General features: G+C 38.7%; 1 protein-coding gene across 1 annotated transcript; it reads right to left on the reverse strand.

Moving 5' to 3' along the window:
* Positions 1–15,813: 15,813 nt before the first annotated feature.
* SLC17A6 (solute carrier family 17 member 6) lies at positions 15,814–56,011 on the reverse strand. Its single transcript, XM_021685861.1, has 12 exons — positions 55,926–56,011; positions 52,966–53,218; positions 51,305–51,423; positions 33,564–33,678; positions 31,496–31,583; positions 30,886–30,972; positions 27,757–27,899; positions 23,975–24,124; positions 19,338–19,470; positions 18,403–18,513; positions 17,827–17,954; positions 15,814–17,076 (listed from the first exon to the last, which is right to left on the reverse strand). The coding sequence occupies exons 1-12, from the start codon at positions 56,009–56,011 to the stop codon at positions 16,741–16,743; spliced, it is 1,749 nt and encodes a 582-aa protein (XP_021541536.1). The 3' UTR covers positions 15,814–16,740.
* Positions 56,012–67,785: the final 11,774 nt, after the last annotated feature.

A 67,785-nucleotide genomic window follows, 5' to 3' on the forward strand; every position in this document is an offset into this window, starting at 1 on the left:
CAAATCATCAACTTTAGATGAAACGGACTCCACCTAGAAGTCAGAGAGAAAACCTATGTCTGGTTAATTAAGACATCATATTTTCCTCTCCAGTTATTTCAAGCGAAAGAGAGTCTGTGAGAGAGTGGCTGGCCCTTAGAAGAAAGCAAAGGAGGAGAAATCCAAAACAATTTGGATTAGGCTTCTGTCTCTTTCAACAAAGAGTCCCAATTAATAATAAATATGGAAACAAGCAGGGAGCAATTCAGGTTTCATCAATTCAAAGAGATACCACTCCAGAAAAGGAAAACAAAGCAGCATCTACAAAACAGCAGAACATGTCAAAAAGTATTCTTAACTGAGCAACTCAGTAAACTGAAAGAGTAAAGCAAAAGAGGAAGAGGATTGGGTCAAGTCTGTTGTAGAGCAGATAAAGTCTCAAAGTTGGTTCAGTAGTTAATTCCAGGATTATTGAATACCTGACATGGTATCCTTGTAGGTACAGCCAGGTAAGTCTCACCAGTTAAAACACAGGTATGTTCCTAAAGGGTCAACAGAGCCACTTTGTATATTTTTGTGGACAGATTAGGCTTTCTGTCTTAGGTTAAAAAACTTTTAATAGGGTGATCCAGCTCATCCTGAGCAAAGGTTGAGTGTGGACTTGGCAAGAAGATCAGCTACCAACTGTCCAGGTGAAAAGCAGTGATTCCCCAAAGAAAGTTGTGGAAAGGCAGAATGGATTCTTCCTTGCCGTCACCTCAGTGCTTAGATACATTCCTGGGTCATGGGCTCAGGAAGGGCTTTCTTCTTACATAGATTACCAGATGAAGGGGAACAGGTGATAGCTTACACTTAAAATCTGGCTGATATTACCTTTTAGACGGCTTAAACCTTGATGACGAAATTGTCACGTTACTTTTTGATTACACAAGGGGTGGGAATTTATACTTTTGCAGTAGAACACTTCTCCGTTCTTGGAAAACCATACCAATGGGTCATTTACTTATACAAGTGCTTTATAGAAATTATAATAAAAAATAGAGGTGTCTCAGAAGCTGTGTAATTAAGGTGCTAAACTTCTTGATGTGCTAACATGAATGTTTGTTGATGATGGGCTTAGCTACATCTCTGAATGCGATGTTTCCTTCAGAGAAGGTTTAATTTCCAAGTATGGATTTGGAGCAACGTGCCTCCAAAATATCTTCCTTTGGACTATTCTGTCACAAGAGAACAACATTTGTCAACATCACCAACAATTTCCATGTTGTAAAATCTAAGCATCAATTTCTGTCCTCTTTTAAATAATAAATAATAGCATTTGACACTGGGGTCACCCCTTCCTTCCTGGAATACTCCTCTTTTCTGAATTCTGCATCAACTAGAAGGCCTTGTATTGCGTTACTAACATCTGGCTTACAAAATAAAAGAGATTTGTGGGGGCGCCTGGGTGGCTCATTCGGTTGAGCGTCCAAATCTTGATTTCAGCTTAGGTCATGATCTTGGGGTTGTGAAATTGAGTCCTGCATCCAGCTCTGTGCTAGCAGGGAGTCTGGGATTCTCTCTCTCCCTGTCCCTCTGCCCCTCCTCCCCCACTCTCTAAATAAATAAATAAATAAATAAGGGCTTTATGGCTTATACAAATGTGAAAAGTTCAGAGGTAGCACAGGATGGGTTCAGGCAGAGTTTAGTCCAGGTTCTGGCTCCATGTATATACAGTTATTTCAGCTCTGCCCTTCTCCAAGAGTCAGCTTCCTCCATAGCTCTGCTCTTTATGGTTACAAGATAGCTTCCAGCCACATCTAGGGTTAATAGCTTATTCATTTATAACCAGTAAGAAAAGACAGTTTTTCTTTAACTGTGGAAAAATAAAAACTTATGTTTCATATTGATTGGAACAGACTAGAATGAAATCTTGTAGTCAAAATAATGTCATGCACTACTTGACTTAAGCTATCTACTTCAACTACATTTCGCCCTATGCTCCACATTCCCACTGAGCCCCAGAAACATTGTCCAAGCTTGTTCTCATGAGCCCTTCCTTCAGCTTTAAGTACTCTTCCTCCAGATAGTTGCATAAATGGCTGCTTCTTACTTCCAGTGCCAAGTTCCAATATCACCTCTGATAGTGAACATGGTGGGTGCCTACCCGTATTCCCTTTGCTATGTTCGTGCACCCATCCCTAGCTATCAAGTGTATTGGCTATTACCAGCTCACCCCTGCCACCTTATTCAAAGAATTGCCCTCAGCCCCATAGCTTAAGAGGTTATGCTCCCCTCACCAGGGGGAGGAATGAAGCCAGTGACTGACTGACAGGGAAATACAACTTGCTTCAAGTTGGTTTCCAGTTGTGTGGTGTAATTCATATTCTAGAGCTCTTGGTGGGACCAGGCTTAAGGTCCCCACATCTGAGACCACATCCCTGCTTTGCTTTGCTTCCCTGGCCTCTTTCCCCCTATTTCCCCTTGTCCTAAGAACATACATTCGATAAATCACTCAGGAATCCCCATCTCAGCTCTGCTTTTAAGAAATTCTATATAAGTTTCCTCCTCAGAGAGGCTTTCTTGACAACCAAGTCTAAGGTAGAACTCTACCCTCCCACCATTCTCTATCCCATTACTGTCTTTTATTTTTCCCTAACACATACCATTCTGAAATTATTTTATTTATTTGTTTATTTATTTATTTATTCTTAAAAAATCTGTCTCCTAGACATGTAATAAGTGCCATGACAAACATGCATATGCTTGGAACAGTACTTGCTTGTGCGTAGTCACACAGTCAGTATTGGTTGAATGAATGACATGTTGGCTTTCATGGATGAGGAGGAACATATTTTTTCTGTCCAGACTTCAACCTCTTAAGGCTGGCCTCTGAGGTGGGCAGATGCTTTTGAGCATAGCTGCAGGTGAAGGAGAAAAGGTGATGTATGCCAATGGGACATAGGCTAAGAGCATGGCAGAGAGTTATTCCTAGATCTTGCTAGGAAGTCAGGCCTGTAATGAGTGTGACACATCCTATAAGTGAGGCCTGAGGAATTCCCAAGTCATATAGCCTCTAAACTGCCAGCCCAGAGACTTCCAAGTGAGAGCCTAAGGGCCAAATTGGCCTGGAAAAATTCTGTTTAGCTCACATTGTTTGTTAATTTGCCATTATGTTTGCCAGTATTTAAAAAAAAAAAAGTTCTGTGATGCCACATAAATATCTCAATTTTCTGCCTCTCAGAAAAAGATGGCATCAGTCCCATGGGGCCACAATCAGCTGGAACTAAGGAACTTCTGTCCCCTTTCGACCGGGTGTGAATTTTCTGTGTCACCCATCCCCACCAGCCTTTCTCCATTTATATATGATGCTTGAACCCTGTAGGCCTTTGAATAGTAATCCTAAGTAGTGATCAGTTGAAAATCTTCTTCTATAATCCTGGGTCCCTTCTTTGAGCAAACCTTGTAGACTTTTCAGCTTGTCTTGAGCTGTGTTGTAACTAAGAGAAAGACTAGAGTGGTAAAGGGACAACAGGTCTGGGTGGAGGAAACACTGGGGCTGAAACCCAGCCGGAACTCTGTGCCAACAATGTATCCTGACACCAGGCAACTGAAAAGAATGGCGTCCCTTTCAAATCTCTCTCTTTGTAATTCACGGGCAAAGGGCAGGCCACAGGTAGAAGTTAGGGCCATGAGAGAGCAATAGCCCCTAAGGCTGGCATGGTGGTAGCAAGAAGAGTCCCTGCTGGAAGCTCTTGCAGTAACATTGCAGCAACTCATGGGTGGATCAGTCCTCTGGCACCGAATTCAACAGAAGCCCAGTCAGTGACTCCGATGGATAAGGGCAGCCCAAAGGAATCTCCCCCAAAAGGAAAGTTGGACATCAAGCCAGGAGCAGACCTCAGGTTTAACTGTTACGTGATCTCAGTAGGACCCAGAAGCAGAGTGACCTAGAGGGATTCTGGTTTTATTTGATTTTCAGGCAACTTTTCAATTTCACTTACTCTGCAGATCTCACCTTGAGATATATACAGTTGACTTGAGAATACTTGCTCCAAATAATAGCTTTACCTTCTGCAGTGACTGATGTTGCCATTGCATTGAATAGATTCACTTAATTTTCTGAGTAATGTTAAGCATAGACCAAGATGAACTGCCAAGTGGAAAAAAACCGACTCTTGAGGGATTTGGGACACCGGTCACACAGCCAGGTACACTGGCTTTATGCCCTTGTCTCCAGGGCTCATTTTATTTCTTGCCCTTTGATCTAGGGTTTCTGCCATCTGATCCTTGAGGGGATCAACAACGTGTCTTATCAGACTGACTCCTTGTCAGAGGAACGGCTGGCCGTGTAGTGTCTCTGTGATGTCTTCCTCGCTGTCCGGAATGCATCTTTACTCTCCCACTTGTGGCCATGTCAGACAATCACATTCCTACACATCTTGGAGAGAATGCTAGGCAACCAATGCCCACACTAAGCCAAGTGTGAGAACATTTTGCAAGATTTTTATTACCCATACTAAATGAAAGAAATGGAGAGATTATTAAGAATAGCTGCTTTGGGGACCCCCAATAGCTCAATGGGGATTCCCAACTGAACAAGCTCTGTTAAACTGAGAGACTTTTAGGGTCTCTTGAGAAGAGAGGGAGGTTATTATGGCTTGAATTATGCCCCCCCACAAATTTTTATGTTGAAGTTCTAACCTCCCCGCCCCCCAACCGCCCGGACTTCAGAATGCGACCTTATTTGGAAATAAGGTCTTTGTAGATATAGTTAGTTGAGTGAAGATAATGTCATACTGAACTAGAGTGGCTCCCTAATCCAATATGACTGGTATTGATGAGGGAACAGAGGGCAAGCTGAGGACAAAGCAGAAGCTGACACCCCACACACACCTCCCCCCCCACATGAGGGATCTATGTGACATTCCTCAGGCACCCCTGGCTGCCCTAAAGGAAAAACAAATAGTTAACTTATAGGGATCACAATCCTACAAGACATGAGTCTCCCTCAGTTTACAAATGTTTTAGCAATCTACAAGAATAAAGCATTCCTATCATCAATAACCCAGCTTCCAGAAGGAAATGTAGATACAGTTAAATGCCCTTATAACCTGCAGCCCATTGACAGATAATTGAAGCGGGCAGAATGTAAGGCAGCTCCCAACTATCTTAATGTTAATGCCTTACTAGAGGGGTAAACAACCTTAACTTGACAATGGCAAGGCCTCTGGAACCTTGTAGGTCCTCTTTAGCATATGAAAGTTCTTTTGAACCTCCCTTTTTCCTTACCTTCCCCAGCCCATAGTATATAATCAGCCACCCCTCACAACCCTGGAGCAGCAGCTCTTTCTGTCCACAGGTCCTGTCCCCGTGCTTTAATAAACCACCATTTTGCACCAAACACGTCTCAAGAATTCTTTCTTAGTCGTCGGCTCCGGACTTCACTTATATTCTAAAACTTCATCAGTATCTTTATAAAAAGAATGCCATGTGAAGAGACAGACAGGCACACAGGGAGAAGAATGCCATGCAAAGATTGGAGTTATACTGTCATAAGCCAAGGAACTAACCAAAACTAGAAGAGAGGCCTGGAGCAGATCATTCACTAGTACCTGTACCAAGAGCCTGGCCCTGCTGGCACCTTTATTTCAGATTTCTGGCCTCCAGAACTGTGAGACAATTAATTTCTGTTGTTCTAAGCTACCCAGCTTGTGATACTTTCTTACGACAGCCCTAAGAAACTAATGCAGGGGTGTTTTGAGTTTCCCTCCACTCAATTCTGTATTAGGTGAGAGGCATAGTTTGGGTACTGTGGGTAAACATGAAGAGAAATAAAACATGATTGCTTCCTTCAGTACCTTTGCTGGGGAGCACAAATAATAAAACAATAATAAATAAGTGTTATATGAAAATAAAAGTAACTTGTTGTCAGTGAGCAAAACAGAGCACGACATACCAGCCTTCCAGAACCATTCCCTTCTTTTCAGTGTCCCTTTCTCCTCACTCCACACAGGGTCTTCATGCAGTCATGCTCCTGCCCACCCCCACTGAAGAAATGTCCTACTCGTCCTAGGTTCTAGCCCCAAATTGGACAAATCAAAGACTACCTCCGAGTCTTGATTTTTTTTTTTATTTGAAAAAAAATGAGAATAATGACCCTTCTCCATTCTATCTCACAGCATTGGAGTGAGGATTAAATTAGGGAGAATAACTGAAGGCATTTTGAAAACCCTTAATATAGCATAAAATATTCATTGTTACCAAGGGTCTAATATGTTTACATCCAGTTAAATACTTCCCTTTTACTGAGAGCCTTTTGCAGAGCTGCTACCCTCACCCAAATGGAGAAGTTTGAAATCCCTGCATTTGTTTAGCCCCCTATAGAGATTTACACAGTTCACAAATCAAGTCGTCTGACTTAATTTCTACCACGATTTAGTGAGCTATGCATTTTATGCCCATTTTGAAGATGAGAACACTAAGCTCAGAGAAATGAAGTGGTTTGCTCATAAATAGTTGGAGGTATGATGTGAGGCTAACTCCAACATTGCATTTGTCAGCTCCTAGTAAGGGGATATTTTGGATCACCCATCCTTTTCCATGTTGTTAAAAATAAACCCTTAATGCAGGCAACTATAATGTCCTCCATTACTGATGAAGAAGTACGATTTTGACCTTACAAGCCCTCTGGTGATACTTAAAGATTCTATTTATGTTTCCAGACATATCATAAAGAACCATGTTCTATCAAGAAAAAAAAATTTTTTTAAAGAAATACAGCTTAAAAAAAGCACAAAAAATGATGGTGTATGGTCAAAGCTTAACTTGAATCTACCATTTGGATGAGCCTATTGTTCTCTGAGTGCATCAATTTCCTTGAGGAAAGAAACCAATTTAGGGTTACTTCTGGAACAAATATGCTCTGAGATATGAGAGAGAAAACAATGAAAATTGAGACACTTTGTCTTGTTCTTGTGGGTAACCTTGAGTTTCAGACAGGATTTTGAAAAAGAAAAAGTATTATTTCATAAATATTGTGCCTGGTTCTTTCTGTCTAGAGTTGTGAAAGCCAGGGACAAGTGGTCATTCTGCTTTGGACTCCTTCTGCAAGGTGCAGAAAGCATGGTGGCTCAGGTGCTTGGGTGGCTCAGTTGGTTAAGCAACTGCCTTCGGCTCAGGTCATGATCCCGGGGTCCTGGGATCGAGTCCCACATCGGGCTTCCTGCTCAGCGGGAAGCCTGCTTCTCCCTCTCCCTCAGCCTGCCACTCCCCCTGCTTGTGCTCTCTCTCATTGTCAAATAAATAAATAAAATCTTTAAAAAAAAAAAAAAAGAAAGCATGAATCATGTATTTGTCAATATATTTTGATTATCCACATCCTGCTCTTGGGTTTGAGTTGTGAGTAGGTGGGTATGAAACAAATGAAAAGCCAAGCTTTTATCTTAACATCTGGAAAGACACTCCGATTCCCAGAGCACATCATCTTCCCCCCCATCATCTCTGCTTTGGCACTCTTGTACAGAACGTGCTTCCAGTCCCTACCCACTCCTATGCAACATCCTATGAGACAGAAATGCTCATCTTAAGCTCCACTAAAAATTCCTTTAAATATAACAACATCTAAACAGTGTAGTCTGCCAACTAAAGTCCCTGCATGGACAGCCTAATCATCCCATCCAGCCTCATATGTGTTCCTAACCACACATGATAGTCCATCTGCATCACCTGCTCACTCCTCCAAACACATCACAGTAGTTACACCTCCATGATCTTCTAGTGATGTGCCCTCTGCCTCTGTGCATTTCTTCCACTTATAAGGTGGGCAAACGTCTATTCTGTCTTCAAAGTCTAGTTCAATGTCTTCTCTCTGTCTCTGACTTTCCTTCTGACAAGAAGAATTAACTTAATGAGGAGGATAATATCATTCTGCTTGCATATCAACTATGACCATGCATTCTCCCATTAATTATTTGTTGAGTTCCTAATCTGTGTTAGGCCCTGGAGATAGTATGGAGAGCAAAAGATATGCCTCACAACATTTACTGTTTAGTGGGAAAAAATAAGTTAATATTAAAGTTATAAACAAACAAATTAATGCCTAATTGCAAATTGTGATAAATCATATGTAAAAGTGAAACCGTACAGTGGTATACTTATGTCAGGAATGATTGTGACTATCTGTTGATATGCAGAATTTGCTGCCCAAATGAGAGATTCTATATACATGAAGTTCTTTCTTTCTTTCTTTTTTTTTTTGCTCTGATGACATTCTTTCTATAGCTATTTTTAGTTCTATTTGTCTTCTCTTCTAAACCATGAGCTTCTCAAGAGCAGAGACTATGCCTAATTCATTTTTGTATCTCTGTAGTATAGTAAAAGGCCTGCATATAGCTTAATAGGTGTTGAATGAAGTAATGAATGGGCAAATATTGTAACTCCTGAAAAAGTCCACCATTTGAACTTCTCAAAGTACCTATACAACTCTTTCATAGCATCTATCACAACCACAAGTGATTTTTCTGTTCACTTCTTTATTATCTGTCACCTCCATGTATTAAGAGCTCCATGAAGGCAGAATCCATTTAGCTCTTTTCCCCACCATATTCCTAGTACCTGCCACATAATACATTCTCAATAAATATTTACTTGACAAACTGCCTAACTTACCAAATGAAAGAGTGGTTCTGAATTACCTCAAAAGCTCTGTTGTGAATCCCAAGATGTAGGTTAACATTACCCTTCTGCTACTAACTGTCTGGGGAGAATTTGACCAGTCACTTCATGTTTCTAGTTGCAGCTTCCCCATCTACACAATGAAGGGGTTTCAAGTTTGTACTTTCTTCCTTCCCAGTGCCAGGACTCTCTAATATATCCCATTAAACAAATAAAAGTTGAGTGCGACCTGTTATTAGAACTTAGACTTGTGTTTTTCACACAAGTATGTCAACTCACTGCAGGACGTTTACTTAATGAAATCCTCAAACCCAAAGTTTTGTAAGAATGTGTAAGGTGTTCCCTAAAAGGGTCAGAAAGAAAGTAGCATCACAGAAAGAAACCCACCAGGATGAAGCGAACCTCCAATAACTATCAGGATTTTTTAAATGTCAATAGGAGTGCAGGCAGAAAGTAAAAATTTAGGGGCCCCTGGGTGGCTGGTTGGTTGGGTGTCTGCCTTCAGCTTGGGTCATGATCCCGGGGACTCCAGTCATGATCCTGGGGTCCTGAGAAGGAGCCCCTCCTCTTCAGGCTCCCTGCTCAGCGGGGAGTCTGCTTCTCCCTCTCCCTCTGCCCCTCCCCACCTCTTGTACTCACCCTCTCCACTCATTCTCTCTCTCTTTCAAATAAATAAATAAAATCTTTAAAAAAAGACAAGAAAGTAAAAATTTAGTTTTATATTTAATGGAATTCTGAGAACAATTACAATCTTAAGTTGACTTGAGGAACTCAGCTATTTGTCAGTGGGAATAATGTCAGAAAACTTCAGAGCCTCAGAGTCAGGAGGATCTTTAGAAACCATCAAGACTAACGAATTCTTTTATTTTCCAGATGGGGAAGCTGAAGCCCAAAGAGCTGAGATGATTTACGTTGGGTTATGTAAAGAGGCTGTGGCAGATTTAGGGATTCAATCCACATAATTCTGATTTTTCTACTATCTCACTGCAACTGGAATTGAGAATTAATACGCCTTTAGATTAATGGTGATATACTAACTTCTACCCTGCATTCAAGGAGATAGGTATGCTCCTCAAATCCCTTTTTTAATCTTTGAGAAGCAGTCCAAGGGACTGATGATATCTGTCAGAAAGAAGGCTTTCATCTGTGACATTTATTCTCATGCACACTTTTGTTGGCTTTGTGCCCAAGAACTTCATTTGGATTCATAAACCTGTTCATAAATGTGTATAATTCTACCTTTATCTTGACTTTATAAAATAAAAACATTCTCCCAAAGCTGTTGCATTAAATGTTATGGCTTTTGAAAACTGTCAAACGCTCTGGAAGATCATGACAATATCTTCATTGGCAGCCCAGAGGTTAAAAAAAAAAAAAAGGCTGGAGAGAAATAGGACTTGTGTTCTCCAGGGAAAATATCTTATCTGGTTTGCTTGTTTTATATTTTACAATACAGAAAATTGTCTGAAAAATATAATAAAAGCCATATATAAATTCCCAGAATAAATAAATATCGGTATTTTATCATATTTGCTTCAGCTCATCTTTCAAAATTAAAAAATGACAAATTTGAAGTTTATCTTATGTTTTTCCTAAATCTATTCTCTTTCTTCCTTTCCAGCTACAACCCTTTTGAATACTTTTGTGTGTTTCCATCCCGTCCATGTCTTTATCCTTTTACTGCACAGTATATCATCTGATAAATATATATTTCATATGAATAGCATCCTACAGTGCCAATTATTTTGCGCTGTTTTCTGTCATATAAAATCTATAAGCTATAAATAGAAAAATAATTTAGGTAATCACCGTAACTTAATTTTGGTAAAGATAAAAATATCTGAAGATAGTTTCCAAAATGATCCATTGTGATGACTCTGACATTGAGTCATACTTGAAGAGTCAATACCTTGTATTTCCTTAGCACGTGGGGAAAGGTGCAAGCAGAATGACCCTTGTTAAATACTGATGTGCAAGTTGCTGTGCTAAGCACTTTATCTGTTATTTTACTTAATCACAATCCCAGCTACAAATTAGGTATTAGAGTGCCGTATTATTGGTGGAAAAAAAAAAAACAAACCTGAGCTTCAGAGAAATTAAGGTACTTTGCAAAGTCATACAGCTATTTAGATGCAGTCAACTGTAGTGATGATGAGTACAGGATCTAGAGCTGGATGACTTACACTCACGTTCTAACTTTACCCCATTAGTTGTAGGACCTCGGATAAGTTACTTCACTTCTCCGTGCCTGCTTCCTCTCATTTACAAAATGGAGTTTACAATAGTATCTACCACAAAGGGTTATTTTGAAAAAATTTTTTAAAAAGATTTTATTTACTTATTTATTTGAGAGAGAGCGAAAGCACATGCACGAGCAGGGGGAGAGGCAGAGAGGGAATCTTTATGCGGAGCCCCTATGGGGGGCTTGGCCTCTGGACCCGGAGATCAAGCCCTGAGCAGAAATCAAGAGTCAGTCCCTCAACCGGCTGAGCCACCTAGGTGCCCCACAAAGGGTAATTTGGAGACTAAATGAGTTATAGATTTGTATATGAAACCCTGAGAACCATGGAATTTTATAAGCCCTATATAAAGGAATCCTATTAGCATTATTATTATTATCAGATCCCTCACTCACGTCCTCCTTTAAAATAACACCTAAACAAATAATGAAAAACAGAAACTAAATGAAAATGAGGAACGAAGATAAAAATAGCAATTGAGCCAAACAGCGCGTCTCTAAGCTTCTTGAGAAGGAAACAAAGAAGGAGGCATGGCAGGCCCATGTCTTTTCATTTCTAAACGCCGACAGTGCGCTAATGTATCCGGAAAAGCATTCCTCAAACGCTTAGAAATGCAAGGATCTATATCTAATGTATACTAAGCAAAGTAATAAAACATGTCCTCAAATGTGATTTAACAAAACTGAAGAGGTTTCTTCATGTGGTTTGCTCTTGGTGGAATCTGAGGGGTTTCATTCAATAAAAGTTGCTGAATTTGGATGAGGCACAGGGTCATCGGTATCTGAGGGGTTCCATTCAATAAAAGCTGCTGAATTTGGACGAGGCATAGGGTCATAGGTCTGGATTCTGCAGCTTTTAGGTGCCTGGCCACATTCATGGGAAAGCTTGGAGAAGCTCGAGCATTTTAAGGGACTGCATAGCATAATGCACTTCACAAATGAAGTGTTTCTGACAGCAGCGGAATAAAAATTCAGGTTTGAAGTCTTGTATGAGGATGGAGAAAAGAGAATAAATAAAAAACAACCCTGCTCGTTATAGCACCAAGGTAAGAATTAAATCTCAATAGCCACGATCTGTGGATAAGACGGACAAAGCAGTATACACATACAAGAAGGGGGGAAAAAAGGAAAGAGAAAATGTACAGGTCATTAGAAACCCAGGGGAGGAACACACACGGAAAGAAGTGTGAAGGAGAACTGGAAAATGAGCTTAGAAGTTCAGCCCATCCATCTCTCCTCCTGCGGAGAGTCAGGCGTGGAGGTAGCTGATGCTGATCTTGCTGCACAGCCTGGACTCCCCGCAGCATGGGGATCTCTAAGGCTGAGAAAAGCCTCCTCACCTGAAACTTAAAAAAAAAAAAAATGGACATGGGGAGCACCACCTGGAAGGCAGCCCACGTTTGGGAATTTTGTGGATTAAGAAAAACCTTTTCTCAGGGAAAAGCCTCTTCTCTTCAGTCATGTCTGTGTGGCCTGTCTGGGTAGCTGGGGGTGCTGCAAACACCTCATGGAGGAGATTTGGACTTTAGGAGCCATGAGAGCAGGGACTGTTTTCTCATTGCTGTATTGACAGTGACTTGCTCCGTGTCGGTGCTTAATAAACAGTTATTGAGTGAATCCGTAAATTAGCAAATGAAACCCAGGAAAGCCGATCGCCAGTAGCACTTGGTAGACAAACACAGGAATGATAAGCGAGGGATAATAACTCAAATATCCATCATGGTTATAGAAGTTAGAAGTGAGTATATGTAACTTTGCATTTCCCAAAATCATCAGGCAAGCAGGAAGTCAAAGGGGAAAACGTGCAAAGATAGATAGAATTTTCATAAATAAGGTACTGGATACATAGGTTAAATACAGCCCATGTAATAGGATATTAGAGTATGGAACTCTATTGTTCAGATAGGAAAATGCACATGCTATATTGTTAAACAAAAAAGTAGTTTGCAACAGTAGACTAAGTATGACTTCAAATTTGAAAATTGCAAAAGATTTTCTGCGTATTTTACTTATAAAAGATTCTAGAAATGTTAAACGGTGCTTATTTCTGGATAGTGAGATTGCCAATTACCCTCTTTTTAATACTGTTCTTTGCCTAATGAAGCTCCCTTCCCTTGTACTCCATTTATAATCAAAAGAGTAATAAAGCGATTTAAAGATAAAAATAAATCACTCTCTTGCTGTGGCCAAATAGTCTGTCTCTTATTTTACTCCTGCCTAGGGAATCTTTAGGAAGTTAATTACACCCTCTTATACCCAGTTCCCTTACTTGGAAAATAGAAATACTAATACTGATATGTGGCCTTTCAAGTTTACAAGGCAGATGTGTGGATGAAATGGGATAATGCATAAGAAAGCATTTTGCAAATTACAAAATACCTCATGTATATAACATTGAGATGGGGATAGGCATTGAGATGAGGAGGAAAAGTGGGGGTGTGAAGAGAAAGGGAAGGGGTACCTAGGTGGCTTAGTCAGTTAAGCTTCCGACTCTTGATTTCAGCTCAGATCATGATCTCAGGGTCCTGAGATCGAGCCCCACATCAGGCTCTGCCCTGAGCGCAGAGCCTGCTTGAGATCTCTCTCTCCCTCTGCCCCTCCCCCTGCTTGTGCACACTCTCAAAAAAAAAGGAAGATGAGAGGTAGGAGCAAGTGAGGGTGGCCAGTGGTAATATCTGGAGACATCATTAGAACGATTCTCTTACTCTCTTACAGGAACTGTAAACTTTTGCATTATAGAATTGGGGAAATTATAAAGTATTAGATCCAAGACACTTTCATTCCTGCCAAAGTTATGCAAGAATGGCATGTGAGGCTCCATAAGAATTAGGCTGGGTCTCTGGCTGTTGTTTCTTTGTGCAGAGGATTGCAGGAAAAGAAAATACATTCCCTCACCTCCCACCACCCTCCACACACACTCTGAGCTTTTGTGAGTCGTGGATATGGGGTAGTGGTTGAACCGATAAATATTTTTTCTTTTTTTTTTTTTTAAAGATTTTACTTATTTATTTGACAGAGAGAGACACAGCGAGAGAGGGACCACAAGCAGGGGGAGTGGGAGAGGGAGAAGCAGGCTTCCCGCCGAGCAGGGAGCCCGATGCGGGGCTCGATCCCAGGACCCTGGAACCATGACCTGAGCCGAAGGCAGACGCTTAACGACTGAGCTACCCAGGCGCCCCGATAAATATTTTTTCAATTAACTTCTTAAATTAAGTCCTGGCTAAAAAGAAAATAAAAATAAAAACAAAGCACAGCTTACCATAACAACTTCGTTCCAAATCCTTAACATCCTCTGTATCCCATCAGTTTCTCTTCTTGAGCCTCAGTGTCTTAGTTAGTTAAATAAAGAGTGTCACCTAAATCATCCCATAAGTCCTTTTGAGCAGTCAAGTTCTAAGACTGTAAGATTCCAGTTTTGTATAATTATGATCTTCCGTTTCTACACATCTATAAAATCGGGAATCGGAGCGAAATGATCACTTTTCCAGTGACACACACATTCCACCGGCTGCTACCTTGATAAATCTTGCTCACTGCTTGCTTCTTTGGCTGACACGTTATAATATAATGCTGTTACTCTATTTTACCTTGGGGAAGTTTTTTAACCTTCATGAGTTTCAGTTTCTTCCCTTGTAATCTGGGATTAAAAGGAGTAACTGCCTTGGGTCATTGTGGAGTTCTATGAGATTTTCTACATAGAATGGGTAGAGCAGGGTCCAGCACAACCTACACGTACAATCTAAATTAGATGGGATCCTTGACCTGACAACTTTTGAATTTTTTTCCTGAATTTTTCTGTAAGCTTAGCACACAAGCTATGAGAAGGCTATCATCGAGAGATAGAGTTTGACTCCAAGACCCATTTCTTGATGCAAAACTCTGTCTATGGAACCACATCCCACACAATCTAGAGTGCCATGTTCTTCCATTAAATCTCAAGTAGCTAAAAAGGTTATTATTCTCGAACCTAGCTTTGGCTTCACTGGAACACACGAAAGCTAAACTCCCATTAAAGCTGCAAACTAAATAAAATAAATCCAAATTAATGTATTGTATTTTTACAAAAGGATAAATAGAGCATTTCTTAACACTTTTTTTTTTTTGCAGCAACAAAATGATAGTCCACATCTTTTCATTCAACACAACAAAAGCTATGATCACATTACATCACTTTGAGACACAAAGCAAAGGATGTTTTTATTTTCTTAAGGTCAAGGATGGTTTGCATCTTTAAAACAAATGTTATGTTTTCTATTTGCAGTAGCAGGGCTTCCAGTCACTAGCACAATACAATGAACAGATCAAATATCCAGAATAGACAATTAAATACACCGATGATATTTTGCATTGAATTGGGAAATGCATTATTATCGTTTAGAACATTCTAAAGAGATCGGATATCAACTTTTTAAAAGAAAAAAAAAATCATTCCAACCACCCAGACAGCTACCACAAGCAAAATGAAGATAATATACAGACAGGAAATTGTATGCCTTGCACTTATTGCTTGGAACACAAATGTTGCAATTCCTGTTGAGTTATATTAAGAAATGACAAGCAAAACGCCTCTGCCCCATCTAAAATTCTATGACTCTATGAAAGTAGAAATGGCAGTCCCCTAACCCAACATTAGGTGTATGCTATATTTGTTTTTTTTGTGAAGATTGTTTATTATGCTTTTGTGTATGGATATGTATAAGATATACAGATATATATATAGATATAATTTTAATATAATTTATTGTCCTATATATTTAAGACAAATATCTTTTAAATGGGACTTTAAATAATAAAATCGTCTACTTACAATATCTCTATTAAGTTTATCTTTTCATATTATATATACCTCTGTGGCACAAGTTTCATATAGTATTTCATTATTAAGGAAGAATATCTAAACAATTTTCTATTTCTTTTGTTGTTAATATTGCATTTTCAGGGCTATGTCTCCATAGTAAATTTCTTATTAGATTCTTTATGGTGTATGCATCTTTTTTTTTCTAATGCAAGTTACAACCAGTACAAAGTTGTAATAAAAAATACATTAAAGTCTATTTATTTTTTATATTTTTTGCAAAAAAGTTATGTGATATGTTACATGAAAAGTCAGATTTCTGTTGAAACATGAAGTGTTTTATACTGTTAGGTAAATGAATGGAAGAACATGAAGCATACCCCTCACTTTACAAGTTCTCTTTCACAGATATAAGTATATGTGCACAAGCATTTCATATAAAACAAGGCAAGATATTTCTTTTCAGAACCAACAAAATATTCCACATTATGTAATAACAGTAATTATTTAGTACACCTTGCTAGTTGCTAGCCCACAATATTCTTCTCTAACTGAGAGATATATCAACTCCATAATTTATATTCAATAAACGTTGCCACCACCTGATGCAGCCAACATGACATCTTCGGGTTTCTTAACAGGACTTCTGCATGATATCTTGCAATACAGTGTAACAAATATATAAGTGCATTTTGCATGATCAAGTAGCTTTGGCTTCCTAACCTTTGTAGGATGGGATGTGCCAACTGTTGTAGTTGTGCTTTATTAAATGGCGATGAGTTTTAGCTCACGTGAATCCAATGAGTAACTACTCGCTTCTACAACTTTGACCAGTCAACGTTTAAATCACAAACGCAAAAATGGATGACATGAATGGAAATGATGGCATTTCACAACTTCTACAGATTGCACTTGATGGTAACTTCATGAGTTTGTTTGTGATTCATTTTTTACAGCAAGACTTGCCTGGTTGATGTGTTTATGTGTGCACACCACTTTTTTTTTTTAATTTTTGTGCAATCACAATTAATTTAATCACAAACACTAAAAATAAATCCAGCAATTAGCTTTGTTATGAATAATCATCTCGGTCCTTATAGGTGTATGAGTCTTGTACTTCTTCTTGTACAAATTCCTCTTTCTTTTCCCAACCATTGGGCCAACCTCCATTGGCCTGTGTTGTGGCACCATAAGACTTGGTGGTACCATAATTTATATGATTTTGAGTCATGTCCCCTGTTTCTTCATCAAGCTCATCTTCATGGATAAATCCACACTTTTCTTCACTTGTTTCCTCAGGGTCTGCCCAGGGTTGCTTCTCTCCTGAGGCAAATATTGCATAAAATAGAACTCCACCGTAGTGGACCAGGGCAGCGATCAGGAAAACATACTGCCACTCTTCGCGTGACTGCAGTAACAAAAAGCAGCACTGTGAGAACAGACTCCCCATGTTTGAAAAGCATAACCTCTTCTTTGAATGAGCCACCAGCACGCTTTTCATACAATGCTATCTTTAGGGGAAAGCCCTGTTCTGATTACATAAAGCGAATACTGTGATGGAAACTTTCCATAATCCTATGACTTTCATTAATTGAAATTTTTTTTTAAATCTCAGGTTCTGAAATAAAACTCCAAATTTAAAATTTAAAACTCCAAATTTGAAAGTGTTAATTTTTAAAATACCCATAATCTCTCTTTGAATTTCCATTGACTTACATATATTTTTTCCTCCTATTTCTTTTGTTTATTTCCTTTTGGTGAAAAATAATTGTGAAGCTCTACATTTAAGGACAAATAGCTGATGATAATATTCTTCCATTGATAACTGCAGAGTCTGAATTGATGTTTCCAAATAAAGCTCAGAAGACTTTTACTTGAGTACTCTAAGAAGCTCAGAGAAAAAAAGGTTTGCTGTTGTTGTTTTGCCATGCCAGAAATATGAGAAATATTAAAAGGTGTTGAAAAGCACAGTGCTTATTGGTTGGGAAAGAAGGCTTCCTCAGAGTTCTTAGAGATTTTCTAGTGAGCCTCAATGATCTCCCTTACTCAGAGGTCTGGTGGCTAGACCACAGAGAGAATGCCAAACAGAATACAGTAACTCTTCTCTACCATGAGAGACAATCTTCAAAAACTGAACATTTCTTTAGCTACGTCTTACCTTATTCTTTGTCATTGCACCAACAATGATAGGGCAAACCATTCCTGACAATGTGCCAACACCATTTGAAATGCCCATTAAGATACTGGCATATCTCGGAGCAATATCCAAGTGGTTAACATTGAAACCTGAAATATACACATCAGCTTAGAGTCAGAGAATCCTAAACCCCTTGGAAGTGGGTGACTGTAGAATATTCTCTACCACACTCACCACCCTCCTTAGAAGATACTAGGTATACTGCATGTGCTCAGTAAGTATTTTTTGATAACTTAGCTCAGGGATATGATCAGGGTGGAATGAAGTATGGGTTCTTATCCACCACTTAATATGTGATGCTCAAATCACAGAGAAATGTTCTCTTAAAAAAAAAAAAAAGAAGAGTAAGCAGGAGGAAAATGAGAAGTAACAAATCCAAATAATGACTTCTAAATGTGTTATTCTTTTTACTTTCTAGTGGAAATATGTTAAGTAACTTTTCAACAATAGAATATTAAAGAGGAAAGGAGAATATATGTATTATTACCGGCAAAAATCAGGACGTTACATTTATAAATTTAAAAACATGTGTCTTACCGGAAATAGCAAATCCACTGAATCCCACTGCAAGTACCAAGAATGAGATAGCCACCCCTCTAGTATGAGAATAGCCAACGACCAGAAGCAGTGTTGCTTCCATGCCAAAACCTTTGGAAACAGACACATGGAAACGCTTCAGAAATTTGTGTCAATCTTCCCAATGAGCCAAAACTGCTAGAACTGCTCATGTTTATCTGACCTAAGAAACCTCTTCAGGGAGTCTATCTTAAAAGTAATAATAACAGGGGCAGCTGGGTGGCTCAACCAGTTGAGCCTCAGAACCTTCATTTCAGCCCAGGTCATGATCTCAGGGTGGTGAAATCAAGCCCCAGGTAGCCTTGCCCTCTGTGCTCAGCAGAAAGTCTGTTTGAGATTCTCTCTCTCGCCCTGCCCCTACCCCACCATCTCTCTCAAATAAATAAAATATTTAAAAAATAATAATAACAGTTATAATTTATGCACAGAGATTACTGAAGCCTTCCATTTTAATAAAAATATTGAATATGCCCTTAAGTGTCAGTGGTGGGCAGGGACGAGTTAATTATGTAGTTATTTAAAACTAGGAGTTATGAGGGGCGCCTGGGTGGCTCAGTCGTTAAGCGTCTGTCTTCAGCTCAGGTCATGATCCCAGGGTCCTGGGATCGAGCCCTGCATTGGGCTCCCTGCTCAACAGGGAGCCTGCTTCTCCCTCTCCCACTCCCCTTGCTTGTGTTCCCTCTCCCACTGTCTCTCTCTCTCAGTCAAATAAATAAATAAAATCTTTAAAAAAAAATAGGAGTTATGAAAATTTGAAGATAGGGAAATGATTATAAATGAACAATGAAGACACAAATTTAGCTGCATATTTAACATGCACAGTAAAAGTTACTCATGCACGTATATCAGCATTTCATGAGCCAAAATCATGTGCTTCACATCACTTATGTACTTACCACCACAATTCATGATCTTTCTTACTGTAGTAGTTGAAAGAATTTGCTTGCTTCTTAGAAAATCTGCAATCTGCCCTCCAATGGGCACAATAATTGTCATTACCAAGTGTGGCACAGCAGATAGCATGCCAACCTGAAGAAAAAGAAAAAGAGGAGACATATACATGACCATAAGTAATATGGGCAATGGTCTTGGTTTTTTGAATCCATCATAAATTCTTTATGGAAAAAGAAAGAAAAAGTACTGTCTCCAAATGACCACTTACTCCTTCCTGGAATAAGCAATAACTTCCACAGAATAAATGAGAAAAGCTAAGTAAAGTTACTTTTTATCTTTTAGAAGAGAATACTTTTTTTCCTGTGTAATAAGTCAGTAAATTTTGAGTTTATGAATAAACTATCCTGAATCTTATCACAGTGATTCACATTTATGTGCCTATTTTATATTCTTAAATATGTTTGCAGAAATTCATCATTAGTGAGTGAGAGAGACACAGAGACAGAGTCAGAGGGATAAGAAATACATTTGACCAAGCCCTTGAAGAGGCTCTATTTTTAAATTTATGTTTTTTTAATTCTTAGGAAGGCTAAAAACCTTAATTGCATTTTAAATATGTATCTCTTATGAGTTTTATATTTAGTTTCTAAGCTAAATTTAGCCCAGAAAATGCAGATCGGTTCTTCAATGTTAGGTATTTTCTATTTCAAATGTCAGTATTTGGTCACATTGTCACACAATGGTATATAGTTTCTGTATTAATTTCATATGAAATAGCTCGACCTAAAATCTAACCTACCAGCATCAATTCAACACACATTTTTTTGGCCAATAATTATGTGCAAGACACTCTTCTCTAGACATCATGAAGTATGAATAAAATGCATTTTTAAGTACTGGGGAAAAGTTTATTATTTGTGTTTAAAAATGTCTTCCAAGTAAGATTATTGAAGGTTTGAGACAAAGATTGCTGATGTCACAATGGCAGACTTGAGTACCACGCCCACGGAGTCGGGTTGTTACCATGATTGAGTCAGTGAATGACTCCCACAGAGCTCAAACGTCTGAGTTATTTAATTCTCTCTTGTACCCAGGTGAAAGTTTATAATATTATTACTCTCTTGTATTGATGAAGAACGTATAACTTAAAAAGGCTAAATCATTTCCAGAACCAAATACTGAGCCATTTTTACCTGAGTCTAAAAACTGGGCTTTTAACCACTATGCTTAGCACTGCCACCATCTGAGAAAGAAAAATCAAATAAAACCAGATAATGTGCTGAATGTTCTTAATTTAGTTCAAAACCTGGCATTTAGTATAGGCTAAACAAATGTGGACTAAGTAAAACTATAGGGTAGACATTAAGGCAAACATTATTGCTTTTGAGAACAGCATCTTGAAAAGCAGAATGGTTCTTTATTCTTAACTACAGTAGATACACTTAAAGCAACGAATGTGTGGAAAGAAACCGTCAGACAAGAAAACATTCTGAAATACACCACGTTAGGATGTGTGTAGAATTGCATGTCATGTGTTTGCTTCTAGAGGCAGAGAAAGCCGGAGAGTGACCTGAATTTCCTAAGTCCACGCAACTGGCCTGTATCTTGACTCAGTGTTTGAGACATCTGAAAAGTTCTTAAATTGAACACCCTTTGCTATTTATTACCTACTCCAACAGACATTTTAATTCCTTTGGATAAACAAAGAATAAAGCTATGATTATTAGTTATTCTCTTTCAGCAAAGCACTATGGGAAGTGCAAGGAGCTAACAATCTAGAGGTTAACGAGACAGAAGTTGGGAATATCTTAGCCCAATGTCTTAATACTTGGAGGTACTCAATCTCCCAGTTCCTAGGACAATATGTGGACATATTCCATACGTGACCTCAACAGGGCCAAGTTGCAGAACTTTATGAAAGTTATCCAACAATTTATATAAAATACTAAAATATCATTTATAGTGTATATATATATATATATGCACACATCTATATATATTTCTGCTTTAACTGGGTCAGTCTACTTGAAATGAAGATTGAGCTATTGCACTTGTGTTTTAGTCTGCAGCATACTCAGTTTAACTAAGGTTGGAGAGAACTATCCTCCATTTAAATATTTTAGTTTGCTTACATTTTGCCACAGTTCTGAAGGACAGCATTAATACCATTATTTACGGAAAATAAAATCAAAGTTGGCAATCATTCAAAAACCAGCCCCAGGTTATGTATCAATAGTTTATTGCAGAGCTTGTGTCCCGAGCCCTGCCAGCCTGGATCTAAAGCCCATGCTCTATTTCCTTTACTGCCTCCTTCATACATTTTTCAAGTAAGTCAGTGGCTTTTTTTTTTTTTTAACCAGTATAATCAAAGTCTTCAACCAATCTGTGGGTGTAGAACTTATCTACAAATTTAGTTAAAAATATAACAAGTGAATCAAATCAACTCATCTGGTTATTATATTTAGTTTTGGCAAAATATCATTGCTTTTACTCAAGCATTTTCAATTAAGTGGAGCTACAGGGCCAGAATGACCACGCAGTTTCATGAACATCAGTTGGCTCCTTCACTTCTCCCCCATGAGACCTGACTTTATTAATAGCCTCTCAGTGTCATATTTGTCCTAGATTATGAAAATGGACTCACACCTCCAGCAGCCTTTGTTGAGAAGTATAACACCTCTCGGAGCTTCCAAAGGCTCCCCTGCAATGTTTGATCAGCTCTAGAGAGAAGAGCCCTATCTAAAGCAGCCATTCTTCTCAGGAATGGAGGAAACAGTTTCCTTAGAAACAGGGATTACAAAAGAGCTCTTAGAATAGCTTCTCCTAAACTCAGGTTTTCTTCAATTCCAGCCCTCAGATAGTCTTTCAAGTAGAGACTTAACATGAATAGCGAGCCCAGCTGGATGGATGTAATGACATGAAGAGAAATGGCAAGTCCATGGCCAGCACAGACGAGTGTATTCAGTACTCAGCAAAGGGCTTGGCAGAGATGGCATTTAACAAATACTTGCTAAGTGCTTAAATGAAGATAGGGTCTACCTGAATTTGAATAGCGTAGTAAAGGGAATTGAAACATAAATTAAAGAATCGGGGCTTAACCTTGATTCTGGCATATATTATCAGCTTGGCCTTAGGCAATTTAAATACCTTCCCTAGTTTGTTTCCCCATCAACAGAAATGATGAGAGTTATCCAGCTGGTCAACCAAACAAGGTTGTTCATGAATATGAAAGGACCTTGTGAATTTCAGACTCTTCTATAAATATTAAGTAGTTATTTTTATGTTCATTTTATCCTTATAGAAAATCCCAAAATAATTACATTTTCACAGCTATGAACAAATATCTGTAGGGTTTAGCATACTGTGTGTAACTGGTAACTAATTGCTTTTGTCTATACCACCAAAAGCTGTGAACTCCTGAGGACAGGAACCATGTTTTTATTTCTGAATCTGACACAAAGCTTCACACATCATGTTCAACAAATGCCTGTTAAGTGAATAAATTGAATAAATGACACACAAGGATGTTTTCAGATTTTTTTTTTTGCTTTCTCAAATATTTTAGCAAGACAGATTTTTTTTTAAGTTTATAAGAAATTAAATTTTTTTTTTTTACTTAAGTATAGTTAACACACAATGTTACATTAGTTTCAGGTGCACTACAAAGTGATTTGACAAGTTTTTATGTTACACTATGCTCACCATAAGTGTAGTTACCATCTGTCACCATACAACATTATTACAATATCATTAACTATATTCCCTATGCTATGCCATTTAGTCCCATGACTTATTCATTCCATAACTGGAACCCTGCGTCTCCCGTTCCCCTTCACCCATTTTGCCCATCCCTCATTTCCTACCCCTCTGGTAACTACCAGTTTGTTCTATTTACAGTCTGATTCTGCTTTTCATTTGTTTATTCATTTGGGTTTTTTTGTTTTTGTTTTTGTTTTTTTTTTGGTTCCATCTATGAATGAAATCATATGGTATTTGTCTTTCTCAAAGTCTGATTTATTTAATCTAATATAATGCCTTCTAGGCCCATCTATGTTGTTGCATATGGCACAGTCTCATCCTTTTTATAGCTGTGTGATATTCCAGCATGTGTGTGTGTGTCTGTGTGTGTGTCCATGTGTATTACATCTTCCTTATCCATTTGTCTATCAATCAGGACTACATCAAAATAAAAAGCTTTCACACAGGCAAGATTACCAGACAGATTTTTGAAAGCATTAAAGAAGAGATTGGTAATTATATAAACACAATTCCATTTCAATAAAAATTTCTTTCTTTGTTCACTGTTACATTGTCTCTGACCTGAGACTTAAAGGAAGTTATGTTTCTTTACAGGGGAAGGGCTACAGTGCTGTCCACCCTAATAGAGATATAAGCTCCACGAGGGCAGAGACTAGGTTGATTTTGCCTTCAAAAAGAGCACTTCCTAGCAGACAGCTGAATGCAGTAGACACTCAAACACCTTACTTAGTCTTTGTTTCCCAGAAGTTATTTGTTAAGTGGATAAACAAATAAATGAGTAACTCCTAAAATTTAGAAGATAAAATACTGGAAAAGGAACGTAATATTTAATTGAACACAAAAGTAATGCACTAGTTAAACAAAGATAATTTTTACATACCTTGCTGATTTCAAATCCAAAGACTTCCTCAAAATATGCTGGCTGACTAATAAGCAGTAAGTAAAAAGTCCAGCTTCTGCAGAAGTTTGCGACAATTATTGCATAGACAGGCATAGATGTAAAAAATTTCCTCCATGGAGTCTTGAATTTCTGAAATCCCAAAAAGAGAGCAATTCTGACCATTTAAAGTATTTTCTAACTTAGAAAATGGGAATAATAGGTGCTTTGCATTTTCAGGATGTATATGTTGAGGCATGAGTAGGAGGTAATGAAATTAATTGCAAAAGTCTAGTTAACCTTAGCTGCATGAATTGTTGGAAGAAAAAAAAGATATTAGCCTCTTCTTCTGATTAAATTGTTCCCATTTTCGGAATATATAAGATCTTATGTTTATAGAAAACAATTCCAAAAGCACAGATCCTAGTTTCCAAGATTTTTTTTTTTTCTGGCAGTGATAGATCATGCCTCAGTGCCATATCAGTGACCTTGTTGGTATCCAAAATATTTTATCTAAAACACTGAAAATTCAATATAGTTAGGAGGAGAAAATAAGAAAAATTAAGAGTGCAATATTCTAGACCCTATCTAAAATTAATAATACCACTACCTATCTATAAATCCTCTTGATAGACAATGGATATCAATATAAATTCTGTAATGCTTAAGGGCAAGGTTCTAGAAAACTCACATGGTATACAGCTGGGTTGAAGCATTTGGCTATCCAGCACACCATGGGCACATCATAACTAGTTACTTATGACATTCAAGGCATTCAAAATTAACCACTTAAATAGAATTGGTTTTGCTTATGATACCCATTTAAAAACTATATCTAGTGTACTTAAAGATCCTGTATATGCCCCAAAATAAAGCAAGTATCCTCCCCCAAGACTAATATTTTTAGACCTGAAAATGTCTCTCATATTCTCACTTGCTCAATGACTTTATTTTGAACATCAAAATACTGTTTGGTGAAGAAACAATAGCCTGAAATAACTCCACTTAATGCTAGCTTGGGATCCTTAACCTGACCAAATTAATAAAAGGGGAGGCAGACATTTTTTACACAGATTTAGTTAATTATTCCTGGATGTAGAGCATCATAATTGCTAGTATTGATTGTGACTCACTTTAAAAGTAATAGAGTAGGAAGTTATACTGTCGTGATCACAAATACCTATGACAAAAAACAAAAACAAAAGTATGTCCTGATAACATATAATGAGTACCTTGGCTTTGAATACAAATATCCAGTGACAACATCCTAGCTGGGTTCAAAAAGTGTGTTTTTTAAGTCCTATATACTCTGGGAAAATAACGCCAGATAAATATACTTATTTCACAGAAAATGAAAATTGTTGGATACAGGGATGTCAGCATGGTAGTATTATGTTTGTATAAGAAATAACTTCAGAATATTATTAAAAGTAAATACCTTTTTCCTGCTGGGAAAGTGTTTCTATTATTTAGACCTGGATCATCTCTACTAAGAACTTTATTCTTCAGGTTGTAAAATACTTCATCAAATGTAAGATAGAAGTATCTAATTTTATACCTTAAAAAATTATTCGGGGTGATAGGAGGGCTTATAGTATTCTGATAACAGTCTACTACTGACCTGGCTATTTGCTTCACAGGTGTGTATGGTTTACAAAAATTAAGCAAGTTGTTCACTTATGATTTGTGTGTTTTTCTGTATACATGTTATATTTAATTTTTTAAGAAAAAAATATTTAAAAGGCATTACAGTCAGTTGCAATGTGTGCTCCTTAATTGGATGCAGACTCCAAAGAAATAGCTACAAACGGCATATGAATATAGACTAGATATTTGAATTTGGACTGGGTATTAGAAATCTGAATATGATCTAGGTCTTAGATAATGTAAGGAATTATTCTTAATTGTTTTAGGTATAATAATAGTACTTAGATTGTGAAAGAGTATTTTTATTTTTCTAGAGATGCTTGTGAAGTATTTGTGGGTAAAGTGTTAGGACATCTCATTTACTTTGAAATCATTCAGCAAAAAGAAAAATGAAGTAAATAAGGCAGGGTGTTGATAACTGTTGCATTTATGCAGTGGATACATGGATATTACTATTCTTTCTGCTTTCTAACTATTACTATTAAAGTTGTTCACAATAAAAAGTTCAAAATAACTACAAGTACAATAACTAAAATATAATCTCATTTTTAATTTTGTTTTGAAGCTACAGGAAAGTATCAAACATCAGTAAGAAGTAAAATATTATGTTTGGGAAAGCAGTAAGGTAAGGAAATGGAGGGAGTTTGAGATCATCTGTGCTGTCTTATCAAGTTACCAGCTGTTCTTTTTAAGGTCATTTCCAGAAACTGGTTTTCGCTTAGACTAAATTTTTGATTGTTTAAAAAAATTTATGCTTGATTTAGACACACAACCTTTCAAGAACTGGTAAATAAAAGAAGCATAGTTAAGTAATGAAAATACAGGTTGATCAGATTACCTGGGGCTAGAAATTGAGGCTAAATGCTGAACTCACCATAGATCAGCCTATATTTCGTTTCTGCTCCCAGCAACTGCTGCCGGTGGGCACCACGCACACGGCCAACACCCCATCCCTGCAGAACCACTTGTTTCTTAAGTAGCCACCATTAGAAAGAAACTTCCAGTCCATTTACAGAAGGAAACAGGCAGGGGTGTTTCTAATGCCAGTCCATAGTGTTAGAATTTTTTTTAAGTACTGAAGTTTCACTTCTGAATGATATCCAATGTGGGATTTTTCTTATTCATTAAAGGCCTCAACCACGGTGGGTGATAGACCTTTGTACCTAGGATGAGATGTCAAAGACAGACCTTCTCTAACAAATGAAGTAGAGAATCAGAGCTGGAATTAAAGATAATTAGAAAGAGGGGAGGAGCCTTCAAAAGAAAGAGAAGCATAATGTATAGGAGACGCTGACTCTTCAGCCATGCGTGATACCTTCCAGCTCTCAGCATAAGGAAATTGAGTTACTGCTTAGGTGCTGAATTACCGAGCCTGTCTAAATACGTTAGTTTTGCCTTCCATTTTTTAATAGTATCAAATGGCTATTAATTAATATTTATGATATATTAATGTCATGCGGACTAAAATATTTGCTTTATTGACACAGAACTGCATTTTCTCTCTCCATAGAGCCCATGCAAGAAATCAAATTAGAATCAGAAAAGGGGTCCATGTTATATTTTTATGATACTTTATCTTCATAATAATAATCCTGAAAATGATAAGATTTTATCAATAACAAGATTCTATATTAAGAATATTTTTATGTCAGCTATCTATTATTGACATTCTAATGATTTAATATTTCTTTAACCACATATAGCATAAATACACACGTATAACACCTAACATTTAGACAATTCAATACATAAAAAAATAGCCCTTTTCATGATTGTGTTAGGTGATCTGGCATTTCCTACAATCTGAAATTAACAAATATTTGTTGAGTTTGTTTAAATTATGGACCATATTGAACTGTTTATAAAAGCTTGTTTAGGTTTCTAGTCATAGCCGTAGTCCAGGGCATATTTGAAGATCATTAAGAAAAGATAAAGAAAAAAAAGGAAATTATAGATGGGGGAAGTAGCAATCATTCCTAAGTCAGAAAGTATGGATGGAGGAAAGAAAACAATCATGATTGACACCAAATAGGTTTTGTTGAATAGGGACTCAGAAAGTAGTTGGTCAGCAGTGGTTGGTCAAAGGGAGGTGAGATGAAGAATCAGAACAGGAATATACACCATAATAAAGTTCTTACTTCCATTGCACCTAAAAGATTTGCACTCTCTCCAATGCTTTCTTCAATGTACCTACGTTCTTCATCTGTAATAGTAGGATGCTTTGCAGGACTCTCATAAGACACCAAAAGCCAAAACATGTACCAGATCATTCCAAAGCTTCCTGCAAGGAAGAGTTCAAAAGAAGAAAATAAAAAATCTATCATAAATACCCCCATGTAACTGTCATTTGCTGGAATAAAACTGCAGGAATCTCATGACAAACACATTCTTTAGAATGTGAATTGGATTTTCTGCTTCTCCAATTGACCAGCCAGCTCTTCTTGTGTTATGTCACTGAACTTCAAGCTTCCTGAAGTCTGGTCCTATAGTTTTATCTCTTTGTCTCCAATAATGCTGAGACACAGCATTGGATAATTATTGAATGGTATAGTTTGGAACATGTTCATACATCCAACAAACATTTACTGAGCATTTACTATTCCAGGCACTCTGCTAAGTGAGAGAAATATGGTGAACCAGACAAAATTCCTGTCTTCAAAGAATTTTATGAGGGGGGATCATTTTCTTATTTGCCTTCTTTGAATATATGAAAGTGGTCTATATTTCCACAAAAAAAAAAAATACTCATTTCCCTTTCCTGTAAGCACTTGCAGATCTAGTAAACAGATTATTAAATAAAATCTAGATTATTTTAGCCTGGGTGGCTATCATTCATAAAAAAGGCAGGAAGTGGGAGTTTCTGTAATTAATGTAGTAACATTTAACACTTTATGTGACTGTATACCATTATTATTTTCAGTACATAATATTACCTATTGATCACTCTGGGCAAATGAAAGCTATAAATTCTAATACAATAAACTGTTTGAAACTTCTTTAGCATCCCTTTCTTTATTTAGCACTCTCAGCATTAAAACATGCCCTTATTGTGTAATGTAAATCTAAAGTATTAATAAAAGAAAGAATTTCAAGTGATTTATTCTGGTTTCCCAGAGGCTAGTTATTTCATTTTTGGCTTCTACTGTTCTTTATCCCTTGGGTAACAGTCTAAATGCTCCTGATCTCTATAATACTTTTTTCTTGCTCATTCAATCTCTAAGAATTATTTCTTAATACCACAGATTTTGATGGGCCATGCTCCTTTTCGTTACCAAACATGACAGCAAACACAAATGGGAGTTAGATAGTATGTGAAAATTTGGCATAGTGTAGTGGTTATGGAAGATGGCTCTCCCAGATTCAAATCCTGACTGTGTCACTCATTAGCTACATGCTCCAATCAATGACTGAATCTCTGTGAACTTCCACTATAAAATGAGATGATTTCTTTTTTATGAGATTGTGGCAAAATACAGTTAAAGGAGATAATGCATGAAGCAACTAGCATGGCAAATGGCACAAAATAAGCACTCAATAAATGAAAGCTCTTGTGATTCAATAATAATTATCATTACCGCTAACTGAATGTGAAGTGCCGGACATTCAGCTAATTGCCATATATGCATTATCTTCTTTTAACATAAGCCACTATACAGTTCTTATCTTATCTTATTAATTTTTAATTTATCTTATCTTATTAATTTTTAAAATATTAATATTGAATGTGTGGCTCAAAGACCCAATTTTGTTATACACAGTAAGTAAGTACTATGGGGATGTGATATTTTCAGATTATCTAATATTTAAACTTTGTATCATTCTATGATAAATACTAAATGAGATACAACTTGACATAATGAGATTGATTTTCATGAATGCTTTGTGGAAATTAATATTCTTTTTTAAAAAATATTTATTTATTTATTTATTTTGAGAGAGAGAGAGAGAGCATGTGCACGTGCCATGCACATGAGCAGGGGAAGGGGCAGAGGGAGGGGTAGGGGAAGGAGATTTCCTCCCTGAGCAGGGAGCCTGAGGCTGCTCAAGCTCATGAACCTGAGATCATGACCTGAGCCAAAACCAAGAGTCAGATGCTTAACCGACTGAGCCACCCACGCACCCCGGGAAATTAATATTCTTACTTTAAAGTCACATCATATTTTCAGTTAAGTAATGGATTCAATTAAGGGACAAATCAGAGGATTTACTGGCCCGGTATCCCAACTTGTACTATATACCCTATACACATTTGCTTTAAACTTCTTTGAATTATGGACTCTTGAAAATCTAATGGAAGATATGGATTAAAATCTAATAAAAATATCTCCCCAGGAAAAAAATGTACAAATGCATGTATGGCTTATCATTTAAGACATTCATGAATCTAAAACCTATCCGTGGCTTTTGAACCAGAATAAGAGCTCCTGCCATAAAGCATATTTAATAATATTCTGCAAACCTAAGAATTTGCTCTGATGAGAACATTTTGAAGTGGGAATGGATCATGCCAAATTCGGAAGCAGCCAGATACTGTTCAGTTCTACCTCATGACTTCATTAATACTTCACATTCTCCTGCCCACGTCCAAAGACGGTATTAATCAGTGACATCAGTTGGAATCCACCTCTCTTATATTTCTTTTTCTCATGGCTAAAAAAAAAAATCTCCTAGAGAGAGACTTTAGGGGTACTCTCAAGTGGTAAGCTTTCTGGTTCTGGTTAGAAAGTAAACAGAAAGGGACTTTGGACTCAGGGTTTCTTGTGCTTTTTATTTCCATTTGAGGGCTTCATTTCATTTAATCCTGGAGTAACGAGGACTAGAATGTGAGGCTGCCGCTGCTGACTATTAATATTTTGTCACAGAAGCGAACTGTTGCATTAACATTGCTATCGCCTTCCAGCTTCCCATCCCTATTCAGTCTTGACAAGGCAGGGTCAGCCGAGGAAGCAGTAGTGGGGGCTGCCTAGCTCTTTCTTCTTAATCGGCTATGAATCAAGAGCTAATTTAATTTTTTTCTTCATAATCAAGGACAATATATGAAATATATCCCGAAGTTTCCAGCAGCAATGTACTTCCTTTTTAAAACAATAAATAACAAGGTAGGGAGAATCATAGAGATAGAACATTTTCCTTGATCTTCTCAAAATATAAGGAAAGGATTCTTAATGGAAAAAATGTGAGTGAATGCAGGTCTATTCAGCAATTTACCTCACTGTTTTGAGTTTACACCCATTTCTTTTAACTTTATTGTATCATATGCAACATACCATAGACGTAGAATACCGAAGACCAACCAGTGTACTGCACAAGAATGCCAGCTAAAGGCATTGCAATTACAGCTCCAGCATATGAACCTAAAGTAAAAGGGAGAATGGGAGGTAGGTAAGTGAAATAAGTAGAAATTCTTAACTTCATCTCATGTTTCTTGGTAGGCTCTCACAAACACACTTGCATACTTAGGTGCATGTACACTCACACCCCTATATCTCCAAATATATCTATCTATCTACATACATAGCCAGTGATACAGGACTACATAAGAGGATATGACCTACTTACCCAAGACACAAAAGAGATCTAACAATAAGAAGACTATAATAAAAAATAAATTAAAAAGACTATTATAAAAATTATTCATGAATATATTTGAAAACTTAGATAAAATGGATGAACTCCTAGAAAAATACAAAACACAGAAGAAATAGAGGATTTAAGGAGACCAATAAGAATTAAAGAAATTGAAGTGGTGGTCAAAAACCTTTCCTCATGTACACACACACAAATGATTTTACAGATGAGCTTTATCAACTTTCAGTTCTTATCCAACTTGTTCCTAAACTTTTACCCACCATAACTATATCTGCATGCAGTACTCACCACAGAAGGAGGTGGTTGCCAATCTACTCCTCTCTAGAGGAGGAGCCCATTTACTCCATATCCCATGACATGCTGGATAGGTGACGCCCTGTGACGGGGAAGATATATATCACCATTTAGGATACAGGGTCACTGAAAAATAAGCACAATCCCCTCTCTGATGCTGTCTCCTTAGAATGAGCTCAAGATATTAGGGAAAGCGGCTAGTCATAGATCTTTACTAATTCCCTGAAATTCCACTTTAAAAACTTTCAGCCCAGATCAGGTAAGACATGGCTTCTTTTTAGTGACCTGACCAAATTCTCCCCACCCTTCAAGTCTTCCTCCCACCTCAGTTTTCTTCTGATGAAGGCAAAAGAAAAGATCCTCTATTACTCCATTCATCTGGAACTTTGAACAGTTTGAGAAATGTGGGAGGCCTTTTCATGAGGCATTAAACACAGTGATTTCCAGATATAAGGAATCCAGATAGAGGAAGATAAAGCTTAGATCCTTGAAGCTCACACTTCCTGAAAGGAGTGTCTAGAACTTAAGGCTTTTAAAATAATTATCCATTTTAGGGGCGCCTGGGTGGCTCATTTGTTAAGCGTCTGCCTTCGGCTCAGGTCATGGTCCCAGGGTCCTGGGATTGAACCCCGCATCGGGCTCCCTGCTCCGCGGGGAGCCTGCTTCTCCCTCTCTCACTCCCCCTGCTTGTGTTCCCTTCCTCGCTGTGCCTCTCTCTGTCAAATAAATAAAATCTTTAAAAAAAATAAAATAAAATAATTATCCATTTTATATATTTTTATCCTACCAATTTTTTCTTTCTTTTTGGAGAGAAAAGAGAATGTTTTCAATGCTTAATACTTTATCTGATTTATCTACTCCCACTATATTTCAGGAGAAGAGAAGGGCAATAGGTAGGCTAATCTGAGGTTTTTAAATGTCCACAATAGCCAAACTATGGAAAGAGCCAAGATGTCCATCAACAGATGAATGGATAAAGAAGATGTGGTGTATATATACACAATGGAATACGATGCAGCCATCAAAAAACCCCCCACGAAATCTTGCCATTTGCAACGACGTGGATGGAACTAGAGGGTATTATGCTAAGCAAAATAAGTCAATCAGAGAAAAACATGTATCATGTGAGCTCACTGATATGCGGAATTCTTAATCTCAGGAAACAAACTGAGGGTTGCTAGAGTGGTAGGGGGTGGGAGGGATGGGGTGGCTGGGTGATAGACACTGGGGAAGGTATGTGCTCTGGTGAGCGCTGTGAATTGTGTAAGACTGTTGAATCACAGACCTGTACCTCTGAAACAAATAATACATTATATGTTAAAAGAAAAAAAGAAGAAGAAGAAGAAGATAGCAGGAAGGGAAAAATGAAGGAGGGGAAATCGGAGGGGGAGGCGAACCATGAGAGACTATGGACTCTGAGAAACAAACTGAGGGTTCTAGAGGGGAGGGGAGTGGGAGGATGGGTTAGCCTGGTGATGGGTATTAAAGAGGGCACGTATTGCATGGAGCACTGGGTGTTATTCGCAAACAATGAATCATGGAGCACTACATCAAAAACTAGTGATGTAATGTATGGTGATTAACATAACATAATAAAATTAAATTTAAAAAAAAGTCAATCATTAGAGTTATATTCGCAAAGAATTAGTAGATGAAATATTCCAGTGAAAAAACAAATCATGATTCAAGTCTAACAAGGATTTGGTATAAATCTCCCCAAAGGTATTAATTCAGGGTTATCACCAGCAAAGGACAGACTCAGAAATTCTCCTCACAGCACATTAACCAAAGTGCTTGTCCCCCTTTTTTTTTTTTCAGTCAAATAATCACTAAACATTTCTTTAATACCACTCAATTCTAGAGAAGGGGAGGCAAGCAGTCACAGTTGTACTTTAGCATTATTTAAACACAAAATATCTGAATGCCTTAATTTTCCAACTTTTCAAGCATACTCTGCAGTCACAACTTTATAAAATGTTTATTTATAGATCAAGTCAAAGATAATCTGCTGGTTCTGATTAACATGCCAACCTTAAGATGGCGCCATCCTGCAGTTCCATACCTCAACAAGGCCCTGCAATATCCGGACAAAGATAACACACCCATAATGCACTCTGGCTGCTGATGGGATTAGCATATTCAGAGTAGAGGTAAGAAGTATGGCGGCTCCAAAAACCCTGAAAAAGAAAAGGAGTTAATAGATCTAAATTTCTCAGGTCAAGTTAATTGAAGGCAATTTTTTTTTTTTGAAGGCAATTTTAAGGTAGATTTTTTCTAAAAGAATAAAATGTGTTCTGGACTTGGTTAACCACTACAAATAGATATTTTGACTATCTTGAAATGTTACATAATTGAAGCACAAGAAATAAGAGATTTAATAAATCCAGCTATATGTACTAATATTTATTCTCTTCATAGATCTAATTACAAATTGCAAATATTGGGACGCCTGGGTGGCTCAGTCGGTTAAGCATCTGCCTTTGGCTCAGGTCATGATCCCAGGGTCCTGGGATCGAGCCCCACATTGGGCTCCTTGCTCAGTGGGGAGCCTACTTCTCCCTCTGCCTGCCGCTCCCCCTGGTTTATGTGCTCTATCTCTCTCTCTGACAAATAAATAAATAAAATCTTAAAACAACAACAACAAAAACCAGTTGCAAATATTTACCAAATCATTGTCTACGGTTTGGGTTTATATCTCAGTCTACAATGTAAGCTGCTTTGGGGCAAGAGTGTATTTTCGAGGTCCACTGTTATATCCCTAACACAGCACAGTGCCTGACACATAGCAGATACTCACTGAAAAGTTGTCAAAAAAATAACAAATTCCTGAATGGAGTTATGTCTCACATTATATGACTATTTGCAACTTCCTAAAAGCTGCACATACATAAAAATTTTATGAATGAAATTATATTTTAAATGCCCCAAGAAATCTCATGATTAGATCCCACAGCACAAGTATTTGTAATGAAAATAACTATTACTTTATATATATTTTTTCTTTCTTTTTTGTGTATGTGAGTGGGGGGACTGCCTGAGGCACACGTTTAGCAGCACACATACACACAACGATTCAGAAAAGAATTGCTGAAAATATGGTGCTCACCCCCTCCTCCATCTGCAAGCAAAAATTCCACTCTGTTCTTAAAAAATCTTCCATAATGTTCACACTAAGTAAGAAAAATATTCCCTTAACTGGGTAACTTTAAAAATATCGTCTTGCAGAGAAGTCTGGGGACACACTATCTCTAATGAGCTAAGCTGTGTGTCTTGTGCAAGTTTTCTACAGTCGAACGTTGAGCCTTGAATTCAGTGAAGATTGTTGCTTCATAGAGGCTCTGATTCTTCCATGGGGCCCATTTAACCGTAAGAGTTAAAGATTGGCGCTTCTGAAGGGGGCCTTGATCATTATTAATCAGCTACTGAAATTTGAGAAATGACTTTATGAAGGGCCAAAGTGGATCAGCTGTTTTTCTATGAATCATAGACCAGGTCAAATACTTTTGTTTATTTGATGTAATCTAATATCCGCCTGTCCTCAGTGGCTTCTCGCCACTGGGGTCGTCACTCAGGAGGTAAATATCCTGTTCTATTCTTCCTCTGTGCTGTTTGCTGAATAGGTATCTTTAGGTTTGAGACAAAGAATAACTTATTTCCTAAATGTCTATCACAAAATAGAAACTTTCTATTTCTAAAAATGATTACTCCCATTAAAATGCCACACACCCAGTGACATTAAACGTCTGCCAAATATGGATTTATTTTTTCAGAAAAGAAAGGCAAAATCCCATAACCTGTCTTTATAAAATAAGAACCCAAAATGGTTATAAAAATTGATTTAAGATGAATTTTTGTTGATCATTACTTTTACGTTGAAAGAATTTTTCACCTCTCTTAAAAATGCAATCCAAATGTTCTTGTATGCAAACCCCAGGACATTTTGGAGGTTTCCTTTAAGGCTGAGAGGAAATAGGAGAAAGTGTATGGGGCATGTTTCCTGGACCTAGTGGTGAATGGTGCAAGTTCCCAAAGGCCGGTGAGATAAACATGTTTCTACTGTTCTGGGAGTGCAAGTGTTTTACCTGTGTAACAGAGAGGATGAAAGCAGGAAGGGCAAACAACACTGGAGTTTTGGTCATATGGGTAGGCTGTCTGGGTACTGCCAAACTCATGCTGACTGTATTTTCTGTAGATGTATCCCATGTTGCTTATGGTCCTCGATAATAAAAGAGACTGACCGTGCTTCAGGCTTTAAGGATAATGAGAACTAGAGCTACATAATGCTATAGGATTTTTCAAAGTGTTTAGATGACTTATGCATCCGCCCGAATCCCTTCAAACTGTTGTCCATGAACCAGCTGCATCAGAATTCCCTGGAGTGCTTATTAAAAATGCAGATTTTTCACACCAGAGTTTCCAAATCAGACTGTGCTGGGAGTGAAGCCTGAAGAACTGTGTTTTAATAAGAAACCAGGTGATAATTTTGCATGCTAAGATTTGCAAAAAAAAAAACCCACAAAAAAAACAAACAAAAAAAACCACCATAAGGTTTATATCTAGGTTTATCTAATATGTGTGTCTTCTTTTCCAATAATTTCTTGCAAGTATGATGCATAAAGTTTATTTTCTATGGGGCGCCTGGGTGGCTCAGTCGTTAAGAGTCTGCCTTCGGCTCAGGTCATGATCCCAGGGTTCTGGGATCGAGTCCCACATCGGGCTCCCTGCTCAGCGGGAAGCCCGCTTCTCCCTCTCCCACTCCCCCTGCTTGTGTTCCCTCTCTCGCTGTCTCTCTTTCTCTGTTGAAAAATAAATAAAAAAATCTTTAAAAAAAAGTTTATTTTCTATGAGTATAACTTTCAACCATCACTTTCTCTGAAGGGTTTTAAGATACTGCGTCTCTATATATGCCAAAGAGAGATGAATTTTACCCATTCTGTAGCTCGTTTCTCAACCTCCGCTCGATCGATGGTTCAGGATGGATAATTCTCTGTCCAGTGCATTGTATGTCTAGTGGCCTTTCCACATTAGAAGCCAGTAGTGTTTGCCCCCAAGTTGTAACAACCAAAAATGTCTACAAAAATTGTAAAATGTCCTCTGGGGGACAAAAATCATCCATCAGTAGAACTGAATCAGTTATGAACTATTTGTTGAGCACCCACTAGAGTTAGCCCTAAATCTACTAAGTTCTTCTTCAACTTGCTAGACACCATTATGCTAACACCTCACATGCCATAAAATCCACAACTACTTCACAACCCAGTGAGATGGGTATTATTTATACACCCATTTCATAGATGAAGAAACTAAGCCTGAGATAAGTGAAATCACTTGCACAAGTTGTTCATCAGTTCCAAGTAGAAGAACCTGGTTCAAATCTAGTCTGTCTGATTCCAAAGCCAGTGGGTTTTACTACTAGGGTTTTCATCTGATTATGCACACATGTAGTTAGTAATGTGTTTTGGGATTCTAACTGTAAATTTAAATAATAATCTTCACAAAGCTATTTGAACTCATCCTACTATTCCTGAAAGAAAACATCAATAGATCACTTTCAAAGTTTATTTTCTACTCTTGCCCTGGATAGTGTTTCTAATTATATAATCTTGTGACATATCTAAATGATTCCTACTTTTAAGTTCCTAAATTCTTTTAACTATCCCTTTTTCATTATTAGTTGCTATTGGATCATAAAAATGCATTGACTTTTTTTTCTATTTAAGAATGAAATCTATCAGGGGCGCCTGGGTAGCTCAGTCGTTAAGCGTCTGCCTTCGGCTCAGGTCATGATCTCAGGGTCCTGGGATTGAGCCCCGTATCGGGCTCCCTGCTCAGCGGGAAGCCTGCTTCTCACTCTCTCACTCACCCTGCTTGTGTTCCTGCTCTCACTACCTTTTTCTCTGTCAAACAAATAAAATCTTTAAAAAAAAAAAAGAATGAAATCTATCAGACTTTTCAGAACCTCATCTTCTTTTTAAAGTTTCGTATCATTGTTATCCAACTCAATACCCAGGTAATTAAAATTCTGATTATCAAAATTCTTGCCCAGTATGGGAACCCTTCACACTTTCTCTTGCTGTGCTACACACAGCCAAAATTAAAGCAGCCACTTCATTCAACATTCATTTATGCATTCACACTCCAATTCTTTGTGAGCCTATATTTAGAGTAGGGTACAGTGCTGAGAAGGAAAAGGTAGCTAAAACCTACCGAACGCTTACTATACACGCTCCACCTACATTAATTCATTTAATCCTCACAACTGCTCTCTGAGCCACACATTCATCTCACTTTACAAATAGGAAACTGGAGACAATGATTGTGCAAGACAAAAGCAAGCAGTAAAGTGGAGACTGGAATCCAGGCTGACGTGAAAATCTGTGCTCTTTCACCGATATGATGCTATTAGGCACTCAGGAGAAAAGATAAAGATGGTCCGGGATATAGTAGGAGAAAGGAAGGGAGAGACAAGTAGCAAGAGACAACTTAAACCAAAGGTCATAATAAGAGTACAAATGAAAAACAAAAGAGGGAAAAATCCATTCCAGCTGGGGTGACCAAGAAGTGAGCCCTTCATAGGGAAACTTCCACGTTGGCTGGACATGGTGGTACCCAGTACCCTGAGTAACAGAAGTAAGACCATCAAGAGTGAGATTATGAACAAGGATGGTGTGAGGAGGGTGTGAGGAAACACAGACTGAACAAAGAGGGGAAGAACAAAGTCTGTAAGTCCATGGCATCCTGGAGATGATGCAACTTAGAGTGATTGTAGAGGGTAAACAATGAGTAAGCCCTTAAGGAGAAGTAAACACGAAGCTTACTAGAATTAAGGACAGAGGAATCTATGAGGCCAGGGAGACAGAAAGTGATCAGGATCCATGTAAATTTAAGCAAGATGCTGACTTGCAGAGGAGCAAGTCACCAAAGTCACTAATGGTGGTAGAGGGGGAGAAAGTGACATAAATATGCTACAGAAATTTTTATAAGACCCTAGCTTCATCCCTTAATAACTGCATGACTGGAAAATTACTTAACATATCTAGGCTTCTGATTCCTTGTCTATAAAAAGGGCAGAGCCATGTAATGGTCAAGAGCATGGATTCTAAGGTTGGCTGCTTGGCTTCAAAGTTCATTTCTATCATCTATTACTTGAGTGATCTTGAGCAGTTTATTTAACTATGCTTCATTCCTTGTCTACAAAATGAGGATATTAACAGAACCTATGTGTTATTTTAAGTAAAACATCTAGAAGAATGCCTGGCATATCCTAAGCATTTAAAGGGTGTTAGGATCTGTACAACAATGATATTCATCTATTACATGTCATAGGATTGCTGTGAGACTAAAAATGATGCACTTAAAAGGTGTCTGGCACATAAAAATAAATCCATAAATGTGATTCAGTCAAGTAGAAATAATAATAAATTGCCAATGGCTATTGAATTGTTAGTGTATGTCAGTCACTGTTCTAGATTCTCATTTTAAGCTAACAATAATATCAGCATGCTGTTAATGCTGTTAAATAGAATTAACAGCACTATTCATAGAATAATGAAGTGCAAGTGGGTTTAAATAGCTTGCTACAGTCACATAGATACTAAGTGGAGAATTATGGTTTGTATTGACTCAGTCTGGTTGTTGTTCCTAGATATTCACCTGCTAAGTTCTACCCTACTGTAATAACGACAGAACTAGTACTCACACAGTTCCATCAGCAGCAGATAAAATGGCAACAATTTTGGAAGACAAAAACTTGTTGAATAATGGATGATAGCAGCAGTGAGGAGTAAAAAAAAGGATTCTACTCCTGTCCTAGGTTCCAAAGTAGTTAAACTGAGAAGCTTATTTAGGGAGGGTTTTGTCTTTTAATGAGCAAAGTCTAGCTTTCAAAAGAGAAATGGAAGAAATAGAACTAAGTATGGAACACAAGTTCCAGAATATAAAATAGTTCAGCACAGTGATTCTCAGATTTCATCATTCACGATCATCATCTTCGGGGGCTTGTTCAAACACAGAACCCTGGGTGCCAGAGCTTCTGGCTCAGGAGGTTTGTGTGGGGCCTGAGAATTTGCATTTCTAACTAGTTTCCAGATGATGCTGATGTTACTTTTCCTGACTTGTGAATCATTGGTTTAGCAGTACTATGTTAGATATTCCCCCAAGATATCACAAAAAGGACAGATCAGGGCAGGACTGGGGACAAGCCTAAAGTGGACAGAGGTAGACCTAGCTAGAAAAGGGGGTCTACCTTTATTTAAAGAGGGGAGGGGCAAGAATGGAATGGAAACACTTAGTAAAAGGGGCAATATCCTTTACAAAGCACAAATTGTAATTAGATGGTTGGATCAAGACCCAAAACGAAGTTCTCTGGCCTAATTTCGACTGCCTTAACTGGCCAATTTGACTGAGCAACTGCCATATTTCTCCTGGGGACATATAAACAGCATAACATAATATTAAGAATAAAAACTGTGGTTACGGTATGTGAATTCAAATTCCAACTCTAATTTCTTTCTAAGTATAATGTTGGGCAAGTTGTTATTACTTAAATTCTCTAAGCCTTACTTTTTTCCATTAGTAAAATGGAAATAATCAGTTTTCATACTTCAAAGAACTATCATGAAGATTAAAGGAATCAGTTATGAAAGGGGACAGTGTCTGGTTCATAGTAAATGGTTTATAAATATCAGCTATCATTATACAGGATATACAATATATATCATTATTCCCAACATTCATTAGAGTTTTCAGAGAATTCTTATTCTTTGCCCTTTTTTTTCCCAGCATGCTTTTGCCCTGGTGAAATAGTATTCTGTGACAATGGATTCAGAGTTGTTCCATGTCATCTTGAAATTCTATCCCCCTAGGGACGCCTGGGTGGTTCAGTCAGTTAAGTGTCTGCCTTTGGCTCAGGTCACGATCCCAGAACCCTGGCAGCCAGCCCTGAGTCCCTGCTCAATGAGGAGTCTGCTTGTCCCTCTCTCTCTGCCCTTCTCCCCAATTTGTGTTCTCTCTTGCTTGTTCTCTAAAATAAATAAATAAAAATCTTAAAAAAAAAAAAAGAAATTCTATCAGCTTAAAGTGAGTGAAGACATAGAATAAAAATTCTACCTCCCATTCTGAAGGCATACAGAATGGATTGAACTGCATCAGGCTCTCAATCTGTACCTCAATAGGTCATCTAAAATATCTGGCAGGAAACAAAACATTTTTTAAAAATGTATGGCATTATCCAAATGAATTATGTGGTCTTGGTACTTAGCATACTTCCACCCTTATCCCTAATACCTACCTACCACACACAGATACACACACACACACACGTCTTCTTTCAGATAATCTTTTCTCTCAGGTATCCCTCAAGCAACTATAGATTGCTTTCGTAAGACTTAACTCAAGAGATCACCTGTTCCCCTAAATCCCTGCATTATTTGTGGGGAACACAGTCCAGGTCTTTATTTCACTTCTTCAAACTCCATGATGCTAGCAGAATGCTTTGTACATGATATGCTCTTAAGAAATGACCACCCAGGGACACCTGGGTGGCTCAGTTGGTTATGCGTCTGCCTTCAGCTCAGGTCATGATCCCAGGGTCCTGGGATTGAGCCCCACGTCGGGGGCGGGGGGGGGTTCCCTGCTCACCGGGGAGTCTGCTTCTCCCTCTCCTGCTCTCCCTGCTTGTGCTCTCTCTCTCTGTCAAATAAATAAATAAAATATTTTTAAAAAATTTTTTAAAAGGTTACTTTTGTATAAAGACTTTATACAGAGAGCAATGATAACTTCCCTTCCTGAGGTATATGTGGGTGATAACAGATCTTTCTTCTTTGAACCTTTATTATTCCAATATCCTTTTCAATCAATTGACCATTTCTTTGTTCTTGCACTTTTAGTGGGGATGAACTGCTGTTCTGGGTATCCTAATAATCCTAGGAAGCTGAATTACTCTCATAAAATAACTGTAGGATGGCAGCTACAAACTAGAATTTAGAGTATTCCTGTGGATAAATCCTCACTTGAGATAGTTGCTGAGTTCAAGTACGTGGCCCAGTCTGGCCTCATCCTTGTCTTCCCAACAACACTGTAGAATCTCCTGAAACCAACTGCCATTACATTCTCTGTTTATCACAGCATCCTCATCAGCATTTGAAACCACTGTCTCTAAAGCTCTGCTTTCAAAATTAAATTAGGTGGTAATGATTCAGAGATGACATATTGTCTTCTTAAAGAATCCCACCATTTATCAATTTTTAATGTCCTCATCGTGTATATTGTATTATGCTTGACAGTCATTAGTTTTGTTTGGCCCGATGTCAACAAAAACAAACAAACAAACATAAGCATTGAATATATTTTTGATATCTCAGTAGAAGGAAATAGATTATACACCAAGAAACATTTACTATTCTTGTGAGTTTCATTATCTCTAGCACTGGTTCCAACATTGACACATAATTGTATTTCAGAGCACTGCTGCTCAGAAAGCAAATCCCACCATAATAGGTTTCCAAGTTTATCCTGATTAGAAGGCTTGTCTAAAAACCAAAATCAGGCAAAAAATGTCTTAAATTATTCCACAGCCATGTTCTTTCCTATGAGCTTAGCCTAGCACTAAGTAATACAGCGAATTTTTCTAAGAGACTGTAAAACCAATGTTTTAAAGAGCACACAGTAAAGTTACTTAATAGGAGAAATGTTTTTAGTAAAGAAGCACGTCCTTTGAAATCAGACATCCTGGGGATCCTGGGGATCCTTTGAAAGGGGATCCTGGGGATCCTGGGGATCCTTTGAAATCAGACCCCAGCTCTTCCCCTTATCAGCTAGTGATCCTTGGGGAAATAAGTGCTATTTTGTGTTCAGTTCTCTCATCAGTAAAACAAGTGTTAAGAATGTCTGCCTTATAGTCTCTATGAGGAAGAAAGATGATCGCTATACATAAAAAGTTTAGTGATACATATATTTAGTATTGTATTCAATTCTAATTTCATCTGCCTCCTGAAATGGGGAACTAAGGCAATTATAAAAACAATTTATAACTCATATCCTCTCTCTCTTCCCAACCCAATACAAATGTACTATTTAGGGAGAGGTGGAAATGTTATCCCTGAATGATCTACTTCTCATTGATTGAAAAGCTTTCCTGATACTCACTCATCCCTCTCCATGGTGCCTGGTTAGAGTAGCATTTCTATGTTTCCATTCAGTAGAGTTGGCTTTGTTTTTCCCTGTTTTAATCTAAAAGCTAGATTTCTAAACTCTTTTTAACTACAGGGAAGGAGAATGCTGTAGTTTACTCCATCACATAAATTAAGCAATCCTGTTACTGCTTGACTTCAGTAGCGCCTAAGAAGAACATCTATGCTGCTTTTAAGGTTCATTTTTACAATTTCTTTTTTATTTTTTTGTCTTTTGAAATTTCATTGTGGATTTTCTCCGGTACTTTTTCTGTTTCTCAACAGGCTAAAGGCTAAGTTTAGTGACCTATCAAATAATAATGTAGTTTATTTGAGAATGTGTTAATGAATGCTGATTATAGAATAGAAATTTAAGACTCTATTCAATATAAGTAACCAATTACATGTTTGTAAAATTAAGCTGACTTCTGATTTATAGTCTGGGTTTTGTTTTGGTTTTTTTTGTTTGCTTTATAATCTATGTCAGTTAAGAAGCTCACTTATGGTCTGATCCACCATTTAGTCTAAGTAAAGGTGAATAATGTATAGGTAAATGAAGAAATATTATACTTTACATTTAAAAAAAACACATTTTCTCTAAACAAATTTCCCCAAATAAATATTTGTCTATTTTTAACATACTTGTTTACTTTGTAAATCTAAGTTCTCTATAATACCAGGCAGTATATGTAATATCAGGCAATATATAAATATATATTTATATTCAAGTTATTAATTAAATAAATTTTGCCAAACTTGAAGTTCCACAGAGGAAGTTGCATCTCAACTAGCATGATACTTCATTTCACCTACAGTCCTTCTCCTTATATAATTGGCAGCTAAAGTTCTACCTGAAAAATCCATGTTTGTGACTGTAAGTAAGAGATGGTGTCAGTAATTGGGCCAAGAAAAAAAAAAAGGCAAAGAAACATGCAAACTAAATGTGAAAAATCTTAACATCTCAAATGCCTTAAGAACAGGATTAGAAACTGATGGGTGCTTTCCATTTCTCAAAGAACATCATAATCTCTGTGAAATAAAATAAGGGCCATTTGCTAATAAGAAAGATTGCTTTCAAAATGATAAACCACTTGAAAGCTACTTAGAATTGTTGTTTTCCTCATGATTTCCCCTGCAGCAAATGACATATTAAAATGAATTCAATTTGCTTATTTTCAAGTTAAAACCTAATTTCTACTTGTTTTCCCTCTGCTTGTTACACACACACACACACACTCTCTCTCTCTCTCCTTTGTCTTCCAGTGGGAAATGATTATATCCTCTTACATAGAATGACTTTAAGGACACAGGTGTGTGTGCTTTTGTATGTATGTGTGTGCGGTAGAAGGCTCTACATTACTAAACAGATTCCCAAAATTGAGAAGCATACAGTGTCCCTGATACAGAAATGTTTGGAAAAGCAAATGCAATTGCTGAAAACCTGCATCACACCCTGCCTGGTGATTAACATTCATTGTGCTCCAGGGTGAGTTAGCTGTAAATTCTCAGTCATGTTATTTCCCTATGACCCACAGCCACAATACCCTGAGCTAGCAAGCCCACCCCAAAAGGATTTGCCTGGTGGAGGTGACGGGAACATTGGTGCCTTGTCACTTCTACAGATGATATCCATTTTCCCCAAATCCATCAATCCATTTCCATTTGGACAGTGGCTTGTCACTTAACAGGGAACTAGTGTTCCTCACCCCAGGTGTGGCGCTAATCCTGTCCTAGAGGGTGTGTAGGAATAGACTGATTCAGGCTGTTTAATCTATTTAATCTAATCAAATCAGGGCTCCGGCGCCTCCCTTTGTCACATCTGATGCCCCATTCCCATATTTAAAAAGGAATACACAAGCACAAGCCAGCCCTCTGGGTCCCTTGGTACATCATTAAGTTGTAAAAATGACTTCATCACTCATGACAGAGAAATTAGACAGGCCCAGCAGTGGCATATGGCAGCGGGACAATCATTCCACCAGCTGCCCACCTGACTCTCTCCTCCCTCAAAATCACGGCCCTCCCCTCCCGAGGCTGCCTCTCGGCACTGCCGTCCTTGGATGTGGCAGCCACAGGGGAAGCCAGAGCTAGTAAAGGGTGAGAGGAGAGGAGGGAGAATCGAAGGAAAGAGAAGCTCTTGTCAGCAAACCACGTGCAAGCCCTTAGGGACCCTTCCCTCTCTCACTCCATTTATTCGTCTTGTGGAAAGGTATTTTCTTTTGTCAGGAAAAAGGAAAGTCTCTTCCGCTTTGTCCCTATAGATCCCACAATGGGAAGGCAGCGAGATGTCTGATGGGCTGCTAGATGAGTGAAACAGAGCGTCATCTCTGGTCCTAAAGGACCGGATCATGATAAACCATTTCCACCACAGCAGGATGGTGGTCTTGCCGCAGCTTTACATTCATAGTCTGGATTATTTTCTCACACAAAAGGAATTTGCAAATGTTTCTCACAGGAAGGATTATGGAACCCTTGCTTGCAATAGATGTTGCAATGGATAAGTAAGTAGAGAGGAAAAAAATGAGTGATAGATGATAGATAGATAAGATAGATGATAGATAGATAGATGATAGATGATAGATAGATGATAGATAGATAGATAATGTTTGCATATGTGTTTGGTACTGAAAATTAAACAAACTGAGGGTTCTAGAGGGGAGGGGGGTGGGGGGATGCGTTAGCCTGGTGATGGGTATTAAAGAGGGCACGTATTGAATGGAGCACTGGGTGTTATACGCAAACAATGAATCATGGAACACTACACCAAAAACTAATGATGTAATGTATGGTGATTAACATAACATAATAAAATAAAATTTAAAAAAAAGAATTAATTTCCAATGCTTATTCCAGTAAATAAAGCACATCTTCATTGTTCTATTTCTGTGAAGGAAAAAGAATAACACCGGTAAAATTGTCCCTTCCTGGGTTTAAAATATGAAGATATTATGTTCAAAGTATCTTCATTCCTCTCCTTCTGAAAATCCCTCTCACAAGAGAATTTTTCAGAATCAGGCAAGCCAGAATATTTACCTAAAGTATACCAAATTTCATTTTTATAAATGCAAATTCACATGAGTTAACAGTTTTAAAATCCATGCATTTGAATTTGTTGATTTTTTTAAGTAGAAACTATTCTCTCTTTCATAACAGTGGTATGAATTGAGTTGTATCCATCAAAATCCCAAGGAAGAATACCTTCCTTTTTGCAGACAAAAGGTCTAAATTCCCCCCCCCCCCCCCCCCCCCCCCCCCCCCTTCCCCCCTGATCCCCAAACCCCTGAAATATTGCAGGAGCCCATACTACCAAAGGGCTGATTAGGGAGAAAAAGTTCTAAATGCCATATTTTCTCTTATAGAAAATCACACTATTTGTTTAAGTCATTATCAAGTTTGGGTTTTTGTCTCTTGCAGAGAAAACAACAGAATCATTCATGTTGTAGCCAAATCATTTGGGAGTCCATACACACACACCCACACAAATACAGTATGTTTCTCCTGCCACCAAAATGTAAGAATCCCTTGGGCCAGCTAAAGGCTTCTCTTTCTAATTCTTGGATTTCTGTCCTGGATTTGGGGCATGATAGATTGTAGGCACTCCTTGAGAGAGCAGATGGCTCAGCTTGAGGCAGAGATGCTAAATTTCAGTGTAGAGATAGCCTGAGGTCATTCGTTGCTGGACACCTGAGTTTTAGTCCCAATCTGGTGGGCAAGCCACCACCTCCCTGATTCTCTATTTCCTTTCCTGGTCTCTTAAGTGAGAAGATTGGATTAGATGAGCCTTATCCCTCTCTAATATGGATTCTTTCTGTTAGCTAAAGTTCACTGCATGTTACAGACACATAGGATCCTCAATCTCTTATTCAAATAAAGAACTATTTTTTTTTTTTTTAGCAAAAGTCAAGTTAGAAACCCAAGAAATACCTGAAAAGACAAAATGTTGCACCAGGAATTAAAACCTTTTTAAATAAAGGAGTAGGGGGAAATAAACTGTAACATTTAACAGAGAAGTCTAACCTCAAACTTAAATGGATTTCTCTAAGTGTTTTTATAATGCCTGACTAGAATTCAAAGACTGAATGCACTGAATTACTAGCACTCTCTATACCCTTGGCTAAAAAGCTTTCCTAAGACAGTCCTTCAAATGAGACTTAAGGCATTATCAGTGAACAATAATTTTAGCTGGAATAATGTGTATAGGGAAATAATTTTAAAGCTAGAAATCTGACAGGTGGAAAGATGCACATTTATCACAATAGAAATAATCCTTTTGCATTACTAATACTTAAGACCAATTTAAACATAAGTAATACTGAATGGCCTTAAGATATTATTTATTCTTTCATTTTTTTTTCTGAAGTTAGGACCTAATTAATAATAAATGATAACAGCCAACATCTAATGAGGGCCAGGCACTTCTAAGAACCTTACACATATTCTCTTATTTAGCTGTCATGATATTCATATCAAGTAGGTTCTTTGGCTAGTCCCCTTTTACAGAAATATAAACTGAAGTTCAGAGGAGTTAAGTAATGTTTTATGTCTTTCAGTTATTAAGTAGTACCTTCAGGAGTCTGAACCCACATGGTTTGTCTTTAGAACCTGTATCTTAACTACTCTGTCATACTGCCTTTTTAAAAAGGCCCAAACACTTTGTTGGATGTTCATTTTATTTATTCAACAAATATCTGGGGCACCTGGGTGGCTCATATGGTTGGGTGTCTGCCTTGGGCTCGGGTCATGAGCTCTAGGTCCTGGGATGGAATCCTGCAGGGAGCCTGCTTCCCCCTCTCTGTATGCTTCTCGCCCCTGCTTGCACTCTCTCTGTCTCTCTCTCTCTCTCTCAAATGAATAAATAAAATCTTTAAAAAAATATCTGTCTTGGGCCAGGCACTCTTTGAGATGCTAGGGATATAGCAGTGAAAACAACATGGATACAATTGCCTGCTCTCATGGAGCTTACACTTTATTGGACAAAACAAAAAGATAAATAAGTAAAATACTGGCATGATAGCTGGCCATAAGTGCTATATAAAAAACGAAGTCACCATTGGCAGATCAAGAAGATATGAGCAGGATAGGAAAAATTTTTAAATAAGGTTTATATAATATTGCCACCTAGACAGAAGAACGAATAGTCTTTGCGAAGATAATATTGTCCATTGAAAACGTAACGTTGACCAAATATTCTTTGGTAAATCTGACCATCTGTGATTATGCCCTTTGCAGAAATTCTGTTGTTTCTCCTGTTAAGTACTTGCCTAGGTTCCTCATCAGTCGAAATGCAAGGTAAAAATAATCCTTAGCAATTTCACATTTGCAATTATCTGGATTACTGTAAGCCCCATGTCCTGTACTGTTTAAAGGCAACATTAATTTGACCCCAACACACTGTTATCACTATAGTAAATATGCTCATCTAGAGACACTACAGATTTTGTAAGGAATCTCCCTCTGGTTCCTCATCCCAAAACCCTCCAGGGAGGTGACTAAATTCTCCTGTCTACAATGTGCAATAGCCCTTAAAGAAAAGACAAAGGAAAAAATGATGCAAGAGTCCTCCTCGGGGACTGAGATTTCTCTCCCTAGCTTTTTTTCTCAATGAGAAAGAAAGCAAGAATACTTAGAATCTGACCAGAAAAGGGACCAAGATTCTGTATTCTGACTAAGGGTGCAGCTGCTTTTGTTTAAAACATAAAATGGAGAAGCCACATCATTGCTGTTGGTTTTTCACTGAGAAATTTGCCAGGACGTGTATCCAGGGGCCCTTCTCTCCAAGACACACACCTCAGTTCCTCTACTCCAGTTCCGCCCATAACTGTGATGGCAAACACTTTCCAAAGTGAGCTTCTTTTACACCTAGAGGGAAAGGAATCTGTCCCCAGTATCCCACCCAAGGGAAATCTTGTTCTACTATTAGATGATCTATAGGGAGAAGTTTATTTGAATAGGCAGACAATATTTGTAGGTGGAAAACTGGTCTTGCTGTGTTGTTTTGACTATTTTTGAAAAAGGATCATATTAGGAAATGCACATCTTTCAAACCAATTCTCAAAATCTCTCAGATTTTGTGTTAATAAAAAAGTTCTAAGATAAAATTCTATGTAGCATATATAGGACTATTTGGACATTTACCAACATGTTAATAAGAGGGTCTCTGTGTGATTAATTTATGATTTTTATTATATTTTCTTTTTAATATATTTTTATTAGGATACAATACTTTCATCATCAGAAAAGGGAATGTTTTCACAGGAGGCTTCAACTGTATTTGTAACATTTTGTTATATTTTTTAAATGAGACAAATATGTCAAAACCCTAAGATCTGATAAGAAAGTTAGTCTATATCCTCTATATGTTTGTCATATTTTACAATAAATTTTAGTTTTCTCAGTCTTGGAGAACAGAAGACATTGAAAACATTATGAAAATATTAAGTTTCTCTCCCTTGAATATCCATATAAAGGTAAGGTGAATTCAGATCCAAATATGACTTCTAAAGTTCACAATTTTTTCCTTTAAGAAAAATCTACCAAATAAATTAGAACCTGAGTTAGCATACTAAACATAACACAAATGATAGTATAGAAATGATCTTGCTTTTTTTTCCCCCCAGGAAAACCTGTTTACTGACCTCCCAGTGTTACAAAGAGGGAAAGCTGGGGCATCCCTGGTGTTTTTTCCTGGCAGGAAAATGTTAGCATTTTAACAATTGGCAAGATGAAGGTTTTGACTCTGAAAAAAAACCTTAAAGGCCCAGCCATTATAGTTTCATTTCACATTACACTGAGTTTCTTGTATCATTTTTGTTTTTTTGTGAATTATTGGTTGTTTTTCCCCTGAAGTGAAAATATTTCATATACGTATGTTTGGATTATCTTTCTGGGAGGTTTATTTTGTTTTAGGGGAAAAAAATGAGGAGAAAAAAAAGATTCGAGACATTATGCCTTAGGGATATGGAAGCCAAAAATGTAACATGTTAATTACCAGTACTATTTAAGGAAATATTTTCTTTAATTTGATTTACCCCATCCATAGAATTGGGTTCTCTAAATAGTTAATGATTTTCATTTTAAAATTATTCCTTTTTTAAAAGAATAGTTTGTCTCCTGTTGGGTCTGAGTACTAACTATCATGATGTCAAGGTAAACATGATATTCAAAAGGCACTATTTTAATCTTTTACTCTCTTCTTTTGACATTTTGAAGGACTGTCCAAAAATCTTGGCCCAAGCAATTGTGAAGCCTAAAAGAAATTTCCAAGAATTCTTCCTGAGGCTTTGGAGAGGACAGAAAAATCTTGGGCAGGAAGTCACCGCTGGTGAATGGGTCTTAGGTGACAAAGCTCCTGGAAGAGGCCTCCTCGGAGATTTTATTGAGAAATGAGAAGGGACCAGTTTACAAAAGCAAAGAGGAGATCAAGACTAGAGAGGTGCCTAGTTCAAGATATCTTCCCCAGAAAATCTGACTTTGGAGGGGAGGGAGAAAGGCGAAGTCATAGATACAAAGTTAGAGGAAAGACCTGAAGTCTTTTTTGGGGGTCTTTATGAAGCAACACTTGAAAAAGTGAGTGTGTGTGTTCTTTCTCAGTTTTATAATTCAGACTTAAGGAGTATTTATTTAGTTTTATTTATCTTAATATACACAATGAAGCAAAGAAAGCTGCCTCTCATGCTGCAGTGGCCGGACTGTGCTCTTAGACATCCCCACCCCTTATGCCCCATACTTTGGGGTGTCTCTGCAGGCGACCCCAACAACATTCCTGGAGCTGGCGTTAGGACCTCGGCTGCAGCCCGGGCTGCAAAGCTGGAAGCCTGGGGACTCAGCTGAGCTCCTTCCCCGCCCCGCCCCTATTCACTGGCGCTCATTAACAGGTGGAATCGCACCCCGGGCGCCTGAAATCCCGCCTGACTCCATAGAAACAAATCCTTCAGACCCAGAGCACCATCTGGGCGGGCTCGGTGGCCCGGCGTTCCATGCGCCGTGCCGGGAGGTCAGCACCACAAGGAGCCGGGGCACCCGAGGGTCTCACTGGCGAGAGCGCAGCACGTGTCTCTACCCCACTAAACACACACACGCACACACACACGCACACACACACTCCCCTTTGTGCACCCAGCCGCTCAGTCCCCTCTCGAGCCGGGGGCCCCCGAGGGGCGCACGGGCGAGAGCGCAGCACGTGTCTCTACCCCTCTAAACACACACACACACACACACACACACACACACACACACACCCACACACCCACACCCACACACACACACACACACACACACACACACACACACCCTCCCCTTTGTGCACCTAGCCGCTCAGTCCCGGCTCGGTCCACTCCCGCCCGCCCTCAGCTCCTACCAGGCCTTAAGGCATGTCGACCATTTGGAGTAAAGCTGGCTCAGCCAGGACAGAGAGGAAGCGGCAACCAGCGCCCAGCCTGGCTAACCCAAATCCTCTTGGGTGCCTAATTCTGGAAGGAGGAACCAACAGTTCCAGTCCCGAGAGAGGAGGTGCCTGGGAACCAGGAGACCTCACCCAGGAGTTCCAATCCCCGCGGGGCTGTCGTCCCTGCCCCCAGACTCTGATGCCCCTTCGGAGGCACAAGCCCCAAGATCCCCAGCCCTGGGGGCGCGTTACCTGTTGGCTGCGAGCCGAGACGCGATGTAGCCGCCCGGAATCTGGGTGATGATGTAGCCCCAAAAGAAGGAACCGTGGATCATCCCCACGGTTTCCGGGTCCCAGTTGAATTTGGCTTTCTACGGAGGTAGGGGGACAGAACGGGGTGGAGGGAGAGAGTAGAGTCAGTGCTTGGGCTGCAGACTCGCGTTCAGGAGCCCTCAACCCCCGGGGTACGCCCTGCATTCTGGAGGTGGAGGTGGCTGAATTTTCGTTTGCTAACAAAATTCAATGTATACCTTCTTCTAGAGAAGAAATGCTTCTTTTAACGGCAAAACTGTGCTCATTTGAAATGTATTGCAATTAATGGCGAAGCTGGACGCCCTGGATTTGCTCCCCGACTACTGTCAGGCAGGTCTGATCCCCTCGATGAATGAGGAGTCCTCTGAGCTCCAGTATTGGAAATTAGAACTCTCCACGGAGAGATTCCATTTGCTGGCTGAGGATAGGGACCCCTGACCGGGGTCCGTTTAGTTAATGCCAGCCAGTACTAATGCAGTAGTGGGGTCGCTTCCAGAATGAAATCCAACCAGGGAAATTCTGACGAAAGAAAGTGGGACACCTGGATGGAAGGTGAGGAGGTCGGAGGAGCCAGAGGGAAGGATCTTCCCGGCAAAAATGGGGATGGGCTTAGGCCGGAAAGATTTGGAGTAGCCTGGGGAATTGGTGGGGGGTGGGGGTGGCTAGTGGAGAGGAGAATTTGTTCCGGGGTAGTCCTAAGAGCTGGCGAGGGGTGTGTCTGAAGGTCAAGGCCTAGCTCCGCCCTAGCCAGCCTGGGCGGACCCACAGGGTGAACCTTAAAGTAAAAATCTGCATCTGAAAGGCAAAGGAGCGCTAATCCTGCCTGGGAAACTGAGGATCCTTTTTCTCCTTTTAAATAGTATTTTGAAACCAAACGCACTCTGCAGGGTGTCCCGGAATCCCCAGGGCCCAGTAGCGTTCACCGCTTCTCATCCACGGCCGATTCCCGAATTTTCTCCTCCCAACCCTTGCTTATGATTGCTCAGATCCCTGAACAGGAAGTCGAGACCCAGGGGTTTCGGTGACTTTGAAGTTGACCCTCCTTTCCCTAGGCGTCTCCCCAGCACATTCAGGAGATTACGGGACTGGATTCCCTGTGACCTCCAGACACTCGACGCCGCGGCTCTTCTCTCGGCCAGTCAGGTGGACAGCTCCTAAAGGCCCTTCGGTGGAAACTGTCGATATGCTCACAGTTCATTTGATTTCGGTTTTGTTTCATTTTTATTATTAAGAATGTTTGGCAGGAATTGGAGGAAATCAGGGGGACATTATCACTGATATGCAGCCCTACTCCTCCGAGGGAAAGAAAAATATTTCGATTTAAATTTAGGGGACATTATGCAACTTCTCGTTTGAAGTCACTCCACAAAAATCTAGCGAGCTAAATGCTATTTTTCCACCTTGCAGGTAAGAAAAGGAAGGCCCAGAGAGCAGATTCGAAAAGGGAGGTCATACTGCTACCGCGGTCGATTCCTATTCTAGAACGGCAGCGCTAGCAGGGGGCTGGGCGAGCAGCCCGGCCTTCCTCGCTCAGTGGGCAGGAAATGGAGCCCAAACAAGTGATGTGGCTTTGCGAACCCACACGGCCAGCGGCTGCCCACCTCCTTGATGACCTTGCCCCCGCGGTGGATGGTGCTGTTGTTGACCATGTCCACGATGGCCACGCCCAGGTTGCAACGGATGCCGAAGGAGATGCAGAAGCCCAGGCCGCTCATGATCGCGATGATGTAGCGACGCGGCAGGCCGAAGCAGGTGCAGTCGCACAGTGGAGCCTTCTTCTCTGGCACCTCCAGGGGCTTCCCATCCTCCGTCAGCTCGATGGTCTCCCCGGTGTCTTGCTTCTTCTCCAGCACCCTGCGCGGCAGAGCGGGGGGAAGGCAAGGACGCGGCGGGTTAGGCACCCCCGACGCCGGCCCATCCCAATCCCCAGGACCCGTCAGGGCTGGGGGGAGGGGCGCTGACACGCTCAAGTCCTTCAGGAGTTAGGGTGCTAGGGCGCCACCAGGCTTCGGGACCTCCCAGGCTCTCCAGCCTCCTGCCCGTCCCCCTCCCTGCGGTAGCATCTCTTCAACTTTCATGCCGTCTGGCCGGGGGCATCCAGCCCCCATTCCCTCGGGATCCAACCCGCAGCGCCTAGATTCACGACACAAGCCGTTTGGCTTAACTTTCTCGCGTGGTCTGTAGCTTGAGAGGGAGGGAATGGGATACCGGAGCGGCGCCTGGTCGGCATCTGTGCAGATGTCTCCTGCCCGCAGTGCTTTACCCCGGCGACAGGCGTTTTATCCAGCCACCCAGCCTCCTGGGGGCCGCCTCTGCAGGCCAGCCCAGCTCAGTCCTGCACCCGAGTTATATCCTTTCCTTCCCAGCCAAGTTGAAGCTTTCTGGGTTAAGGACGCGCGATCCCGCCCCCCAGCTGAGCCCGGGGACCCGAGGGACTAAGGCCTCTCCTGACCGGTGCCCACGCGGAGGCCCGTGAATGCTCTCTGAGTGTCACGCGCGCATTCTATTGCCCATTCCTCCAGTCCCGGGGTGTTAGTTCAACGTTTACTCTCCTGTCACATATCTTACTTTCTTTTCCTTGTTACTCGAGTTTGAAACAAAGGCCTCCGCAGCATATGGCCGACACCTAAGCTTCCCACTGCCAGACATGAATAATTAATTATTCACAATCTTGCGTCATTACTATCTCGGTTACAAACACCGAAAAATGTCATGGGCATATTTCCAAAGACGTAAAATGCGACTCCCAGATACACAAACGTGCCCCAAATCAACTCTGGTAAGATGTTCCACACCAAAGTAGATCTCACATTTATGTTTTGTGTTTTTTAATTTGCATTGTTATTTCACAAGATTTCACCCGTGTAATTCAGTTCCTTTTAGGTTTTCGTCCTTGAGGGAAGGGGGGAGGGAGAAGGGGAAAGCAGGGTGGTGGCATGGTTTTACTAAAAGCTGAGGGTGTTGTTCTAGTCCACAATATATCCGTGAAATGTCTATTTAAAAAAGAAGAAGAGAATGAATGTGAACAGTAGAATCACTGTGGACTCTTGAGATGGATACTTTCGATATTTAAACAAAGAACCTCTCCGTTTACAATTTGTAGATTTTTTTAAATCCACCATGTAGTTTATTTTTCTGTGTTCCCATTTAAATGATATATTCACACACAATTATTTTCATACACAGGAGTAAAGCAAATGAAATTTTAAGATCAATTCCAAGAATGCACAGGTTGGGAGCTGACTGCCAAGCAATTTGAGGCTACCAGAAAACAATGTTAGACTTCCAAATTCTACAAAATGTCACCTGGAGAATAGGTCATGAAGGTTTTTGCAACTATGTTAATTCTTATTTTTAAAGTCCAATCCCAATGTCAGAACACATGGCAAATTATTTATTCTGGGAGAAAAAAATGTAACTAATGTGATTTTTTTTTTACATTGGCTTATAGCTGATATATGCAAAGTTGGACTATGCACCTGAACTCCCCACCTGATGGCAACTGAGCTGGGAAAGAACAGCTCTTTCCAGGGCAGCTGCGGGACTGCAGGGCCCTTGCGGTATCTACTGCCGCATAGAAGCATGATGGTGCCTACATGAAGCCCACCAGACCCAAAGAGATTTGGAAAATCAGGAAGTGCATTGGTCATTTTCTTTATATTTTCTATACATTTCTAAAGGCTTCAATTTCCCAAATGTGAAAATTAGTGCTCTCTTGGAATCATTTATCCTTCTGTTTCTGCCCTCTCTTCTTGATTTTGCTCATATTATTAAGAAAAGTGTATTCATGTAATATACTTGAAATGATTTAAAGTTGTAAAATTTTCAGCATAATTAGTACATTGACTACAGGGAGGATAACAAAATTAAATCATTTCTAGTACTTTTGAAGCATTTTGCTGGTTATTATTATGGTTTTTCTTATGAACACTGTGACATTTGCCATGCAAGAAATAGACTTCTGGGAGAAGTCAAATAATTAAAATACATATACATTGTTTTGGGTTCGGAGAGAGGAGCTGCTTTAGTTATTAATTATTGATATATTTTGATTCTTCTTCCTTCAGCACAGGAGGAAGATTCCACTGGGAGATTCTCTACTTGAGTGGTTTTGAGGCTGAGATCTAAATTTCCTTCTGCCATTACTCTTTGGAATTTCTTGGTTAATTTTTTGAGGTTGTATTTTTTTAATTCATTTGTCTGCATCAAAGGAATTTAATTTGTTGTGACTATAAGCACCAAAACAAAGATTCTCTGAACAGGTGCGGATCATTTCTCAATTGTAAAGAGGATAAATCCTGGGTAGGAAAGGATGAGAAACTGCAGGTACCAAGACAAAAACCACACACACACATACACACAAAGCAGACAGGTTCATTTAGTGCAACATTCCTGAATTAATAAGCAGGTTTCCAGAGCAGCCCCGCTTGAGCAATGAGCAACAAAAAAAGACTTTCCGATCATATTACAATCTCTCAAAGCAACCAGGGTTTACAGAAATAGCCTTGTAGATTTTTTTTCATGCTCAGCCCCAGGCAAACATGGGTTTGCTTTCTCTTACCTGTAGATCTGGCCAAGGGATTTTCCAGCAAAATTCTTTAGCCCCTCTTTTCCTGGGGTCAAAATCCTTTGTTTTACCGACTCCATTCTTGCAAAGACTGGTGTTGGCTCTTGCCAGATTTAAATAGTGATCGCTATGAAAGGCGAGAGTTGCGCATATTGTCTTAATCGCTTAAGGTAGTTGTGGGCTTTTCTTCTCAGCAGAACGGTATTGGTGTGCCTCCAGCAAGAGTGTGAGTGAGAGAAGGGAGGGAGTGAGAAAGAGAATACAACAGAATAGCTGCATGCAACCCACGGGTTTCCTAATAGGAGAGTTGGTAGACACAATCAGAAAGTCTCATTGGAAGGGGAGGATCCGGTGGCAAAGGGCGCATGCAGTGCCATGGTATTTGGGCGGGTGCAGATGAGTCCTTGTCCTGGAAGTCAGTCCACTGAAAAACAATGCAAATTCCCGGTTTTGAAAACCTTATTGCTGTCAAGTCTTCTGGCTTTTAAACGGAGGAGCAGAAATATCACAGAACCTTTGTGTAAAAGCAAAGTCAGAAGAATAGTATTTTTTAAATGGTGTATTTGCTGTAGGGAGCAGAGCACTTCCAAAACTCATGGGAGCATCTGAGGTCTCAGGTGAGCAATGCTGCTGTTAGTTTTTCCTCCTTGCCTATGATCTCCTTCCCTCACGCCGGCGCAACTCTGCTCTGCGGTAGTGTCGAATTAAGATGGAGAAAGCTTGCTGCTCTTTGAGGACGTGAGTAAATAACAGATACACAGTCCTGATTTGGGCAGCGTCAGGAAAGATTTCTTCAGCGCGGCTGACAGCGCTCGTGAGGGCGCGTCCTGGAAGAATTGTTCAGCACCACGGACAGAGTAAGTTTCCGGAAAACAGCTTCTTTTGGCTGGCCAGGTCGCCAACTTTCTAGGGGAGATGGATGGATCGCCCTGACCAAGAACCATTCTGGGCATCTTCAGGAATGGATGCTATGGAAACCAAGTGAAAATCTGTCATCATCGCCAGAGTTTGCAGAGAGAATGGTGCATTTGACTCTTCAAGGGAGGAAGACTTTATTAAAAATTGACAAGTTACTTCCAGTTTCCTACATTTTGCCCAGCACGCTACCTCCAGCTCTGACAGAGTTGCAGGGAAGGAAACTTACAACATATTTTATTTATGTTTGTGGAATTCTGGGGCACTTGGTCTCCCTTGGATATAAAACATTTGTACACAGAATGCATATTATATTGTTCATGAGTTTTGTTTTAATTTCTAATAAAAAGGAAGGAAGGAAGGAAGGAAGGAAGGAGAGAGAGAAAGAAAGAAAAAGAAAGAAAGAAAGAAAAAGGAGGAAGGCAAGAAGGGAAGGAGGGAGGGGAGAGAAAGAAAGAAAAGATGAGCTGCAACCTCAGTGCCCTTGGTTAAATAAAATACAGCCAGTTTAATATAAATTCCTTAGAATTTTATGATTCTTTGCTTAACTGATTTACAGCACACTATGGAAATATCAATATACTGACAAAATTTGTGGCTATATCTTGTGCTTGTTAACAAATTATGAGTAATTATATTTTCAAGATTTATTCGAAATCGCTTATATTCCTTTAAAATGTGATTTTTTTCTTCATACCATCTTCCCCTAAAGCAGAATTCTAGAGAGACATTCATGTAAGACTTTTGTTGTCACATACATAGGTATAGCATCAATGAGTCTATTTCATTAAGCAAAGCAAGAAAGCTATGCTAGCTTAATGTTAATTATTAATGCATTTAACATGAATCACAAACCTCTTAGATGCCATTCAACCAAGTGATTACAAAATTGACTGCCCTTGAGCCACATTGTCAAGGTCAAAATCTTTGGATTTTATTTAAGCCAACAGGGAGAGTAGATTTTTCTTAGGGATTTTGGGACCAAATCTCTAAAGTATAGATCTAAATACAGAATCTTGTAAGAATGTCCCCTAAATAAGCCAAATAATACAATGTATATGTATACAGTGAATGGATAGCCAAAAAAAGATAATCAGAAGTAGCTAAAACCATCTGCTATTACTAAATTATATTATATATCATTATGAATTATATTAAAGAAAAGAAAGCTAGAGGCATCTTTCTCTCATTTTGATAAATATGTATTAAAATATATATCCCTATAAAACAGTGAACCAGATTTTTCTAAAACTCTGGAATGTTTCAAAATAATATCCCCAAAGATGATCAAGTGTAAGAAGGAAACACACACACACACACACACACACACACACACACACACTAATCTACCTCCTTCCAAATAAAAGATTCAAGTTAATCAGGACTTTACTCATCTAGGGTGCTTTTCAAAATATTTATGTTTTTCAATTCTTTAGTGACCAAATTCATTAGATCAGATTCACTTAGGGATATCCATGATTTTGAAATTCTGTGAAGTTATGCAAAAAATAGAAGTTAGATAAATATCTGTGAAGCTAGGAGGATGATATAAAACTGATTCTCCTTAACACTCCTGCTTATATTTCACCTTAAATAACTAGAGATCTAAACCACCATTAAACAGAATTGCTAACTCTGCACTACAGATTATCTCAGAGGGCACCAAGCAATACAAATCCAACATGAAAACATTGTTTCTATAGTAAAATAATTATATTCACCTTTATTGAAATTAATGTCATCTGACTCCTCCATTCTCTAGATAACAGAGCAAGTCCTTGAATCAGAATTACTGCTAATATTGATTTATTCATTCTAAAAATATTCATTCAGTGCCAAGAATTGCACTAGGTTCTGGGAATATTCCCTGAAAGATCTCACAAGCTATGGGAAATAGACACATAAATACAATTACAAACAATTATGGATGCAATTGGACAAGCAAATAAGTAAATAACCCAGCCTGGAAGTAAAAGTATACGGAAAAGATCCCAGGAAATGATGTTTCCTTGTCTGTCTTAATGCTTGAAGAGAAACTTAGCTCTATGAAGGTGATGGCAGCCCAGTGGAATTGGGTAAGGAGGGGTGGTGATATTTGGAGAACATCCCAGCCAGAGGGGACATCTTGAGCGAAGTCATAAACAAAGGAAAACTATTGTATATGGAAAATTACAAGAATTGTTACTAGGCCACCTGAGACCAAAGAATGCCATTTAGGCTTTTCTTAAATTGATAGCTCCCAATATAAGAGACATATACTTGGGCATTATGTACATACCCAACAGATTTTCTTCATGTGTGATCCTCAAATTCAAACACTGAACATGTACTTTTGTGACCTTAAGATCACCAGACTTATCTTTGTGCAAAGAAATATTAGTGTTACACATATGGTATTAATCTGGTGAGATTACTCCCTTACTCTCTTACCTCCCTTACCCCTTACACACTTTTCCATCCAATTTTAATAGTGCCTTAAATTGAATTATTAGACAAGTCTTCCTATAGAAGAATTGTGGTCTCTACCCAAACACTCTTAAAAATAAAAGGAAGTTTCATTGAATTTATTTAATGTGTGTAGCTTATTACAAATTATGAATGACTTTCATTTACAAGATCACATTTATTCCTTATAATTATTCTTCAAACTAAACTAATTTCATTCCCATTTTATTGAGGAGAAAAATTAGATTTAATGAATTGTCTGAAGACATGCAAACAGTGATGAAGAAGGAGCATGAGGTAGAGTAGTTTGTCAAAATTTAAGATCTTGTTAAAACACAGATTCTGATTCAAAAGATCTAGAGTGGAGCCTAAGATTCAGCAGGTTTTTTTTTTATATATATATATTTTTTTATTTGAGAGAGAGAGAATGAGAGACAGAGAGCATGAGAGGGAGGAGGGTCAGAGGGAGAAGCAGACCCCCCGCTGAGCAGGGAGCCCGAGGCGGGACTCGATCCCGGGACTCCAGGATCATGACCTGAGCCAAAGGCAGTCGCTTAACCAACTGAGCCACCCAGGCGCCCCAGATTCAGCAGTTTTAACAAGTCTTCAGGACCACTTGTTCATAGATCACCCTTCGAATCTTGATAGCATTACAGTATGAAAGGTGAAATTGGCTGATCTGGGTTCGGGTCCTGATTCTGTTGGTTATCAACCTTGTAATTTTTAATCAATCATTTCACTTTAATGAACTTCAGTTCCTTCCTTGTGTAGATGACGGGTTATAGTAAGTGGTTTCTGTTACCCCTTCTACTTGTAAAATTTTATGACTTTTTCATTAATTTATTCATTGATGTAAAACCACATTTCCTTTGCTTATTCCACCATGAGATTTTTCTATTATATTTGAGCTAAGTGGTTAATAATGAACAGAGGAAAATGCCAATGATGTGGGAGAGATATGCTTCTTCCTGAGTTGAATCTTCTTACATATTCAAAGAAGAATACATTTATTGCTTGTTTTACTATGAGTAGATATTGAGTTTTATATGCAATCATTTCAATAATTGTCTCGATAGTATTCTTTGAAATTTATAGAAGATATTACCCAATAACAATGTGATAGGTTTGCATTTGTTTATACATGCCTGTGAGGAATTACTTCTGAGAGATCTTTTAAATGACTTGCAAATGTTGCCCTCTGGTGGAAGGATATACAATTATTTTAGAAGTAATTGTCCTTAATTATGTAATTAAAACTACTGTTTCCTTCCTTTCTTTCAGTCTCTCTCTCTCTCTCCCCCTCATTCACTCCCTCTTTTTCTCTTTTTAGTACTTGTTAAATTAATATCTACAACTAAAAATATGAAGTCCTTTTTGTGGACAATACACTTGAAATTGCCTGACCAAGTACTAAATGTCTTTAGAAGTAAGTTGATTGTCTAAGAATCAGTTAATCAGAGTTTTTATAAGGAAATTTAACTCTATTAAGATTTATAAATGATATGGTAATCAGACAGTAGGAAAATGGGTTAAAGTTTCTTATCTCAATGGAATAAATTATGATAATTTTATAAATATTTTGAAATAGTAATGTAAGTTTGATAAGTTTCCTCCTCCATTACCAAAAAATATATTTTAAAGGCATCATATTTAATGCTATTCACAAATCTTTGCTGGAGCATTTTTTTAAGGCAAATTTATTTCAAAAAATTCTTCAAGATGTCTAATTCCAAGGCTATTTTAAATGCAACATTTTCTATTGTTTTTTCAACAAATACTCAACAGATAATTTGCACATGTAGTGAGCTAGGCCTTTTTCTGGAATACAGTAAACCAATGAACTTAGGACAGTATCACAGCTTGTTATAATAGATGTAGGGAGTGCATATTCTTGAAGAAAAAGTGCTTTGAAAAGCTATTTTTTTACAGTATCACTTTTTATTATTTGACTTGAATTCCTAAATCAACATTCACTCTAATAATTACACACTTCTTTCAGGTTGAGGCTATACAAATAAACTCTAGGATTCATCTGTGACTTGTTTCTTATCAAGGCTTTTTAAGTGGACAGCTTTTAGTTCAGCTTTATTTGACTTTACTTGGCAATGTTAGCCTCAGAGACATTTCCAAGAAATTATGATTATACAATTTCTTGAGTGTTGGAGATAGAAGAAATAATTTTGTCTTATCCACATCTGTGTACATAACCCAATATGCTGCACTGCTATATTTAGTGGCCTAGTATAAAATATCTTTTGATTTCCCTGTGATCTCTTTGATTAAAAAACTGAAAGCTGGAAGTTTTCAATAAAGCACATTGTAATATTAAGTATATATTTTAACTACCCAAAATGTATATATATAATCATGTATGCTATGTGTTCTTCTCTTAGTGTGTATCTTACTCTATAAATTACCATTAGAAAGATTTATACATTTTATTCCTGTCCTTTCTTTCTGTACTCAAGGAAAAAAAAAAACCTTCTTATTCACTACACACCATTATGCCTTGTTTAAAGTGAATGGAGACCAAATACTGTTTTTCTAATGCAGGAAAGTACTTCTAATTTTGAATCCCATACTATACATAGAGAGTAATGTGATAAATTGCAGAAGGACTTTGACCTCTCTTTAAACTCTCAAAAATATTTTCTTAAAATGGAAGATGTGATTGTATAAGGAAATACTGGGAGAAATTAGGACAGAAAAGAGATGCAACTTGTAAAATGAATAAAAGAAATATATACTTCAATATGAAGGAAACCAAGGCAGAGATCACCATGACTTAAGATATTTTACAGGTAAATAAAGAGATCAAGTGACAAGTAACATGTAATACCCTTCAAGTCCGATGAAATCTTATCTAATTGAAATGTCTCTCTCTCTCTCTGCATCCTATAAGGATCCTACTTAGCTTTCATCAGCCTAGGTTACTGATTCCCTTCCTTTGAAGAGCATATGCTTGTCATTCCAGATTGTGGAATATTATCTTCCTTGGAGGAAAGCATCTAACATTATTAAAATTTCCCACTTGGCTGCAAGCACCTAGATATTTTCTGTTTAAATTGTTTACATTTTCTATGTTACTTAAGCTATCAGAGGCAGAAGGTGGGGCAATTTCACTTCTAGAATATTTAGAGTGACATTTTCCAAAATAAAGATATGGATAGATACATAGTTTTTTTAATAAGACAGAATATTTAAAATACAGAAAATACAGAATATTTCACTGCTGTAAGCATACTCTATTACAATTTTGGAGAAGTAAAAACAACAGCAAGATCAATAGCGTTCTTTTCTAACCGCTGCCCTCTGGTGGTGAAAAAGAAAAAGATTTCTTTAAGTTAAAAAGGCTAACCTAAAGCATGATTTAAATGATTTTAAAATCAGCAGGTAAACATGTTTCAAATAATATTCATATTACTTGTGTGTTTTTTTCCTAGCACAAAGAATAAAGGGACACTGATTAATTAGCACTCAAAAGTTGTGCTACAATTTAAACAATTTTGTTTATGTCTGCCTGTAGAATTATGGTAATGGTAAAGACACCATTATACTGTGGTGAGAACCACGGTGAGTAGGTCTTATTGTGTAAAAAGAAGAGGCTATGATCCTTCACTGACACTTTGGATATTGAGTGCCATTCCCTTTGCTAATTCATTGTGGAGGACAGAATTAGAGATCTGATCAAACCATACCTGAAATCTGCTCTCTAACTAGACTGACTTTCCTAAAATTTTGAGCCACCTAGTCCCTTTTAATTAATATTTAAGCCAGTTTGAGTCAGGGTTTTCATTCTTGGTAACTGAGAGGATCCTGATTTAACACCTTAAAAGTATTTTATGGATGGATAAGTGGATGAATAGAAAAAAGGGTGAATAGATAGATTTGAAGTCTAGAATATAAATTAAAAACACTGGAAAGAGAGAAGGATTATATAAAAGTAATTACAGAACAAAATAGCAGAAAGGCAGAATAGGACGAGACAAAGAATTTCAAGTTAATTCAATTGCATTTTATTCAACATTTCTAAGTTATGATTATGTGCCAGGTCTTTGGCTGGATACCGGGGAAACAGGAAAATAACACAGAGATCTTGCTCTCAGAGAACTCAGAATTTAATTAAGAAATTTAGATTTTTTTCTTATAAATAACATTCTTAGAAGTTTAATCAGGCAATAATGTGGTAAACTGTGGAGAGAAAATGGAGGCAGTGTTCTCACTTCAGAAGATAACTATTGCAATAGTGTATCAGTTGATGAAATGTTTCAAAAATTAGTCTTCTTTCCCATATCATGATCCTGTTGTTCCTAAAGATAAGAGCATCTAAAATTAATATTTTCAGAAGGCTGTTATTATTTTTAGTTTTCTTTTTGTCCCTGTTTTTCTGTTAATTTCCTGTTTTTCACTTTGTTTTAGATTCTTTTAGAGTTTTCCTCAAACATCTAGGAGTCCTCAGTGGTCCATTTGTATTCAAGGGTAAGGCACTGTGGGGGCACCTGGGTGGCTCAGTCGGTTAACTGTCTGGCTCAGGTCATGATCTCAGGGTTGTGAGATGGAGCCCCCTGTTCAGGCTCCATGCTCAGCAGGGAGTCTGCTTGAGATTCTTTCCCTCTGCCACCCCCCGCCCCCACACCACACCACGTGCTCTCACTCTCTCTTTCATAAATAAATAAATATTTTTTAAAAAAAGGGTAAGACACTGTGGGTATCGGGCTCACCAACCAAGATTGATCACACAAAAACTCAACCTTTCAGTTGTGGGCCCTGGATAGCAACCACATCTTTTTTCTTGAGTTGATGAGCTTCTCTACATAGGAGTCCTTTCCTGAAGATTACACATCTGGCAACCAGTATTCTAGAAGCTGAGTAGAGAAAGGAACTAGAGATAGAATCTCATTATTCAGTATGCAAATTTTCATTTTTCCTCCTGATTTTAGTAAGGCTTCTCCCCTCAGACCTCAGCTGTGCCTGCCTTCCTTGAGACCCAGGTCTGTATGATTCACCCTGCAGGGATACATTTCCATATTCTGCAAGGGTGAGGTGTATTTGCCGATCTCTATAGGCTAAGGTGGGTCTAAATCCTCTTTATATGGAATTGCAGCAAACCATCTGTTTTTAACCCTAGCCCACAATCCTGCTTTCACAGTGACCTGGTCACTTCAACTCACAAGTTTTTTCCAGGGTTTGCACATGAATCAGATTGCCTCTTATTGGGTTCCCCTGGCAAGGCATTTAAAGTTCATCTTTCCCCACCATCTAGGCCACTTTCCATTTGTCCATCAGGCTTCCATCTTTTAAAATCTTGTTAACATTCTCTAAATATTGGAACCTCCTGTTCTAATCTCTTTATCCTTGGGCATTTTTAACTTAAAAAAAAATGCTTTACTATCATTTTAATGAGGTCCTAGGAGAAAATGGACATAAGCTACATATGTTCAATCATTCTAATTTAATTGGAAATCAGTGTCTATTTTATAGTTTAAAAAAACTCTGTTGAAAACTATGTCCACACGAAAACCTACACATGGATGTTTATGGAGGTTATAAATTGCCAAAACTTAGAAGCAACCGAGATGTCCTTCAGTAGGTGAAGGGATCGCTAAACTACAGTACATTCAGACAATGGAAAATTATTCAGCACTAGAAAAGAAATGAACTATCAAGCCATGAAAAGACATGGAGGCACTTTAAATGCATATTATTAAGTGAAAGAAGCCAATTTGAAAAAAGCATATGCTGTATGATTCCAACTATATGACATTCAGGAAAAGGCAAAATTACGGAGAAAGTGAAAAGATCAGTGGTTACCAGGGGTTCTGGGGGTGGGGTACTGGGAGGGGAGGGATGATAAGTGGATCTCAGAGGATTTTTAGGGCAGTGAAAATATGATACCATACTGATGGATACGTGTCATTATACACCGTCCAAACCCATACAATGTACAACAGCAAGAGTGAACCCTAATATAAACTATAGATTTTGGGTGAATATGATGTGTCCACGTAGGTCAGTTGTAACAAATGCACCCCTCTAGTTGGAGATGTTGATATTGGGTGCGGGGTAGGGAGTATATCAAAACTCTGTACCTTCCCCTCAATTTTGTTATGAACCTTAAACTCCTCTAAAAAAAATTAGGTCTTAATATTTTTAAAAAGACTATGGTGTATTTGTTTCAGAGGTACAAATCTGAGATCCAACAGTCTTGCACAATTCACTGCGCTTACCAGAGCACATAACCTCCCCAGTGTCTATCACCCAGCCACCCCATATATGTTAAGGAAAAAAAAAAAAAAGAAGATAGCGGGAGGGGAAGAATGAAGGGGGGAAATCGGAGGGGGAGACGAACCATGAGAGACGATGGACTCTGAGAAACAAACTGAGGGTTCTAGAGGGGAGGGGGGTGGGAGGATGGGTTAGCCTGGTTTTGGGTATTGAGGAGGGCATGTTCTGCATGGAGCACTGGGTGTTATGCACAAACAATGAATCATGGAACACTACATCTAAAACTAATGATGTAATGTATGGGGATTAACATAACAATAAAAAAAATTTTTTTAAATACACACACAAAAAAAGACTATGGTGTAAACCTTGAAGCAGATCTTGTGTTTCTCTTTTTTAGGGACAGAAAAAAATATACTTATCACAGAAACAATTCTAATATTTCAGTTTATGCCATTCTGATCAAGGTTAGCTGAATTCCCTAGGGAAGCCTACCTCTCCACCTTCATCTTAACTAATCTCATTCTTGCTCTTTACACACCATGAACACAGGGCAAGTGTGTTTTTGGTTAGGGCCTGTTCCGGCTTACCATCGTATTATCTTTTTTAAAATTCTCTTAATTACAGGGAACCTGGGTGGCTCAGTCAGTTAAGCATCTGACTCTTGATTTCAGCTCAGGTCATGATCTCAGGGTTGTGAGATCCAGCTCTGCGTCAGGCTCCGTGCTGGGTGTGGAGCCGGCTTGAGACTCTCTCTCCTTCTCCTTCTCCCTCTACCACTCCCCCATCCTCTCCCTCTTTCCCTCTCTCAAAAAGAAAAAAAGTAAAATTCTCTTCTTTCTAGATCATATCACTACAGAAAACTATCTTGTCCAATTTTCTGCTTTCTCTCTGTTTTAGTTTCCTATTGCTATGGTAACAAGTGAACATAAGCTTAGTGGCTTAAAACGGCATACGTTTATTATCTTAGAGCTCCGTAGCTAGAAGTCTGACACAGGTTTCACCTAAGCTAAGCTCAAGGTGTCAGGAGAGCAGCATTCTCCTGGACACTCCAGGGGAGAATGCATTCCTTGTCTTTTCTAGCTTCCGGAAGCTTCTTGAATTCCTTGGTTTGTGGCCCCCAGTCACCAATCAAATCCCTCTGACCTCTGGTTCTATCATCACATCTCCTCTGATTCTACTGCTTTCCTTTTTCATCCATAAGGATCCTAATGATTATATCAGGTTCACCTGAATAATTCAGCATAATTGCCACATCTCAAGATCCTTAGCTTAATCACATCTGCAAAGTTCCCTTTGCCACATAAGAAAACATATTCACAGGTTTTGTGGATTTGGGTGAGAACATCTTTCAGTCAATTTGCCTGCCATCATATCCGTTGATTCTCTGTTTTGTGTTTTGTTGTACCTAAGTCAACTAGAGAAAATTCCTAAGTGGCAGAACTGTGCCTATTTTATTTTCAATTTTATCCCTGGCACCCAGAATATTCCTGCAACAAAGAAGGTCCTTAGTAGGTTTTTTGTTGTTCTTGTTATCTGTTGTTTCTAAAAAACATGTTTATTTTCAGTCAACCATATTTCCATGTTTCTGCATGTTTCATGTTCTATGGAAGAACAGCTTAAGACCACTCAATGGCCAACCCTATCGATTCAGTGACCTGTGGACCAGTCCCCAGGGGCAGGCTGAGCACTCCCGTCCTCACTAGGGAACTACTGGGTAGGCACAGAGGACACCTGCATGGCTTCAGGCCTCAGACCTCAGGTTGAGCAGCAGTACACTCGCCTTGAAATCCCTCCTTGGTCACAGTCTTTTTAGCAGCAACCTGATCTTCCTTTTCAATCTCTTCAGGATCCTGTAGAAGTAGGGATCAGGCATGGATGGGTTCTTACAGGGCACCACACATACTGGGAAGTTCTAGGTCAGCATCCACCACATCAGACCCACTGCTGTTGTGCAGAATGGCATGTCCACACAGGGTAGTCTATGTTACATAGAGTGATGTACACAGGTGAGCATAAGACATGTCTTTGAGAGGCTGGTGGTCATCCCTGGGATCCGTAAACATCAGAACATGTGACTCCTGGGAAGCTGCCTGCATCTGGCTAGTGAAGGTTCCAGAAGCCAAGCAGCCAACGGTAGGAATGGTTCTGCTAGCAGCAGCAACTTCAGCCCATCCCCCTGGCCAGTATTCCAGGAGGATGTGAGACTGACATCAACCACATCTGACATCACATCACATCACATCACATCACATCACATCACATCACA

This window comes from Neomonachus schauinslandi, chromosome 11 (genome assembly GCF_002201575.2).
Source record: "Neomonachus schauinslandi chromosome 11, ASM220157v2, whole genome shotgun sequence".
NCBI classification, from domain to species: Eukaryota; Metazoa; Chordata; class Mammalia; order Carnivora; family Phocidae; genus Neomonachus; species Neomonachus schauinslandi.

Coding starts and splice junctions, on each gene's coding strand:
- SLC17A6 (XM_021685861.1), bottom strand. CDS start 56,011: ATGGAGTCGGTAAAACAAAGGATTTTGACCCCAGGAAAAGAGGGGCTA. Junction 27,900..30,885: donor TTCGGTATTCTACGTCTATG/GTATGTTGCATA, acceptor TCTTCCTTGCAG/GAAGCTTTGGAATGATCTGG. Junction 24,125..27,756: donor ATCTTTTAGGTGCAATGGAA/GTAAGAACTTTA, acceptor TTGGGATTTCAG/AAATTCAAGACTCCATGGAG.